The 72,089-nt window shown below is 45.2% G+C and overlaps 1 pseudogene; it reads right to left on the bottom strand.

Annotated features, from left to right (window-relative positions):
- Positions 1–47,100: 47,100 nt before the first annotated feature.
- Positions 47,101–47,545, bottom strand: LOC114228682 (calmodulin-1-like; annotated as a pseudogene).
- Positions 47,546–72,089: the final 24,544 nt, after the last annotated feature.

Here is a 72,089-nt window from a genome sequence, read left to right as displayed (position 1 = left end):
GCTCCTGGACAAGGTTCAGGACATGTCCATCTATTCCACCACCATTTTGTCTCCCCTCAACCCTTTTTCTGGGCTTTTATTATATAGGATGTGAGATATCTGAGATTTTATTGCCTATGTTCTCCTCTAAGATTTTTATGGTTTCATGCCTTACATTTAAGTATCTTATCCATCTTGAGTTTATTCTTGTGTATGGTGTAAGTTAGTGGTCTAGTTTCATCTTTTTGCATGTGTCTGTCCAGTTTTCCCAACACCATTTGTTGAAAAGACTGTATGTTCTTGCCTCCTTTGTCAAATATTAATTGACCGTGATGGTGTGGGTTAATTTCTGGGGTCTCTGTTCTGGTCCATTCGTCTATATGTCTATTCTTGTGCCAGTACCAGGCTGTTTTGGTTACAATGGCTTCGTAGTATAGTTTGATATCCGGTATTGTGATTCCTTCTATTTCATTCTTCTTTCTCAAGATTGCTGTAGCTATTCAGGGTCTTTTATGGTTCCATATGAATTTTTGGAATATTTGTTCTAACTCTATAAAGTATGCCATTGGAATTTTAATAGGGATTGCATTGAATCTATAGATTGCTTTGGATAGTATAGACATTTTAATGATGTTAATTCTAACCATGAACATGGTATGTTTCCATTTGTTTCTATCTTTCTCTATTTCTTTTTTCAGTGTTCTATAGTTTTCCAAATACAGGTCTTTTACTTCCTTGGTTAAGTTTATTCCTAGGTATCTTATTTTTTTGTTGTTGCAATGGTTAGTGGGATTGCTTTTTTAATTTCTCTTTCCAAGAGTTCATTATTGGTGTATAAAAATGCCATAGATTTCTTGATGTTGATTTTGTATCCTGCTACCTTGTCAAATTCATTTATTAAGTCTAGTTGTTTCCTGGTGGAGTATTCAGGAATTTTTATGTACAATATCATGTCATCTGTGAATAATGACAGTTTCACTTTCCCCTTTCCAATTTAGATGCCTTTGATCTCTTCTTGTCTAATTGCTGTGGCTAGCACTTCCATTACTATTTTGAATAAGAATGATGAAAGCAGACATCCTGTCTTGTTCCTGTTGTTAATGGAAATGCTTTTAGTTTTTGCCCATTGAGTATTATGTTAACAGTAGGTTGTCATAAATGGCCTTTATTATGTTGAGGTATGATCCCTCTATTCCCCCTTTACTAAGAGTTTTTATCAAAGAATGGTACTGGATTTTGTATAATGCTTTTTCTGAATCTATTGATATGATTATGTGATGTTTATCTTTTAATTTGTTTATGTGATGCATCACATTTATTGATTTGTGAATATTGTACCAGCCTTGCATCCCTGGAATAAATCCCACTTGATCATGGCGTATGATCTTTTTAATATATTGCTGGATCTGATTCACTACTATTTAATTGATTATTTTAGCATCTGTGTTCATCAGGGATATTGGCCTGTAGTGTTTTTTTTTTTTTGTTTTTTCTTGTAGTGTCTTTATCTGGTTTTGGAATCAGGATAATGCTGGCTTTGTAAAAACATCTTGGAAGTGTTTTTCCCTCTTGAATTTTTTGGAATAGTTTGAGGAGGATAGGTGTTAGTTTTTCTTTGAATGGTTGGTAAAATTCACCTGTAAATTCATCCGGTCCATGACTTTGGTTTGCTGGGAGTTTTTAAATTACTGCTTCAATTTTATCAGTTGTTATTGGCCTACTCAGGTTTTCTGATTCTTCCTGATTGAGTTTAGGAAGATTGTATGTTTCTAAGAATTTGTCCATTTTTCCCAGATTGTCCAGTTGTTGACATATAGTTGTTCATAGTATTTGCTTACAATCCTTTGTATTTCTGGGGTGTCCGTTGTTATATCACTTCTTTAGTTTCTAATTTGGGTTCTCTCTTTTTGTTTCTTGATGAGTCTGGCTAGGGGTTCATCAATCTTTTTTATCTTTTCAAGAACCAGCTCTTGAATTTATTGATCTTTTGTACTGTTTTTGTTTGTTTTTAACAAATGTCATTAACAAATGTTTATATAATTTATTTTTGCTCTGTTCTTTATTATGTTCTTCCTTCTACTTCCTCTGGGTTTTTCTTACTGTTGTCTTTTTCATTCATTTAGTTTTAGGGTTAGATATTTTATTAGTCCTTTTTCTTGAGGCAGAAATAAGAAAAAGGACTAATAAAATATCTAACCCTTTTCTTTCTTCTGCTTCCCTCTCAGCTATGAACTTCCCTCTCAGGACTGCTTTTGCCATGTCCCATAGGTTTTGGGTTGTTGTGTGTTCATTTTCATTTGTTTCCAGGAAGATTTTATTTCTTCCTTGGTCTAATTGGTAACCCATTCATTGTTTAATAACATGCTATTTAGCCTCCATATATTTGAGTGCTTTTGAGATTTTTTTAATTGTAGTTTATTTCTAACTTCATGCTATTTTGATCTGAGAAGATGCTTGGTATTATATCAATATTCTTGAATTTGTATAAACTTGTTTTGTGCCTAACATATGGTTTATCTTTGAGAATGTCCCATGTGTACTTGAGAAGTATGTATATTCTGTTCCTTGGGTGAAATGTTCTGTAAATATCAGTTAGAATGATCTGATTCAGTGTGTCATTTAAGGCCTCTGTTTCCTTGTTGATTTTTTGTCTGAAGATCTATCCAGTGATATCAGTGGGGTATTAAAGTCCCCTACGATGACTGTATTGCTTATCAATCTCTCCTTTAAAGTTCTTCAAGCGTTTTTTGTATATGTGGTTGCTCCTACATTGGGTGCATATATGTTTACAAGGGTTATATTTTCTTGTTGAATCATTTCCTTTTAGTATTATGAAGTGGCTTTCTTTGCCTCTTGTTATGGTCTTTGTTTTGAAATCTTTTTTGTCTGATATGAGTATTGTTACTCCAGTTTTCTTTTTCCCTTTCCATGTAATTTTTTTTCCATCCCTTCACTCTCAGTCTGTGTATATTTTTTGTTCTGAGATGGGTCTCTTGTAAACAGCATATATATGGATCATGTTTTCTTATGCAATCAGTCACCCTATGTCTTTTGACTGGAGCATTTAATCCATTTATTTAAGGTTATTATTGATAGGTATTTATTTATTGCCATTTTTATTTTCTTGTGCCTATGATCCTTTCTCTCTCCTTTCTTCTTCTTCTTCTTAAAGTAGTCCCTTTAATAGGTTGCTTGCCTCCATTTCATTTAGTTCTTTTTCTGGAGATTCCTTCTTTTCTCTCATTTGAAGGTTGTTTCTTTGTCTCCCCATTTTAGCTGTCTCTTTATATTTGTTTCTATGTATTAGAACTGTGGTGCCTCCTCTCTTTGTGGGATGGCCTAATGTAGAAAGTATCTTGAGGGGTCCAGAGGTGCAGTGCTCCTTTGTGCATTATTTGGGCTCTCCTGTTCTCACTGGGACTTGATTGTTGATGCCCTGTTCGTGGGAAAGTTCTCCCCTCTGACTTGCTGCCAGTGAGGTTGGGGCTTGCTGGATTTTGCTCTGATGTTGTTGAATCTGGTCCCTTGATGTATCTAACTATCCATCACTCACTCACACACACACCATGCACATCCACACACACACTCCCCTCTCACTCACTCACACTCTCTCCCTCACTCCCATCCTGTCAGCCACCATGTTGAACCTTCATTATCATTTAAAATAAATTAGTGCATAAACATTTTTTTCAGCTCTAATTTTTATTACTATAAATATTGATAGGTATACACACACGCAACAGCTCTGGGTCTGCAATAATTTGTTAAAATGTTAAGGGGTCCTGAGCCTTGGACATTTGAGGCCTGCTGCCTGAGACATTGCTATTGATTTGAGTTCCTCAACTGGTCCAAAGCCAGTAAATAATAAAAATAGGTAGCAGATGCTGAGCCCTTCCTGTGCACCAGGCCCTATTCTAGGGCTTGAGAAGGTCATCTCATGGAGTCCCAACACCAGCCTTAGGAGAAAAGGACTTGGAGACAGGAGGACCCTGAGTTTTCACGACCTAAAGAGGTTGTGGGGCTAGTAAGAGGCAGAGTCAAGACTGAAATTCAGGCAGTCTGACCTGAGAGGCCTCCAAACCCCACCATCTCTGCCCTTCCCTGTGCCTAGGTTTGCTAGATAAAATACAAGGTACCACTGAAATTTGTATTTCAAATAAGCAACAACAACAAAATGTGGTATAAGTATATACCAAATATCACATGGGATGTACTTATACTGTACTAATAGCTTGTTTATCTAAAATTAAAATTTAACTAGCATCCCCCCTCGCCTCCCATGCCCTATAGCTAGTCAGGCCTCCTTTGAGAGTTGTCCCAAAACTGCTGCAATTTACTTACCCAATCCTCACCCCCTGTCATCCCCCAAAGCAGACTTTCTTCCTTCTGCCTTGCACCTCCCCCTCCCCTTACTGGGGAACAGGCAAAGACTGCATTCTCCGTAGCCTAGGCTCTGAGCTTCTCTGGTCTCCAGCAGGGGATGGGCTGGAGAATTGCCACTCAGCAACAGGATCCTGAATGTCTGCAGGTCCTGGGCTGTCCCCCACCACAGTGACACCATTTTACAGGAAACGGAGGCTTGGCTCCCAGGGCCTGTCATTTAGCACTTTATTAGGCACCAGGCCACTGCATTCTGAAATGTTAGGCCCTCCTCCCTATAGAACACCTGTCTTCTTCTGCCCAGAACAGCGTCCAGCTGGCCGCTGAGTCAGGGAACCATCGTGGACTTCTTCACTTAATATATAATTACTTCCTTGAGTAAGATACTTTTTTCACCAACTTGCCACCCTTCTTGGCTGTTTCACATTTTTTTCTCTGACCTCTGAGATGATGATTGATTAACGTGTTTGAGCACCAACTACAGGCAGAGAAGACATTGAGTATCAAGAACCTCAGCAAATGGCTCAAGAGAGAACTTAAGATTGGGGTTCAGACAGCTCAGTAGAATCATCAAGAGCATAGAGGTTTGGGTTCAGACACTGTGAGCTGTGTGATCCTGGGCAAGTTGCTTAACCTCTCTAAGCCTCCGCTTCCTCATTATTATTGATTGTTAGTGTGTGCCAGCCCCTTTTCTAAGCACTTTCACACTCTTGCAATATAAGGTAGGTACTGTTAACAGCCTTGGTATATGACTTCCCTAGGCCTGCTGTGACACAGTTCCACAGACTGGATGGCTTAAACAACAGAAATGTATCTCCTCACTTCTGGAGGCTAGAAGTCCAAGATCAAGGCATCAGCAGGATTAGTTCTTTTGGAGGCTGTGGGGAGAATTGGTTCTGTGTCTCTCTCCTTGGCTCAAAGATGGCCATCTTCTCTTCTCCATGAGTCTCCATATTGTCATCTCTCAATGCAAATTTCTCCCTTTTATAAGGACACTAGGGGCCCAGTGCACAAATCCGTGCACCTTGAAAGGAACTGTGGGCCATGAGGCTGCAGTGGGCTCAGGGGCAGGTCTCGGCCCATCCTCTGTGCCCCAGCCCAGCCCCTCCCTCCGCGGCCCTGTCTGCTGCCAGTCCCATACTGCTGCCACCGCTCTCCATGCACTGACGGCACCAGCCCCACTCACACCCGCTGACAGAGTGGAATGATTGGGGCTGGCGCCAGCAGTGGGTATGAGCAGGGCCGACACTGTCAGTGGATGCAAGCACTGGGCAGGACTGCAGCGCACGGGAGTAAAGAATTTTCAGTAACCACCAGAGGCTCGCCCCAATGACAGTGACCGGTGCCCTGCTTTGGTCTGGTGCCCCCACTCACCTGCTCCACCATCCTGCCATGGCCGATGCCTGCCATGTTCCACGCACACCCCCTGGTGGTCAGCACACATCATAGCGACCAGTTGTTTGGTTGTTCCGCCATTTGGTCTATTTGCATATTAGCCTTTTATTATATAGGATATTGGATTAGGACCCACGTTAATGATCTCATTTTAACTTGATCACCTCTTTAAAGATTCTATCTTTAAATAAGATTGCAGTCTGAGGTCCTGGGGATTAAGACTCTAAGATATGAATTTAGAGGGACACAATTTAATCTATAATACCTGGTTATAGGTGAGAAAACTGAGGCAAGGAATTTAAGTGACTGGCTTAAGACCACACATGCTTTAAAAGCTAGCAGCAGGATTCCAGTTCTAGTGCGCCATCTCTGTCCACACTTCAGCAGCTTTGCCTGTTCATACTGAACCAGTCATTCCAGCCTGGCAGGGCTGTGGTGGGGAAGAAACAACAGGGGTCAGGGGAAGCATCCAGAACAGTGCCTGGCACAGAATCAGTACTGAACAGATGTCAGCAGCTAATATATGGTCTGCCAGGCCTGAGTCCAAATCTTGCCCTTACCTTTTATGCTGTGTGACCTTGGGAGGGACTTAACCTCTCTGAGCATTTCTCATCTGTGAAAGGTGGACTGGATAATAGTCTTTCCTGAAAGCTCTACAACAAGGGTCTACTGGGCTTCCTGATATCCTCAGAGCATATCTGCCAGTACCGGGAGAAATCTGTGATGCCAACTCCTCCTTCTCCTCCTCAGATGCAGGGGTCCCTCCCTGTCTGAGCCACTCTAGACCTCCAGACCCCACCCCATGTGGCTTCCCTTATAGTATGGTGGAGGGTCTGACTCAGGGCACACATCAGCCTGCATTGGCAGAGGGAAGAAGAGGGAAAAGAGGAAAGAATAGAGTTTTAGAGGAGGAGGAAAGATGGCGGCGGAATAGCCGGACGTGTCCTGAGCCTTGTCCCGGAGCGGGTAGAGGGAGCAGCTGAAACGAGTGGAATTCAGCCCGAATTAGACAAGGAGACACAGCTGGTGAGATAGTTTGCACCTGGGAAGGGCAGAGGTCCCCTGGATAAAGGTAAATCAAGGATCTAGGCAGGAGAATCTTCCAAGCCTCTGTGGCCAGAGGGTCAGGGGCAATCTACAGGGTGCCAGGCCAAGTCCCTGAGGACAGGCATAGCATCGGTCTTTGAAAAACAAACAAACAAACACAAAAAAAAAAACGGGACCACGGGACTGTGGGAGGTAGGGGATTTTGGACCTTGGAGTCTGGAGTTTGGATCTGAGCTGAGGCAGCTCTGAAAGGCTGACCGGACCGCACAGTGCCATCAAGAGAGGAGCTCGTGGGGACGTGGTCCCTCCTTGCACTGGGGCCTGTGCCTTCTCCCACTGAACCTGGTTGGTGGGACCTTTCGGATACAGACACCCGTGGCTGAGGTGCAGGAAAAGGTGTGGGCTTGTGGAGTCTGGGGAGAGTAGGCGGTGGTCCAGGGGAGGTGGTGGCGGGTCTAGTGCTGAGTCACCTAGACCCCGTCTCCATTTTCTCCTGAGAGATATCCCCTCCCTCCAGTCTCCAGGCAACCAATATAGCCACACCCAGATCACATCTAGAGTAATACAAGGAATCTGAATACACCCTGAAGACAAAGGACGGGCCTAAAGAGTAATCTTTAGCCCCAGCAACCGGAAACTGACAAACAGAACAGTACAGGCAAATGGAGTCATAAGCCAGCCAAAGGAAGACACTCCACTTTTTTTCACTTTTATTTTTATTATCCCTTTTTTCTTTCTTTCTTTTCTTTCTTTCTTTTTTCTTTCTTTCTTTCTTTCTTCTTTTCTTCTTTGTTTTTCTGTTTTGGTTTGTTGCAGTTTTTTTTTATTTCTGTTTGCATCATTTTTCATCACTATTTTTTATTTGCTATTTTTAATATTTTATACCATTTTTGAAATCAATATTTTTGTAAATTTATTATTTTTTCCTCTCATTCTCTTTTGTCTCATCCACTTATTCCCTTTCTACTTCCTCAATACTAAATTGAAGTCCTCCCCATATTCATCCAATTCTTAATCTTAGTCTCACAATATAAACTCAGCCTCTACAGATTCTGCCCCAATCCTCTTATTCCTTTGTCTTTCATCCCATATATTTTTCTCTCTCTTCCATAGCATTTGTGCTCTCTTTTCTCTGACCTATCTCTCCTTTCTCAGGTGGTCACTTATATTGGGGTTATTGGTGTCATGAGTACATTTGTGCTTAGTTCCCTCTGTGTTGTGTCTTGTTGAGGTGAATTTTATCTGGTCAGGCCAAGGGGCTTGAGAGCAAGCCACATAACCAGAAACCTGGAGAGGAAACTCCATCCACGAATGGGTCAATAACACCCTAGACCCAACTATAGAGGCAAGAAGAATGCGGCAGTGAGGGAAAGAGCATGAGTGAGTGAGGGAGTAAAAGAGGAGCGTGTGGTCAGGTGGTGTGTGTGTGTGTGTGTGTGTGTGTGAGTGAGGCACACTTAGATCCCACAGGACCTTCAGGGGCAGGCTAATCAGGCTAGCCTAACTAGGCAGCTTCAGCTACCATTGCAAACAGTACTGGAATGTCAGCTTGGTCTTAGGGGCCTAGTATTTTTGAAGGGGAGAGCTGCTGTAACTGGGTTCCCAGCCTCAACTCCACCCAGAGTGCCCTCAGATAACACCTGGGACTCTGCAGCCACCCCTTCCAGGGACACGCTATCTAGGCTATAATCCCACAGTCAAAGAGGCTCCAGCCACCCAGGGCACAGGCTCCTGTGAGTTCGGAAGCAGGTTCCACTCTGACCGGCTCAACGCTTTAGCCCAGGGCACTGCAACCACGTGAACAGGAGACACGTGAGCAGCCCGCTCCTGTCCAAGGAGCAGCAGCCCCGTGAGCAACCCACCCCAGGCGTAAGAGCAGCAGCTTCACATGGCCTGCCCCTGTCCAAGGAGCAGCAGTTGTGTGATCAGCCAGTTCCACAGAAACCTCATAATCAGCCCACCCCTATCCTAGAAACAGCAGCTATATGAGCAGCCTCCCCTACCATCCAGAGGAGGCACCACTGCTGCGAACAGCACCCACAAGAAGAACCACTTCCAACTGAGAAGCAGGTGCTACCGTAAACGCCTAAGGACCAACAGCAGCCAGAGAAGCTACTGCCACCCAAGGAGTAGCCCCTGCACAGCTCAACATCTAGATCAGTCGGTGAGACCAAAAATGGGTAGACAAAGATACCCCCAAAGGAAAGAAAAGGAGGAAATGCCAGAAAAGCAGCTAAGTGAAACAGAGGCATGCAATATGTCAGGAAAAGAATTCAGAATAAGAGTCATAGAGTTCATAAATCGGAAGGAATAAAAAATTAACACCTTATGCAAGAGTCAAGAAGAAATGGATGAAACAATCAACAACTTATGTAAGAATCAAGAAGAAATGAAGAGTGATATAGCTGCAATAAAAAACACCATGGAAAGTTTCAACAGTAGACTAGGAGAAGCAGAGGACCGAATTAGTGAACTAGAAGACAGGGAAGCAAAGCACAGCCAAACTGAATTGCAATGGGAGAAAAAAATTAAAAGACAGGAGGAGAGCCTAAGGGAGCTATGGAACAACATGAAATGAAGCAACATATGAATAATAGTGGTTCCAGAACAACAGGAAGAGGAACCAGGGTTAGAAGACCTATTTGAAAAAATAATGTCAGAAAACTTCCCAGATGTGGCAAAGAAAAAAGTCACAGAAGCTCAAGCGAGTCCCAAACAGGATGAACCTGAAAAGACCCACAACAAGACACATCATAATTATGATGGCAAATATTCAGGACAAAGAGAGAATCTTAAAGGCTACAAGAGAGAGACAGAAAGTTACATACAAGGGAACTCCCATTAGATTATCAAATGATTTCTCAACAGAAACACATCAGGCCAGAAAAGAATGGAAGGAAATTTAAAAAGTGATGCTAACCAAGGGACTGAATCCCAGAATACTCTATCCAGCAAGGTTATCATTCAAAATTGAAGGGAAAATAAGGAGCTTCACAGACAAAAAAAAAAGGCTGAAGGAGTTTATCACCACCAAGCCAGCAATGCAAGAAATGCTAAAGGTACTGGTGTAAAAAGAAGAAATAAAAAGGTAAAAAGGAACATAGTCTCTAAAAATAAAAATGGCTACAAACAAGTACCTTTCAATAATAACTTTAAACGTAAACGAACTAAATGCTCCAACCAAAAGACATTGAATAGATGAATGGGTAAAAAAAAAACACGACCCATATATTTTTTTGGCTACAAGAGACCCACCTCAGAAAAAAGTATTCATACAGATTGAAAGTGAAGGGATGGAAAAACATCTTTCAGGCAAATGGAAATGAAAAAAAAAAAAAGCTGGTGTAGCAGTACTTATTTCTGACAAAATACACCTCAAAGTAAAGGCCATAACAAAAGATAAGGAAGGCCACTTCATAATAATAAAAGGTTTGATACAACAAGAGGATATAACACTGATAAACATATATGCACCCAATGCAGGAGCACCCAAATACATAAAAAAAACTCCTGGAAGATATCAAGGGAGAGATCGACAACAATACAATCATAGTAGGAGACTTAAATACACCACGGACATCATTGGATAAATCCTCTAGACAAAAAAATCAGCAAAGAAAGAGCAATTCTAAATGACTCACAAGAACAGATGGACCTAATTGACATCTTCAGAGCATTTCACCCCAAAGCCACGGAATATACATTCTTCTCAAGTGCACATGGGACATTTACAAAAATAGACCACATATTGGGTCACAAACAAAGTTTCCCCAAATTCAAAAAAATTGAAATCATATCAAGCATTTTCTCAGACAACAATGGCCTAATATCAGAAATAAACTACAATAAAAACATTCCAAAAAATTCAAACACTTGGAAGCTGAATAGCATGCTATTAAACAATGATTGGGTTAACAATGAGATCAAAAAAGAAATTAAAAACATCCAGGAGACTAATGACAATAAAAACACAACAATGCAAATGCTATGGGACACAATGAAAGCAGTCCTGAGAGGGAAGTTTACACCTCTACAGGCCTACCTCAAAAAACAAAAAAAATTGTAATAAATCATCTAACTCAACAACACAAAGAATTATAAAGAGAGCAACAAGAAAAGCACACAGTTAGCAGAAGGAAGAAAATAATAAAGAAAAGAAGAAATGAATGACATAGAGACCAAAAAAACCCCACAAAAAACGAACAATCAAAAAACAATAAAAAAGATCAATAAAACCAAGAGGTGGTTCTTTGAAAGGATAAACAATATGGATGAACCTCTAGCCAGGCTCAACAAAAAGCAAAGAGAGAGGACCCAAATAAACAAAATCAGAAATGAAAGTGGAGAAATAACAACAGACCCCTCAAAACACAAAGGATTATTAAAAAATACTATGAACAACTCTATTCTAACAAACCAGACAACCTAGTGGAATTGGACACATTCCTAGAAAAATACAACTTTCCAAAACTTACTCAGGAAGATACTAAAAATCTCAATAGGCTGATAACTATGGAAGAAATTGAAGCAGTCATCAAAAAGCTTCCAGCAAACAAAAGCACAGGGCCAGATGGCTGCACGGGGGAGTTTTACCAAACTTTCAAGGAAGAACTAGAACCTATCCTCCTCAGACTATTCCAGAAAATTCAAGAGGAAGGAACACTTCCAAGCTCATTCTATGAAGCCAGCATCACCCTAATACCAAAACCAGATAAAGATAACACAATGAAAGAGAATTACAGGCCAATATCCCTCATGAACATAGATGCCAAAATCCTCAACAAAATTCTAGCAAATCGGATCCAGCAGTACATCAGAAAGATCATACACCATGACCAAGTAGGTTTTATCCCAGGGATGCAAGGATGGCACAATATTCGCAAATCAATACACATGATACATCACATAAACAAATTGAGAGATAAAAATCACATAGTCATATCAATTGATGCAGAAAAAGCATTTGACAAAATCCAACACCCTTTCTTGACAAAAACTCTCAGCAAGGTGGGAATAGAAGGATCATACCTCAACATAATAAAAGCCATATAAACAAACCCACAGCCAACATCATACTCAATGGGCAAAAACAAAAACCATTTCCCCTAAGAACAGGAACAAGACAGGGATGCCCACTCTCAGCACTCCTGTTCAACATAGTGCTGGAAATACTAGCCATTGAAATCAGACAAGAAGAAGAAATAAAAGGAATCCAAATTTGAAAAGAACAAGTAAAACTGTTCTTATTTCCAGATGACATGTTATTGTACATAGAAAACCCTAAAACTCCATCAAAAAATTATTAGACTTAATAAATGAATTCGGCAGTGTAGCAGGATACAAAATTGCCAAGAAATCTATGGCATTTCTATACAACAATAATGAACTTACAGAAAGACTAAAAAAGCAGTTTCACTTACCATCACACCAAAAAAAATTAAGATACCTAGGAATAAACTTAACTAAGGAGGTAAAAGACCTATATGTGTAAAACTATACAACACTGAAAAAAGAGATAGAGGAAGACATAAACAGATGGAAGAACATACCATGTTCATGGATTGGTAGAAACAACATCATCAAAATGTCCATACTACCCAAAGCAATATATAAATTCAATGCACTTCCCATTAAAATACCAATGGCATATTTCATAGACCTGGAACGAACATTCCAAAAATTCATCTGAAATAAAAACAGACCCCGGATAGCTATAGTAATCCTGGAAAGAAGAACAAAGTAGGTGGTATCCCAATACCAGATATCAAACTATATTACAAAGCCACTGTTCTCAAAACTGCCTGGTAGGGGCACAAGAACAGACATATAAATCAATGGACTAGAATAGAGAACCCAGAAATCGATCCAAATCGCTGTGCTCAATTAATATTTGACAAAGGAAGCATGAACATACAATGGAGTCAAGACAGTCTCTTCAATAAATGGTGTTGGGAAAATTGGACAGATATATGCAAAAAAAATTAAACTAGACCACTAACTTACACCATACATAATAATAAACTCAAAATGGATCAAGGACTTAAACATAAGATGGGAAACCATAAAAATACTAGAGGAATCTGTAGGCCGAAAAATCTCTGACATATTCCAAAGCAATTTCTACACAGATACTGCCCCTAGGGCAATGGAAACTAAAGAGAAAATAAACAAATGGTACTACATCAAAATAAAAAGCTTTTGTACAGCAAAGGAAACCATCAATAAAACAACAAGAAAGCCCACTTCATGGTATAACATATTTGCCAATGATATCAACAATAAGGGTTTAATCTCCAACATTTACAGGGAACTCATGTAGCTTAACAAAAAGAAGATAAACAACCCAATCAAAAATTGGTCAACTGATCTAAATAGACACTTTTCGAAAGAAGACAGAAGGAAGGCCAAGAGACATATGAAAACCTGCTCAAAGTCACTAATCATCAGAGAGATGCAAATCAAAACAACAATGGGGTACCATCTCACACCTGTCAGAATGGCTATTATCAACAAGTCAACAAATGACAAGTGCTGGTGAGGATGCGGAGAAAAAGGAACCCTTGTGCACTGCTGGTGGGAATGCAGACTGGTGCAGCCACTGTGGAGAACAGTATGGAGTTTCCTCAAAAAACTAAAAATGGAACTTCCATTTGACCCAGTGATCCCACTTCTAGGAATATATACCAAGAAGCTAGAAACATCAATCAGAAAGGACATATGCACCCCTATGTTCATAGCAGCACAATTCACCATAGCTAAGATTTGGAAAAAGCCGAAGTGCACATCAGCAGATGAGTGGATTCAAAAACTGTGGTACATCTACACAATGGAATACTACGCTGCGGTAAAAAAGAAGGAGCTCTTACCATTTGCAACAACATGGATGGAGATGGAGAAGATTATTCTTAGTGAAATAAGCCAGGCAGAGAAAGGTAAATATCACATGATCTCACTCATTTGTGGAATATAATGAACAACATAAACTGATGGGGGGAAAATATATCCAGAGACAGAGAAACATCAATCAGAATGTCAAACCTCAGGGAAGAAATTGTGAGGTAACTAGAAAACCAAGAATGCCTGATAACGTCTTTCTAGCCATGCTAGCAATCATCAGCTGTACGGTAATATTTCCTGGGGCAAATGGGGAAATATTTTGGACTTATGCTCCTGACCCTTCATGGGTAAGACCCCTTACAGGTGCTGATCCCCCGCCTAATGTAGTCACCAATAATACCAAACACCTTGGTCATCCAGGAGGCCCATGGGTGGGGCAAGAAAGTATAATTACACAAGGGTCTCCATCCAGCTTCCCTTTTGTCTGACACAAAATCAAAACACTGCCCCTTGGTGTGTAAAATTAAAGAGAGGTTTCTGGCTTGTGTGGACACCAAAGAAAGGGTATCACTACTATCACTACTGGCCCCTGGGAGAGGTGCAGAAAATGTAACTAAGACCTTGTCTATACAAAAAGGAATGGACAGCCAGTTTGAAAGGGAATTGCCATGGCCTAGAGCAAAGAATATCCTTACATGATATTATTCTACAATGTCATTATAATTTTTCCCAGATTTGTGTTACCCCCATTACCTATAATAGTACCTCGCATCCCTGGAGATCAATAAAAAATCATTTTTTTGGTGCTTGGAGACAAAGGTAACACATCTCTTGACATTTTAGAATATTAACAGCATAATGTACAATTATCCCAAACAAACTTACAAACTAATTCTTTGAATGTCTGGCAGCAATTTAAAAAGGACATGTAAGGATTTAATCCCTTCCATTGTGTAGAGGGCCCCCTGGGAAGGCACCTGAGCTTTCTATATTGGTCTCTCTTGCCATTTTGGCCAAGAGGGACCCTCTTTTCACAATCCAATTGCCCACAGCTGTTGCCTGAGCTTTCTGTTCATGTCGAAGTTGAAGCCTCGTGATGACTGGTACCATGGATCTGTCTCTCACCCAGTGGGGTGAGCTGGGCCCTCCCTGGAGAAGAAACCCGGGTTCCCCAATATATGTGATCAGTGCTGGGGCCCCACCAGCAGGCGAGGGGATCCCAAGGCAGGTACTGGGTGTGGAGGCCACGGGGGCATAGGCTACCAAGGAGACAGAACTGAACCTCACATCACCCTGCTTGGCCCCGGAGGATGGCTGGTTAGCCAGAGATGGGTAAGATTCCTCAGGGAAGGAACAACCTAAGATAGGCACAGTCGCAGAGGGGCCACCAGAGAGAACTTGGGGGTCAATAGAGGTGGGGCACAGACCCTCACCCCCCCAACTTTGCAGGGGCCTGAACCCTCACCCCTTCTGAGGGAAGTCTCCTGCCCCCGTGGCTGTTTAACTTCCCATGCCCAGCTCAAATCGGGACCTGGGTAACAGACAGATACTTGGCCGACCGCAGCTGCCTTCTCTTTGCAACAAGACTTATTTGCGTTGTCTTGTACCAATGGTGTGGGGAAGTGGGTTTTTGATATCTAAATCCAGCCTACCACCAGGAATGCTCAGGGCCTACTCAAGAAGGCAAATAATCCTTTCCACTAATATTTACAGGGTAAAATAAGATGGTTGTTAGAGTATTAAATTTGACAGTAAAATAGTAGTCAAGTTTTCAGGCTAATTTAAATTGGCTAATTGAAATAAGCAAATATTCTAGAAAAATTAATTGTACTGGACAAAAAGCAGTTCCTAAAGTGTTAACTAAATTTTTTATTGGTAGTTCATCTCATGATAAAATTGCCTAATATGTAATGAACCTAAAGCAGTCATATTATAGTGCAAAAAATTAAAATTTAAAAGCTGTCAAGACTACATTATAAAATTTTCAAAAGCCTCCTAATATTTAAATAAAAAGGGGGGGATAGTAGAAGAATATCATATAAGGAAAAATATCCTGTAAATAAATTACATCTAGAAAATTTGTACTTTAGAAAATTAATTGCAATGCTAACAGCAAGATAACCATGAAAAACACACATGATGTCAAAACAAGCCAGAGGAAAATCATTTAGGCAAAAATGAAAAAGGATCCCAAGTCAAATTTATAGAAAAAATTCCTTTATTAACTTTTGGTCGAGAATATGTTTGTATATTTTCAGAAAACAACTCCGAGACCATGTGGATTCTGGCAACAGAGAGGAATTGACAGGACTACTCCAGACATGAAGTCAGAAGAGAAGCAGTCCAGAGATGGAAGAACCTGATGTTGCCTTGCCATACTAGCAGTCAGCAGCTGTGCGTCACTGCAGGTTGCCCATTACCAAACCAGAAAGGGTCGGACCTGCATTACCACCATTTGTCCACCATCCAGAACTGAAATATCATTGCTGACATGTGCACATAAGGAACTGTTTGACATTGAAATTGGGTCTCAAACGAACTATTGGCCCAGAAAGAAACTCACTATAGTCTGATGCATTTGCCTTTCAGCATAACCATTATTGCTTGCCTCATTTTCGGTTCTTATAAGTATATTTCTAGTATCACATGATCTCACTCATCTAGGGGAAATGATGAACAACATAGACTGATGAACAAGAACAGACCCAGAGACAAGGAGGCATGGATCAGACTGTCGGACCTCAGAGGGAGGGTAGGAGAGGGTGGGGATAAAGGGGAGAGATCAACCAAAGGACTTGTGTACATCCATATGAGCCTAACCAGTGGTCAAGGACAACAGGGGGGTGGAGGCATGCATGGGGAGGGGTGTGGGATGGGAATGGGGGGATGAGGACAAATATGTGATACCTTAATCAATAAAAAAATTTTAAAAAAAGAATAGAGTTTTATATAGGTGAGGAGGGCACAGAATCATTGGGATATCTGCTTCTGGCCAAGTTTGAGTCATAAGAACCAGTTTTTTCTCATGCCTGAAACAAACCAACAAAACAGACAGAACAGTTGAAACAGTGGTTGTCAAGACACTAGATTTCAGACCACAAAGGGCAATGATCCCTGCATATAGGAAACCAATGAGGTGAGCCCTATGACTGCCTCACTTGCTGCCTTGAGAGTTTCCAGGCTGAGGCATAGAGAGTGGGAGCTGCACAGGGGGCCCACGGAGGTCCAGGCTGCTATGTTTGCAGGGAAGAGTACCTACAATGAGAGAGGTCCCCAAGAGAAACCTGCAGACCCACGGGGCCTTTGTGAGCACCCAGAAGTACCCAGTGCATGCACTGAGGACACTCTCTGAGGTCGGGGAAGAAGCAGTTGAAAGGATTAGAGTCAATTGGCATAACACAAGACTAGGAATAATACCTGTTCTCACTGTCAGACTAAACAGCCTCCCAGCTCAGGCCAGTTGGCAGAGCCCCCATGAGGGCCCTGCCTCAGTGCTGAGGCCTGATTACCTCTGACTGAGCCTGCTCCAACCACCTACCAGACCAGGAAACAAGACCCCAGAGAACCAAACAGTTTCCAAGTGACTTGACTGCATTTCTGAAAAATATTCATAAGAATACAAAAATATCCAACACCCAAACAAAATTCACAAGCTCTGGCTCTGATTGAAGGTCACCAGGCATGCAAAGAAGCAGGGAAACATACCAACAGTGAAGAAAATCTTCAACCAAACAAAATCAACCCAGAACTGACACAGATGCTAGAATCAGCAGAGAAGGACATTAAATAGTTCCTGTGACTGGACGCCATAGGTTGAAAAAGTTAAGTGAAAATGTAGATACAGTTAAAAAGATGTCATAGAGATGAAAAATATGAGGTTTGAGATGAAGAATATAATGGAAAGAGGTAACATCAGATTAGACATTGCAAAAGGAAATATTAAAAACTTCCATCATCAAAATAACAAGAGAGCCCACTACATGGGAGAACATATTTGGCAATGATACACCTGATAAGGGGTTAATATCTAAAATATATAAGGAAGTCATACAACTTAACAAAAGGAAGGCAAATAATCCTATTTAAAAATAGGCAAAGGACCTAAATAGATACTTCTCCAAAGGGGACATACAGAAAGTCAAGGGACATAAGAAAAAACTAGAGGCCTGGTGCACAAAATTTGTGCATGGTGTGTGTGTCCCTCAGCCCAGCCTGCACCTTCTCTAATCTGGAATATCCCTCTCACAATCCAGGACTACTGGCTCCCAACCGCTCACCTGCTTGCCTGCCTGCCTGATTGCCCCTAACTGCTTCTGCCTGCCAGCCTGATCACCCCCTACCCACTCCCCTGCCAGCCTGATTGACACCTAACTGCTCCCCTGCTGGCATTATTGCCCCTAACTGCTCTCCCCTGCTGGCCTGGTAACCCCTAACTGTCCTTCCCTGCTGGCCCGGTCACCCCTAACTGCCCTCCCCTGCTGGCCCGATTGCCCCTAACTGCCCTCCCCTACCAGCCTGGTCACCCCTAACTGCACTCTCCTGCTGGCCTGGTCTCTCCCAACTGCCCTCCCCTGAAGGCCTAGTCACCCCCACTGCCCTCTCCTGCAGGCCTGGTTGCTCCTAACTACTCTCCTCTGCTGGCCTGGTTCTCCCCAACTGCCCTCCCCTGCAGGCCTGGTTGCCCCCAGCTGCCCTCCCCTGCTGGCCTGATTACCCACAACTGCCCTCCCTCCCCTGCTGGCCATAATGTGGCAGCCATCTTGTGTCCACATGTGTGTTGGAGTGATGGTCATTTTGCATATTACCTCTTTATTATATAGGATGCTCAAAGTCTCTAATCATCCAAGAGATGCAAATCAAAATGACAATGAGATATCACTTCACACCTGTCAGAATGGCTATCATCAACAAGTAAACAAATGACAAGTGCTGGCGAGGATGCAGAGAAAAGGGAACTCTAGTACATTGCTGGTGGGAATGCAGACTGGTGCAGCTATTGTGGAAAATAGTATGGAGTTTCCTCAAAAAATTAAAAATGGAACTTCCATTTGACCCAGTGATCCCACTTTTAGGAATATACCCTAAGAAACCTGAAACACTGGTCAGAAATAATATATGAACCCCTATGTTCATAGCAGCATAATTTACAATAGCTAAGACTTGGAAACAGCCCAAGTGCCCATCAGCAGGTAAGTGGATAAAAAACTATGATACATTTACACAATGGAATACTATCCTACCTAATAAAAGAGTAATATGCAAATTAATCATCACTCTGCTATACCCACAAGCCACATCCATCAGTCACACCCACCAGCCAATCAGAGCGAGTATGCAAATAAACCCAACCAAAATGGCTACAGCCACAGAGAGCAGAAGGGAGGCTTGGGTTTCCCAGGCAACAGAGGAAGCCAAGCTTTCCGCCTGCCCTTGCTGGCCTAAGCCTCCACTCAAGGCTACAAAGTTTCAATTATAGAAGATAAACACATCCAAACATAAATGGCAGCAGCCTCAGAGCTGGGAAGAGCGGGAGGCTAGAGTTGTCCCCGGCAATGGAAGAAGCAAAGCTTTCCGCACACCCTGGCAGGCCCAGGCCTCCGCTTAAGGCTACAAAGTTTCAATTATAGAAGGATAATAAACTCCAACATGTAGGAAGAGGTTATAGGGTTAAGCCTCGAACTGACCTGCTGGCAAAGTCACAAACAAGTCCCAAGATTGGAAGGGCACAGTCCTCTAAGCATAATTAAGCCTGATCCTGTAACTGATCCCTAGATCTTTCCTGGGTAGCTAGTGGGCTGTGGGAGGGGCAGCAAGTGCTGCCAAAACAAGTGAAACTTACAAAAACATTGTCAATTGCCTTGTTTGTCCCTTATTATAAATAAAGCCTCAGCTTTGCAGTCTGGATCGGTTCTGTGGCCTCTGCCAGGCACAGAAAGATCCACCGAGGCTCCCAGCTTCATGAATCTATTTTTGCGTCTTATTTTCTTTATTTCTATTATTTTTCCAATCCCTGGCCGCCTCCATTTAGAACCGGTTCGTTCATCTCTCTTTCCACGCGGGACACGGAAAAGGGAGATCCCCGCCATGTCTGGCCCCCGCCGCATCAGGCCCCCGCATTCTGGCGCCCAACGTGGGCCATGAAAGAGGCAACAAGAGGTAAGAGGCAAGTGATCGCTCCCAAGAATTGTGTGCACCACAGATTTAAGAAATGTAAGGTAATGGGGAGTGTATTGTATTGAACTGAATTGAAATAGCCGGGTGTAAAATGTGGGTAATCCTCAAAAATGCTTTAAACTATGCTCTGTTAAGTGTAGTCAGATTCTTGATTTCTTTCTTAAGTTTTGTTGATGAAACCTGGGAAAAGGTTAGAAAGCAGTTGTGTGACCAATACTCAGCAAAAGTCCAGAGAAAATTACTATTTTAATTGGTGATGGCCTATATTCAGCACAGGAGAGTTTAAGAATGTCTAAGTGGGGTACAGCCATGGCCTTACAGCCTGCAGTGGAAGGGTGCAAGTCTCTAAGAATACCATCTGCACCTCTTCTGCCTCCACGTGTAAACTACTGTAACCAAGTAGAAAAGGATTAAAGGAATTTCTCAGCAACTGCCAATAATTCTTTATCTTAAAAAATCTTTTTCTTTCCTTAAAAAATAAAAAAATAAAAATAAAAATAAAAATTGAAAAAATAAATAAAATAAAAACAGTAGATGCCAGACCATTACTGAAACTTCCTCCGAAGAAACAAGGAGGTGGGAGAAAGGAGACACGTGGTGATCCAATATGGACGCCACTCCCAAAGAGAGCCACTTTGAGAGGCCTCATCTTTGCCATATTTATCTTTTTTTTTTTCCAGCTAATGTCTTGAAGCTTTTACAAATTCATAAATGCATCCAGGATTTCTGTGCACATGTAAAGGGAAAAGGCCAGTTTAAAAATGAGTACGCATAGTTTTGAGCTGAACTTGACTCTTTGCTGTGTACAGAATAAAAATCCGAGACTGTTTTGGCCTTAAAAATGGCGAAGATGAACCGGAGAAAGAAATACAGGTTAGTTTCCCAAGGCATCTAAAGTAGCTCTCTTGCAATTTCCCACCAGAGGCAAGTAAATAGCAGGAAGGAAATAGTCAAGTTTACATATGAATGGCTGAGAGTTTGCTTCTTGACTTCCCCAGCAGGAAAATTGTGACTGTTTTGAAATTTAGAGGCTGGGCCAGGCCTATAGGCTGGAAATTTAAAAGAACTTGGAAGTTTACTAAATCAAATGATAAATTTAAATGATGTAAATGTATTGAATTGTTATAATACTGAAATGTTGATCTGAGTATGCATTGCATGAAGTCTAGAGGATAGAAGTTAATCTATTAATTAAATATGCCTTATATTTTATTTGAAATGTATCCTTAAAAATGTAAAAGTATTATTGATTTGAGAAATGCTAAATATTTAATTTTGCTACCTAAAATTTAAAGCTCTGAAAGTTTAAGATCTCTTTTCCTGCCATAAAGAGGTTTTAAAGCTACACCCTTTTTAAATTTGCATTTAAATGGCTACACCTTTTGCTAGCCGACCTTCCCAGAGAAGGTCAAATGGCTAGGCCAAAAGGTTTTTCCGAAAAAGTGGCTCTTTTAACCTACAAGTTTGCTTCTCAGTTTCCCCGGGCAGAAAAAACATGGTTTAAAGTTAATTATTAGATTTTAAAATTTATTCTTAAGAATGTAAAAGTGTTGTTAATCTAATAACTGCTAATATTTGACTTGCAAGCTCTGAAAGTTTAAGGTTCAAATTGAATTGGGAGAAATCATATAAATGTGGTAATAATACCTAAAATACAAAAACGTGTTTTTGAGAAAATAAAATGTGTTTTCTCTTAAATAATTAGGAATTCAAAATATGTTACTTCTTGGTCTGATTTTAAAAAGAGGATTAATTCTGTGATCCAGATTAAATGTAATTGATATTCTTTAAGATAATTTAAGTATATAATCCTTAAATCATATATATAAATATATAAATGTATATATTTGATCTTTCCAAGTGTATTTCAAGGTTTTGAGAGTAGCTTTTAGACATTTCACGGGCCCTGAAATGTTTCAAAAGTCTGTTCTCTCTTAAAACAAATATATTTTTTTTAATTAAACCAATTGATACCTGGAATCACATGGAAAGCTTTATCAAATAAAAATTAATTAATATATTTTACTTATATACATATATATTAAATGTTATGAAAGTTTTTGCCTGTAAGAAGGGCAAAAACAATATATTTCTTAAATATAGCCAAAATTTTCAACAGCAGTAGAATTTCAAGAAAGACAAAAGCCTCAAGCAGCCTGCATTTTTGAATCGGCTGGAGGTGGGACACTGTTTATGCTTTTAGATCAGACCAATAAAGTATCAAACCTATAAGTTTACTGAATAAGTTTCTTTGCCTTTTTTTAAAATTAAAGATACCTACTTAAGTTATTTTAAAAATTAGCTTTTTAAAATATAATCAAAGTCTCATATAAATTAAGTTACATGAGAAGTCAATGTTTTTATAAGAAATTGAATCCAAATAATATTTAAGAACAGATTAGAAGCCACCATTTACTGCCTGACTTTATGTAGCCTCCTGCATTAAGCTAGAGGCAGGGCAACATTTTTGGCTTGTGAATTCAGACATAATTTTGCTTTATTTTTAAAATGAAGATACCTACTTTAATTACTTAAATAAATTATCTTATTAAGTTATAATCAAGGTTTTTAGCTTAATGAAAAGCCAATAATTTTATAAACAATTCTAATAAAGACCAAAAACAGCTAGTAATTATCTGAAATGTGATTTTTTTACTTTCTTTTAAAAGAACAGATTGAGCAGCCGCCATGATGGCCACATGTCTTACCACTTGCATGGCTTGGGGGCCGCCATCTTGAAACAACAAAGGCCAACCCCCTTCCTTTAAATAAGCCAATGTCTTTGTAAGCAATTTAAATAAGTCTTCTAAGAAAGTTACTGAAGGCTTCCCATGATCCCTCTGTAGATGCAAATTAGCTAATGGGAATACTCTTAAAAAATAAATTTCTTGCTTAATAAAAAGGAGAAATTTGAAAATTTTGAAATCTCTTTCACTGGTATTACAGGACAAACTGAGGATTGTTATTAAAATATTAAATCTAATCCATACTAGTGGTCACCATAACCTTAAGATAAATTGTTTCATGTGGCAAAGATTTTTAAATGAAACTCTCTGTAGCCTGAAAATTATTTTGGAAGGAAATAAAGAGAGGTTTCCTTCAAATATCGTAGGGATTGGAATTGATAACCAATGCATTAGGCCTCCAAAGGTGGAGATAAGAAAATATTAAATGACTTTCAGAAATTATTAGGGGACATTAACTGGTTAAAACCTTGTCTATACAAAAAGAAATTGATAGCCAGTTTGAAATTGAATTGCCATGGCCTAGAGCAAAGAATATCCTTACATGATATTATTCTACAATTTCATTATAATTTTTGATATTTTACAACAGCATATTGTACATTTATCCCAAACAAACTTACAAACTAATTCTTTGAATATTTGGCAGCAATTTAAAAAGGACATGAAAGGATTTAACCCCTTCCACGGTGTGGAAGGCCCCCTGGGGAGGCACTTGAGCATTCTATATTGGTCCCTCTTGCCCTTTTTGCCAAGAGGGACCCTCTTCTCACAATCCAATTGCCTACAGCTGTTGCCTGAGTTTTTATGTTCATGCTGAGGTTGAAGCCTCATGGTGGCTGGTACCATGGATCTATCTCTCGCACAATGGCGTGAGCTGGGCCCTCCCTGGAGAAGAAACCCGGGTTCCCCAAGATATGTGATCAATGCCAGGGCCCCGCCAGCAGGCGAGTTGATCCCAAGGCAGGTGCTGGGAATGGAGGCCATAGGGGCATAGGCTACCAAGGAGACAGAACTGAACCTCACATCACCGTGCTTGGCCCCGGAGGATGGCTGGTTAGTCAAAGACGGGTAAGATTCCTCAGGGGAGGAACAACCTAAGACAGGCACAATCGCAGAGGGGCCATCAGGAGAGAATTTGGGGGTCAACAGAGGTGGAGCATAGATCCTCACTTCCCCAACATTACAGAGGCTTGAACACTTGCCCCTTCTGAGGGAGGTCTCCTGCCCCATGGCTGCTTCACGCTTCCCATGCCAGCTCTGATCAGGACCCAGGCAACATACAGAGACTTGGCCCAGATCAGATCTGGACCCAGATAACAGAAAGAGACTTGGCCCAGCTTGGATTGGGACCCAGGCAACAGAGAGTTGGCCGATGGCAGCTGACCTATGTCTAAATCCAGCCTAAATCCAGGAATGCTCAGGGCTTTCTCAAGGATGCAAAATAACCCTTTCCATTAATATTTACAGGATAAACTAAGATTGTTGTTAGAGTATTAAATTTTGACAGTAAAATAGTCAAGTTTTCAGATTAATTTAAATTGGCTAAATGAAATAAGTGAATATTTAAGAAAATCTAATTGTACAAAAAGCTGTTCCTAAAGTATTAACCAAAATTTCTATTGGTAGTTCATTTCATGGTGAAATTGCTTAACGCCCAATGAATTCAAAGCAGTCATATTTTTGTGCAAAAATTAAAAATAAAAGTCATCAAGACTGCATTAAAAATTTTTTACAATAGCCTTATAATAATTAATCAAAAAAGGATAGAATAATATCCTGTAAGAAATATCCTGTAAGTAAATTACATCAAGCCTTAATTGCTTTAAAATTTTACTTTAAAAATTATTTTTCATTTATAATGCTGATGAGGCACCCATGAAAAATCTTCTGGTGTCAAAATAAGCCAAAGGAAAATCAGTTGGACAAAAATCAAAAGGATCCCAAGTCTAATTTATAGAAAAGAGTTCTTTATTAACCTTTGGTCGAGAATATGTTTATATTTCCAGAAAACTCCAAAGCCCATATGGATTCCTGCAACAACGGATCCCAGAGAGGACCTGATAGGACTGTTTCCAGCCACAGAATAAGTAGTGGCCCCCGAGAACAGAGGAGAAAAAATCCAGAAAAAAAATAGTGAAGATGCCTTGCCATGCTAGCAGTCAGCACCTGTGCATTACTGCAGATTGCCCAGGACCAAGAGCAAGGAAGGTCGGTGTGCACACTTACAGACCATGTGTGCACACCCTTCTGCATAGAAGTCAAAATGTTTGATGTTTTGTGTTCTACCAGGACCCCTGACTTAGGGTCTTGCTTTATTTCTAACACAGGGAATAGTATTAACTGCCACATTAAAAGAAATGTTATACCTCAGGCATTAACCATTTTTACAGATGGATCCAGTTCTGGAAAGGCTGGATCTACTGCAGCAGGAGAGCAAAGGTCCTTCAAACCCCTTATATTTCAGTATAAATACAAGCTCCTATTTATGCCTTAACAGATTTTACTATGGAGCCCATTAACCTATAGTGATAGTGCTTATGTGGTAAGTATGGCCAAAATTATTGATACAGCTACTATAGGGCACACAATTCAGAGGAACTTTTCATCTAATTTTCAGCCTTTAAAATGTTATTAAAGAAAGACAATTTCCATGTTTTATTGGAAGCAATGTCCTCAGTCTGTTATCCACCTTTCTGTGCCAACTTTAGGGGTAAATCCCCAAGGACTTAAACCTAATCAAATCTGACAAAATGGATGTCACTCAATAGTGGAAAGAGCCAATTGTACTCCTAAAATCATTTATTAAAACAAAAAGGGGGAGACAGGTGTTATGTGTCACCTCAAAAAGGCTCAGTCATGCTTTTTATACTTTAAAAATTTTGAATTATAATGCAAAGGATCGTACAGCAGGTGAAAGGCATCAGGCCTCCTGTACAATAGCTTCCACCGAGTCACCTAGGTGGAAGGAAGCATAAACCAGACAAGAGTTTTATCAGATTCAGTAATAATGTGGGGAAGAGGTTGTGTTTTATATCTTTCCAGAAGAAGCAATGCAGCCAATTTGGATGCCAGAGCATTACGTCTGTCACCACAATGGACCCAGAGAAGCTCCTGTGTCCCTTCACTCAAAAGGACTGAGAGCTGCCCTGATGACAGAAAAGCGGAAGAAGAAGAAAACTGAAAGCTAAGCTACACAGGGGACTGAGGTGCCAACATGGAGTCATCTGAAGAAAACGACTGAAGCACAGCAGATTGTGGAAAAGCAAGAAGTTGAAGCTACTTCTTCAATCATGTTTCTGGCCATGCTAGCATTGGTTAGCTACCAGTCTTCTGCTAACTCTTGCACAGCCAAGTCTGAGGACTCTTGAGTAAATCAGCAAAAGAAACTTTCATTTAGTAGGAAAATGTTATTGTAGTTTGATTTCTTTATTGTTGTGTTGCATTGGCATTGTTTTATTAATAGCCATGTCTGGATTTTGCATTGGCATTGCTTTGTTAATGTTTTAATAGTCAGAAATTTGTCTTTGATATTTAAATTTTACTTCCATTATTAGTAGCTTAAATTTTAAAAAAAGGATGAGATGTAGGAAGCAGTTATAGGGTTAAGCCTCGAACTGACCTGCTGGCAAAGTCACAAACAAGTCCCAAGCTTGGAAGGGCACAGTCCTCTAAGCATAATTAAGCTTGATCCTGTAACTGATCCCTAGATCTTTCCTGGGTAGCTAGTGGGCTGTGGGAGGGGAAGCAGGTGCTGCCAAAACAAGTGAAACTTACAACAACATTGTAGATTACCTTGTTTGTCCCTGATTATAAATAAAGCCTCAGCTTTGCAGTCTGGATCGGTTCTGTGGCCTCAGCAAGGCACAGAAAGATCAACCCAGGCTCCCAGCTTCATGAATATATTTCTGCATCTTGTTTTCTTTATTTCTATTATTTTCTCAATCCCTGGCCACCTCCATTTAGAACCGGTTCGTTCATTTCTCTTTCCGTGTGGGATGCGGAAAAGGGAGATCCCCGCCATGTCTGGCCCCCGCTGCATCAGGCCCCTGCACAAACAGAAATGGCTGCCGGCCACAGAGCAAGCAGGAAGCTTGGCTCTGCTCCAGGCTACAAAGTTTCAATTGTAGAAGATAAATAAATTCCAGATACCAGGGCCTCCACTTGGGTCACCAGGGGGGCATGGTCAGCCTGCAAACCACCACAGGCCCCTCACTCAGGCCGCCCTATGCCCCAAGGGAACCCCCACCCTGATCCGAGACACCCTTCAGAGCAAACCAGCTGGCCCCCACCCGTGCACCAGGCCTCTATCCTATCCAATAAAAGAGTAATATGCAGATTGACCATCACTCCAACATACAATATGGCTGCCCCATGTGGTCAAAGACCCTGCTCCTCTGTGGACACAAGATGGCCACCACAAGATGGCCAGCAGGGGAGGGCTGTTGGGAGGCACCAGGCCTGCAAGGGAGGACAGTTGAGAGGGACCAGGCCTGCAAGGGAGGGCAGTTGGAGGTGATCAACCCTGCAGGGGAGGGCAGTTAGTGGTGACCAGGCCAGCAGAGGAGGGAAGTTGGGGGCAAACAGGCTGGCAGGGGAGCAGTTAGGCATCAATCAGGCTGGCATGGGAGTGGTTAAGGGGTGATCAGGTTGGCAGGCAGAAGTGGTTAGGGGCAATCAGGAAGGCAGGCAGGCAAGCAGTTGGGAGCCAGCAGTCCTGGATTGTGAGAGGGATGTCCGACTGCCCGTTTAGGCCCGATCCCTTCACCAGTGGAATCGGGCCTAAACGGGCAGTCGGACATCCCTAGAGGGGTCCCAGATTGGAGAGGGTGCAGGCTGGGCTGAGGGACACCTCCCCCCTGTGTGCACAAATTTTGTGCACCGGGCCTCTAGTGCTAATATAAAAAAGAAAGAACTTTTACCATTTGCAACAGCATGGATGGACCTGGAGAGCATTATGCTAAGCAAAATAAGACAGTCAGAGAAAGATAAGTATCACACGATCTCACTCATTTGTGGAATCTAATGAACCAAATAAACTGATGATCAAAAGTAGACCCAGAGTCATAGAAGCATGAACAGACTGTTGAGCCTCAGAGGGAAGGCAGGGGAGGCTGGGTGGGAAGAATGAACTTGTATGCTTATATGCATAACCTGTGGACACAGACAACGGTTTGGTGAGAGCCTGGGGTCGGTGGGGGGGCGTACGGGAGCAGGCTGGAAGAGGTTAATGAGGGCGTGGGGGGAGGGAAGGAGGACCTAAGTAATACTTACAACAATAAAGATTAATAAAAAAACTTGGAGATCCAACATGAAACACACAGAGAAAAATAATTTTAAAAAATGAAAAGTGCATTTGTGAGCTGAGACAACTTCAAGACAAATACAAATAATTGGAAATGAAAGGACAAGTGGGAGGAGGGCAGAAAAAACACTTGAAGAAATAATGGTTGAAGACTTACAAATGTCATGAAAAATTATAAACCCACAAACCCAGGAACTCAACAAACCTCATGCACAAGAAGCATGAAGAAAATCACACTAAGGTACATTTTATCAAATTTTATCAAAGCCAGTGATAAAGAAAACATCTTAAAAGAAGCCAGAGGGAAGGGAAGTATGTTACTTTTTCAGAGACACAAACGTGGAAAGGATTCATCACCAGCAAACACACACAACAGGAAATGCTAAAGGGCACCCTGCTGGAAGAAGAGGGGTGACGACCCCAAACCTGGGTTTACACAAACCCAGGAAATGCTGGAATGGTCATCCATGGGGAATGTAAAGGACAACTTTTCATATTATTCAAATGTATTTAACAAATAATTTACTGTTTAAACAAAACCCTGATCCATCTGCTGTGGGTTATATTCAATGAAGAGAATGTGGCACAGTGCGCTTTAGTCACCTGCCCAACAATGACAAAGGCACTTGGCTCCAGGTCTGAGAGCTCTGCTTAAAGTTTAAGTTTGGTTGTATTTTTGTTGGAAATAGAAATATTATAGTTACAGATATGTGAATATATATAGTAAATATATAGCTATATGAATCTATGCCTATGTAATGAATATATTTACATAGAATTTGTCTTTAAGGTTATTCAGTTTGATTTACCAGGTGGTGAACTTATACACTTTGTGTTCTTTTTGCTTATCTGTATTTTGTAATTTTACTTTATTTTAATTTGGTGCAAAAACTTCCAGTTACTTTGAGGAGAATAAAGCCCCTGGTCACACTGGGGTGTGGGAGCTGTTTCCTTTCTCATCCATTTACTGAAGTTGGTCTCCATGGCAGCATGACTCCCACTGGGGAATATGCTGGCCTGGGTGGCCAGAGACAGGGCTCTGAGGCACCAACAGGACCCTCCAGTGCAAGCTCTCCAGTTGCTTCTTGGATGTTGCCATCTAAGTAACGGTATAGAAAATAGCATCCAAACTAAAAAGATAAAGCAACTCTATTATCCGGCTCCCCACTGTGCCAGGCAGAGCACATGGTTCCTATCTTTGGCTGCACATGGCATTACCCACCAAACTTTGGAAGGTGATGCCCTACCCCCTGCCCCACAAGTACGATTAAATGAGGTTGGGGGACAGACTGGGGGTAGGATCTGCCTCCTGTTCTCCCCAGCAGCTGAGGCTGGGGGTGACTGCCACAGCACCAAGTGATATCAGTTAACTGCCCCTTCCCCCAGAACCGTGGTCAGCAAACTGCGGCTCGCGAGCCACATGTGGCTCTTTGGCCCCTTGAGTGTGACTCTTCCACAAAATACCACGGCCTGGGCGAGTCTATTTTGAAGAAGTGGCATTAGAAGAAGTTTAAATTAAAAATATTTGGCTCTCAAAAGAAATTTCAATCGTTGTACTGTTGATATTTGGCTCTGTTGACTAATGAGTTTGCTGACCACAGCCCCAGAACTTTGCAAGGTAATAATATCTATCCCCAGGTTGCAAAAGACAAAATAAGGAACAGACTTCTGATTTGTCCCAGACCATGCAGCCAGGCAAGGGCAGACCCAGGTGTGAAGACCAGCACATGTCCCACCAGACATTTCACTCCCCAAGTGGCCAAGTCTAGACTCATCATTTTCTTCTGTATTCCACATTCTTTTTTTATTTATTTAAATTCTTTATTGTTTAAAGTATTACACATGTCTCCTCTTTCCCCCTACCGTTGACCTCTCCCCGGCTGCTTCCACTCCCCAACACATGCCCTCACCCCTTTACTGTCTGTGTCCATTGGTTATGCTTGTATGCATGCCTACAAATCTTTCGGTTGATCTCTGCATTCCACATTCTTAATCTCAGAAAATAGTCCTTCTCAAGCTCCCCAGTCACTTAAGGTGGAACCCCCAAAGTCACCCTTGGTTCCCCTTCTCCCAGCTCCCAAATCCAGTCCCTGGTGGTGCAGCTTCTCCTTTTTTAACCTCTCTTCTCTAGCCACTATCAGTGCCCACTCAGGTCTGATCTCTCCCCAGGGCGATGGCCCTGGACTCCTTCCTAGCTAGCTCTCCAAGCCTCAGGCATCTCTCGGAGCATCCCTAACTACTGTGCTACTCTCTTTCACACTGGATGCCTCCTCCACCAGACTGGGAGCAATTCAAGGACAGGGACCATATCTGATACGGCACCAAGGCCTCAGTTCCCCCCGTAAGGCAGGGCTCTCTGTGGGCCCTAAGTGGATTTATGAATGAATGAATGAATGAATGAATGAATGAATAAGTGATTAATTTATTAAAGACTAGGACTTTCCTTTCTTCCCCACTGGGCTCTAGTCTTCAGAGTTAGGGATTATTTCTTTTTGCTCTGAGTGCTGAGCTTTCAGCAACTGCCTGACCTGAGTAAGTCCTAATAAATGTTTGTTGATTGAATAAGGAAAAGGACCTTTGCTGCTCCTTTCATCTGGAATGCTCTTCTCTCCAGACACTCCTGAAGGAGACCAAAGTTTTCCCACCCTAAAGCTGCCTTTTTGGATATTGACTGTAATCTTGTTATTAAGAAACAGGACTCAGAAAGAACCTTTGAACCCCCACCTTTCCTGCCTAAGATGGAAAGACCTGCTCCAGGAAGGAAATCTTAGGATGTTCTCCGGAGCCTAATTTAAATTGAGTGTGGTGGATGGCGGGGGAGGGGGGGTGGCAAGCAGAAGCCTGCTTACTGGATCACCCTCTGTGTCCCATTGTTCCTGAGTTACCTAGCAAAAATTCACCTGTGGTGTGATCTGCTTTCCCGTTACCTGTAAATTGCTTATTCTCACGTTTGAAATCTAAGTTCCCATCCCCCCACCTCTTCTCTTTTGTTCAAAATGTCATATATAACTAATTTTGCCTCACTGTTTTTGGAATTTTCATGTTTATGTGAATTCCTCATGCATTAAACTTTGATTTTTTCCTGTTAATCTGTCTCTGTTAATTTGATTATTAGCCCAGCAAAAAGAACTTAGAAGGTGGAAGGAAAGAAATTTATTTTAGTTCCCACATCCCCATGGCTTATTTCTTCACCTTCAAGTCTTTGCACAAATGTTACCTTTGCAATGAGGCCAAAAAATCCTACTTAAAACTGAAAATGCCACTTTTCTTCCAACACTCCAATCTCCCTTCCTTTGTGTGGTTGTTTCTACCTCCTCACTTATGATATCATTCCCTTAATTATTATGTTGACTATTTATTGCCTGTGTTCCCACCATCACCATAAAAATTTTTTTTCAGCCTGGTCAGTGTTGCTCAGTGGTTGAGCATTGACCTATGAACCAGGAGGTCAAGGTTTGATTCTCGGTCAGGGCACATGCCCAGATTAGGGCTGGATCTCCAGTGGGGGGCATACAGGAGGCAGACAATCAATGATTCTCCTTATCATTGATGTTTCTTTTCTTTTTAAAAAATTTTTATTAAAAAAAGATTTTAAATATAATAATATTACATGCAATAAACAATAATATTTTTTTAATTTTTTATTAAGGTATTATATGTGTACATATCTTACCATTGTCCCCCCCACCCCACTCCCATACTTGCCCTCACCCCCAGAGTTTTGCATCCATTGGTTATGCTTATATGCATGCATACAAATCCTTCAGTTGATCTCTTATCTCCCCCACCTCTCCCTAACCTTCCCCCTGTAATTTGAGAGTCTGTTTGATGCTTTACTGTCTCTGTATATATCTTTTTGTTCATCAGTTTATAATGTTCTTTATTATCCATAAATGAGTGAGATCATGTGGTATTTTTCTTTCATTGACTGGCTTATTTCACTTAGCATAATGTTCTCCAATTCCATCCAGATTGATGCAAATGATGAGAATTCCTTCTTTTTTATGGCAGCATAATATTCCATTGTGTAGATGTACCATAGTTTTCTGATCCAGTCATCTGCTGATGGGCACCTAGGCTGTTTCCAAATCTTAGCTATTGTAAATTGTGCTGCAATGAACATAGGGGTGCATATATCCTGTCTGATTGGTGTTTCTAGTTTCTTCGGATATATTCCCAGGAGTGGGATTACTGGGTCAAATGGGAGTTCCATTTTCAGTTTTTTGAGGAAACTCCATACTGTTCTCCACAGTGGCTGCACCAGTCTGCATTCCCACCAGCAGTGCACGAGGGTTCCTTTTTCTCCGCATCCTCGCCAACACTTGTCGTTTGTTGATTTGTTGATAATAGCCATTCTGACAGGTGTGAGATGGTACCTCATTGTTGTTTTGATTTGCATCTCTCGGATAATAAGTGACTTTGAACATGTTTTCATGTGTCTCTTGGCCTTCCTTCTGTCTTCTTTTGAAAATATTCTGTTTAGGTCCGTTGCCCATTTTTTATTGGATCATTTATCTTCCTTTTATTAAGTTGCATAAGCTGCCTGTAGATGGAGATTAAACCTTTATCAGTGATAGCATTTGCAAATATGTTCTCCCATAGAGTGGACTTTCTTGTTATTTTGTTGATGGTTTCTTTTGCTGTAAAAAAGTTTTTTATTTTGATGTAGTCCCATTTGTTAATATTCTCTTTAGCTTCAATTGCCCTAGGGGCAGTATCAGTGAAGAAGTTCTTTCGGCATATGTCTGAGATTTTGCTGCCTGTGGATTCCTCTAGTATTTTTATGGTTTCCCGTCTTATGTTTAAGTCCGGTGTCCATTTTGAGTTTATTTTTGTGTATGGTGTAATTTGGTGATCTAGTTTCATTTTTTTGCATGTATCTCTCCAATTTTCCCAACACCATTTATTGAAGAGACTGTCTTGACTCCATTGTATGTTCATGCTTCCTTTGTCAAATATTAATTGAGCATAGTGATTTGGGTCGATATCTTGATTCTCTATTCTATTCCATTGATCTATATATCTGTTCTTGTGCCAGTACCAGGCTGTTTTGAGAACACTGGCTTTGTAATACAGCTTGAAATCTGGTATTGAGATCCCTCCTACTTTGTTCTTCTTTCTCAGGATTGCTGTGGCTATTCAGGGTCTTTTGTTATTCCAGATGAATTTTTGGAGAGTTCTTTCTAGGTCTGTGAAATATGCTGTTGGTATTTTAATAGGGAGTGCATTGAATCTGTTGATTGCTTTGGGTAGTATGGACATTTTAATGATGTTGTTTCTACCAATCCATGAACATGGTATGTTCTTCCATCTGTTTATGTCTTCCTCTATATCTCTTTTTTCAGTGTCCTGTAGTTTTCCGTGTATAGGTTTTTTACCTCCTTAGTTAAGTTTATTCCTAGGTATCTTAATTTTTTTGGTGTGATGGTAAATGGGATTGCTTTTTTAGTCTCTCTTTCTGTAAGTTTACTAATGGTGTAAAGAAATGCCATAGATTTCTTGGCATTAATTTTGTATCCTGCTACATTGCCAAATTCATTTATTAAGTCTATTAGTTTTTTGATGGGGTTTTCAGGTTTTTTATGTATAATATCATGTCTGCAAATAAGGACAGCTTTACTTCTTTTCCAATTTGGATGCCTTTTATTTCTTCTTCTTGTCTAATTGCAATAGCTAATACTTCCCACACTATGTTGAGTAGGAGTGGTGAGAGTGGGCATCCCTGTCTTGTTCCTGTTCTTAGGAGAAATGGTTTTAGTTTTTGCCCATTGAGTATGATGTTTGCTGTGGGTTTATCATATATAGCTTTTATTATTTTGAGGTATGATCCTTCTATTCCCACCTTGTTGAGAGTTTTTATCAAGAAAGGGTGTTGGATTTTGTCAAATGCTTTTTCTGCATCAATTGATATGACTATGTGATTTTTATCTCTCAATTTGTTTATGTGATGTATCACGTTTATTGATTTGCAGATATTGTACCATCCTTGCATTCCTGGGATAAATCTTACTTGGTCATGGTGTATGATCTTTCTGATGTACTGCTGGATCCGATTTGCTAGAATTTTGTTGAGGATTTTGGCATCTATGTTCATGAGGGATATTGGCCTATAATTCTCTTTCATTGTGTTGTCTTTATCTGGTTTTGGTATTAGGGTGATGCTGGTTTCATAGAATGAGCTTGGAAGTGTTCCTTCCTCTTGAGTTTTTTGGAATAGTCTGAGGAGGATAGGTTTTAGTTCTTCCTTGAATGTTTGGTAAAACTCTCCTATGAAGCCATCTGGCCCCGGGCTTTTGTTTGCTGGAAGCTTTTTGATGACTGCTTCAATTTCTTCCATAGTTACTGGCCTGTTGAGCTGTTTTGATTCTTCCTGATTGAGTTTTGGAAGGTTATATTTTTCTAGGAATATGTCCAATTCCTCCAGGTTGTCCAGATTGTTGGAATAGAGTTGTTCATAGTATTTTGTAACAATCCTTTGTATTTCGGCAGAGTCTGTTGTTATTTCACCTCTTTCATTTCTGATTTTGTTTATTTGGGTCCTCTCTCTTTACTTCTTGGTGAGCCTGGCTAGAGGTTCATCAATCTTGTCTATCCGTTCAAAAAACCAGCTCTTGGTTTTGTTGATCTTTTGTATTGTTTCTTTGGTCTCTATGTTGTTTATCTCCACTCTGATCTTTATTATTTCTTTCCTTCTGCTTACACTGGGCTTTTCTTGTTGCTCTCTCTCTAATTCTTTGAGTTGTAAGGTTAGGTAATTTATTACCATTGTTTCTTGTTTTTTTTGCAGTAGGCTAGTAGAGCTATGAACTTCCCTCTCAGGATGGCTTTCGCTGTTTCCCATAGATTTTGGATTGTTGTTTTCATTGTCATTTGTTGCCATGATGTTTTTTATTTCTTCCTTGATGTCTTTGGTAACCCAGTCATTGTTTAATAGCATGCTGTTTAGTCTCCATGTGTTTGATTTCTTTGGATTGTTTTTATTGTAGTTGATTTCTAGTTTTATGCCACTGTGATCTGAGAAGATGCTTGATATGATTTCTAGCTTCTTGAATTTGGAGAGACTTTGCCTATGTCCTAACATATGGTCTATCTTTGAAAATGACCCATGTGCACTTGAAAAGAATGTATATTCTGTGGCTTTGGGGTGAAATGTTCTGAAGATGTCAATTAATTCCATCTGGTCTAGTGAGTCATTTAGGATTTATGTTTCTTTGCTGACTTTTTTTTAGAGGATTTGTCCAATGGTGATAGTGGGGTATTAAAGTCTCCTACTGGAAGAAACCAAGATGGCGCCATAGGTTAAACACCTATCCCGCAGCCGGGCACAACAATTTCAAAAATACAACTAGAGGTCAGAACGGTCATCGTCCAGAACCACAGGAAAGCTGGCGGACTGAAATGCCCACAGCTGGGGAGAAGGAGAAGGCCACAGGGACAGTCGGGGGAGCCGCAAAAGCCTGAGGTATGGAGAAACGGACGGAGACACGAGCACGCGCGCCTGCGGGGAGGATGGAGCCGGAGAGGAAGGGGCGGCTGACGGCCTGGCCGGCGTTCACTGGCAGGAAGGAGATAAAGGCTCCGGATTGCGCTGAGCGCCGGCTCCGACTGCACTGAACCCCGTTCCGGGCGAAACCCTGGGAAGCCAGGCGCAGGCTGGGGGAATGAATCTGGGCTGTGGGGCGCAGGCACAGAGGAGCGGCGGAAGGCAGAGCTCCAGAGGCGCGCGCAGGAAGGGGCGCAAAGGACGGACTGTTGCCTGCGCCACTGAACTGCCCTAGCGGGAAGGAGACAAGGGCTCCGGACCGTGCTGAACCCCAGTTCTGACTGCACTGAACCCCAGTTCCGGGCGAAACCCTGGGAAGCCAGGCACATGCTGGGGGAATGAATTTGGCCTGTGGGGCAGAGGCACAGAGGAGCGGCGGCTCCAGAGGCGCACACGGGAGGGCACACAGGAGGCGCACACAGGAGGGACTGTTGCCTGTGCCACTGAATGGCCCTGCTGGGAAGGAGACAAAGGCGCCAGACTGCGCTGAGACCCAGTTCCAACTACATTGAAACCCAGTTCCAGGCAGCGGGCGAAACTCCAGGGCGCGTTTCTCTCAGAGGTGTTTGCAAGGAATACAGAGGGACACAGACACAGGAGCCTCATGTCTCCTGCACAGCAACTCTTCCTATATAGACAAAGAGGGTCCTCATGGACAATTGGCCTGGAGGACAATTCCTCCTAGTGACACCAACAACAATCAAGACTTAACTGTAGATACTCACTCAGTTTCGCAACTGCGCCGCCCCCGCAGGCCGCCCGGCCCGGGGCACTGGGGACGCCGCGGCGGCAGCGGCTTCCGGAGCCCGGCGGCCGCCCAGCGCCCATCCCCGCCGCGAGGCCCCCGCGCGCCTGGTTCCGCGGGCCGCGCGCCCCGCACACCGGCCGGAGGCCCGGGCGCCCTCTCCGTGCACCTCCCGGCGCCACTAGACCTCAGTAGAGTTGACTGAATTCAAGGGATTAAGAAGAACAAATTGGGGAATTCGAAAAAGATGACGGCGGAGGTGAAGGCTGATGTGTTGCCTCACATGGCAGTTTCGGAAATACAACTGGAACATGGACTAGTGAGGGTGGCGACTGCTGCTCGCGTCTCCCCAGACCGGGCGGCTGCTCCTCTCAGTCAGCACCGCAGCCGGGGCCATGGGCTCGTGGGCGCCGCAGCAGCTGCTGTGGCGGCGGCCGCGGACTCGGCGCAGCGGCTCTCTGTGAAGGAAGAGACCATCTTTCTGCAGGAGGGGCGCATCCGCGCCACCGACCTGGCCGAACTGCGCAGTGAGATCCTCGAGGCCCCGGAGGCCGCCAACACCGATTTGGAGGATTCTTAGGAGTTCTCATCTTACATTCAAGCCCTTTAAGCCATTTTGACAGAGGAGAATCAAGAAGGCGGCTAAGTTAAACAAAGGAACTGCGAACTCCACCGCGCACAGCAATTTCAGGGGCACGAATGGAGGACAGAGCCTCTGCCATCCAGAACTACAGGAGAGATGGCTGAATGGTAGATTTATAGCTAAGAGGGAAGAGGAAACCAGCGAAATCGGAGGGGATGAGGTGTGGAGGCGCGTGGGTCTGGTTGGTGGCGGGGGAAAGGGGCTTTTGTTCCAAACCTAGGGGAGATTAGCTCTCCATCACACTGAAATCCAGCTTCTGGGGACCCGTGGGAGACCCAGATGCCTGCGGGGAGAGGCGGGACTCTTGCGGAGGTGCCAAGCGCCCCTGGGTCTGGGGAAGGCCGCGCTCCCCTGGGTCCGAGTGAGGCCAGGGGTCAATAGATCCAGTTGAGGCCTCGCGCATCTAGGCCCGGGTGAGCCCAAGTGGCCCTGGGTCTGGGAGAGGCCAAACATCCCTGGGTCCAGGTGAGACCATGTGTCCCTGGATCGGGTGAGGCCTCATGAACCTAGGCCCGGGTGAGCCCAAGTGGCCCTGGGTCTGGGAGAGGCCAAGCGTCCCTGGGTCCGGGTGAGACCATGTGTCCCTGGATCCGGGTGAGGCCTCGTGAACCTAGGCCCGGGTGAGCCCAAGTGGCCCTGGGTCTGGGAGAGGCCAAGCGTCCCTGTGTCCGGGTGAGACCATGTGTCCCTGGATACGGGTGAGGCCTCGTGCACCTAGGCCCGGGTGAGCCCAAGTGGCCCTGGGTCTGGGAGAGGCCAATCGTCCCTGGGTCCGGGTGAGACCATGTGTCCCTGGATCCAGATGAGGCCTCGTGCACCTAGGCCCGGGTGAGCCCAAGTGGCCCTGGGTCTGGGAGAGGCCAAGCGTCCCTGGGTCCGGGTGAGACCATGTGTCCCTGGATCCGGGTGAGGCCTCGAGCACCTAGGCCCGGGTGAGGCCACGTGCCCCTGGGTCTGGAAAAGACCAAGCGACCCTGGGTCCAGGTGAGACCATGTGTCCCTGGATCCGGGTGAGGCCTCGTGCACCTAGGCCCGGGAGAGCCCAAGTGGCCCTGGGTCGGGGAGAGGCCAAGCGTCCCTGGGTCCGGGTGAGACCATGCGTCCCTGGATCCGGATGAGGCCTCGTGCACCTGGGCCCGGGTGAGCCCAAGTGGCCCTGGGTCTGGGAGAGGCCAAGCGTCCCTGGGTCCGGGTGAGACCATGCGTCCCTGGATCCGGATGAGGCCTCGTGCACCTAGGCCCGGGTGAGCCCAAGTGGCCCTGGGTCTGGGAGAGGCCAAGTGTCCCTGGGTCCGGGTGAGACCATGCGTCCCTGGATCCGGGTGAGGCCTCGTGCACCTAGGCCCGGGTGAGCCCAAGTGGCCCTGGGTCTAGGAGAGGCCAAGCGTCCCTGTGTCCGGGTGAGACCATGTGTCCCTGGATCCGGGTGAGGCCTCGTGCACCTAGGCCCGGGTGAGCCCAAGTGGCCCTGGGTCTGGGAGAGGCCAAGCGTCCCTGGGTCCGGGTGAGACCATGTGTCCCTGGATCCAGATGAGGCCTCGTGCACCTAGGCCCGGGTGAGCCCAAGTGGCCCTGGGTCTGGGAGAGGCCAAGCGTCCCTGGGTCCGGGTGCGACCATGTGTCCCTGGATCCGGATGAGGCCTCGTGCACCTAGGTCCGGGTGAGCCCAAGTGGCCCTGGGTCTGGGAGAGGCCAAGCGTCCCTGGGTCCGGGTGCGACCATGTGTCCCTGGATCCAGATGAGGCCTCGTGCACCTAGGTCCGGGTGAGCCCAAGTGGCCCTGGGTCTGGGAGAGGCCAAGCGTCCCTGTGTCCGGGTGAGACCATGTGTCCCTGGATCCGGGTGAGGCCTCGTGCACCTAGGCCCGGGTGAGCCCAAGTGGCCCTGGGTCTGGGAGAGGCCAAGCGTCCCTGGGTCCGGGTGCGACCATGTGTCCCTGGATCCAGATGAGGCCTCGTGCACCTAGGTCCGGGTGAGCCCAAGTGGCCCTGGGTCTGGGAGAGGCCAAGCGTCCCTGGGTCCGGGTGCGACCATGTGTCCCTGGATCCAGATGAGGCCTCGTGCACCTAGGTCCGGGTGAGCCCAAGTGGCCCTGGGTCTGGGAGAGGCCAAGCGTCCCTGGGTCCGGGTGAGACCATGTGTTTCTGGATCCAGATGAGGCCTCGTGCACCTAGGCCCGGGTGAGCCCAAGTGGCCCTGGGTCTGGGAGAGGCCAAGCATCCCTGGGTCCGGGTGCGACCATGTGTCCCTGGATCCGGATGAGGCCTCGTGCACCTAGGCCCGGGTGAGCCCAAGTGGCCCTGGGTCTGGGAGAGGCCAAGCGTCCCTGTGTCCGGGTGAGACCATGTGTCCCTGGATCCGGGTGAGGCCTCGTGCACCTAGGCCCGGGTGAGCCCAAGTGGCCCTGGGTCTGGGAGAGGCCAAGCGTCCCTGGGTCCGGGTGCGACCATGTGTCCCTGGATCCAGATGAGGCCTCGTGCACCTAGGTCCGGGTGAGCCCAAGTGGCCCTGGGTCTGGGAGAGGCCAAGCGTCCCTGGGTCCGGGTGCGACCATGTGTCCCTGGATCCAGATGAGGCCTCGTGCACCTAGGCCCGGGTGAGCCCAAGTGGCCCTGGGTCTGGGAGAGGCCAAGTGTCCCTGGGTCCGGGTGAAGCCAGAGCCTGGGTCCGGGTGAGGCCGTGTGCCCCTGGATCCATCCGGGTGAGGCTGGGTCCCAGGCCCGGGTGAGACCACGCGCCCCTTGGGTATGGGTGAGGCCACGTGCCCCTTAGTCCGGGTGACGCCGTGCCCCTGGGTTCGGCCGAGACCAAACCAGAGGGAGTCAGACCTCCGTTACCGCCATTTGTCCACCATCCAGAGCTGGGGGGTCAGTGCTGACATGTACACATAAGGAACTACTGGACATTGAAATTGAGTCTCAAAAGAACTGTTGGTCCAGGGGGAAGCTCGCTACAGACTGATTCATTTGCCTGTCAGCATAACTATTATTGCTCGTCTCACATTCAGTGCTTATTAGTATATATCTAGTGACATATGATCTCGCTCATCTAGGGGAAATGATGAACAACATAGACTGAGGAACAAGAACAGAACCAGAAGCAAGGAGGCATCGATCGGACTATCGGGCCTCAGAGGGAGGATAGGGGAGGGTAGGGGGAGGGTGGGGGGGAGGGGGAGAGTTCAACCAAAGGACCTGTATGCATGCATATAAGCCTATCCAACGGTTAAGTTCAACAGGGGATTGGGGCATGCGTGGGGAGAGGGGTGGGATGGGAATGGGGGGATGAGGACAAATATGTGACACCTTAATCAATAAAGAAATTAAAAAAACAAAAAAAAAATAGTACTTATGCTGAAGTGTTTAGGGGTAAAGTTTACTGATATTTGCAACTTATTAATAAATGAATCAAAAAATAAAAAAATAAAAAATAAAAAATAAAGTCTCCTACTATGATTGTATTGCTGTCAATCTCTCCTTTGATATCTTCCAGGAGTTTTTTTTATGTATTTGGGTGCTCCTGTATTGGATGCATATATGTTTACCAGAGTTATATTTTCTTGTTGGATTGCTCCCTTTAGTATTATGAAGTGGCCTTCGTTATCTCTTGTTTTGTCCTTCACTTTGAGATCTAATTTGTCAGATATAAGTATTTCTACCCCAGCTTTTTTTTTTTTTTTTCATTTCCTTTTACCTGGAAAACCTTTTTCCATCCCTTCACTCTCAGGCTGTATGCCTCTTTTTTTCTGAGGTGGGTTTCCTGTAGACAGCAGATATATGGGTTTTGTTTTCATATCCAATCCGTTACCCTATGTCTTTTGATTAGGGCATTCAACCCATTTACATTTAAAGTTATTATTGATAGGTACTTATTATCTCGCCATTTTTATTCTATACCCCTGTGTTCCTTCTTTGCTTCCTATTTCTTTTTTTTCTTTTTCTTTTTTTTTTAACAGCAGACCCTTTAGCATTTCTTGCATTGTTGGTTTGGTGGTGACAAATTCCCTTAGTCCTTTTTTTGTCTGTGAAGCTCCTGATTTCAGCTTCAATTTTGATTGATAGCCTTGCTGGGTACAGTATTCTTGGATTCAGACCCTTCCTTTGCATGACTTTGCATATTTCATTCCATTCCCTTCTGGCCTGATGAGTTTCTGTTGAGAAACCAGTTGTTAGTCTGATGGGGGTTCCTTTGTATATAACTTTATGTCTTTCTCTGGCCGCTTATAAGATTCTTACTTTGTCGTTGGTGTTTGCCAATTTAATTATAATGTGCCTTGGCATCAGTCTTTTAGGGTTCATTTTGCTTGGGACTCTGTGAGCTTCTTGGATTTGTGTGGGTTTTTTCTTCCCTATATCAGGGAAGTTTTCTGTCATTATTTCTTCAAACAGGTTTTCTATTCCTTGCTCAGTTTCCTTTCCTTCTGGAACCCCTATTATTTGGATGTTGTTTTGTTTTGTGTTGTCCCAAAGTTCCCTTGGGCTCTCCTGCTGCTTTCTAATTTTTTTTCTAGAAGCTGCTTTCCTTGGGTATTTTTTTCCATCTTGTCTTCTAACTCACTGATGCGGTCCTCTGCTTCTTCTAGTCTACTCTTAATGCTTTCTATTGAGTTCTTTACAGAAGTGATGTCATTTTTAATTTCTTCTTGGTTCTTCTTCATTCTTTCTTGGTTCTTACTCATATTGTTGAATTTGTCTTCCATTCTTTTCATCCACCTTATGACCATTTCTCTGAATTGTTTCTCTGATAGGTTGCTTGCCTCTAATTCGTTTACTTCCTTTTCTGGTGATACCTGCTTTTCTTTCCTATGGGGGCTGTTTCTTTGTCTCCCCATGGTCTCTCTTCTCCAGATGTCTGATTATGTAGTTCTCTCTCTCCTGCGTTGATTTAAAGGCACAAAATACAACACAACCAGGTACAACACACAAGGCACTGAACAGAATTGTATTTACGATATTAATAACCTCCAATAAAGGTGACCACCAGAGAAAGACAAATTAGGGGATAGGAGAGGAAGAGAAAGAGTAAAAAGAAAGAACAAAAAAAGGAGTGTGAAAATGAACTTGGGAAAAGAGAAAAAGAAAAAAAAAAAGTAAGAGAGACAAGCATGATACTAAGAGAGAAAAGGGGAACAAACTATATATATGGGGAGTAAACTCCAATAGAACAACCACTAATCCCAGCAAATGTCAGCAACACGAACCTGGAGATTAATACAAACTACAACACCAACTAATATCAAGTGAGGCAAGGGAAAACAGAAGTAAAAAACAAACAAAACAAAGCAAACAAAAGAACCAACCAACCAAACAAACAAACAAACAAAAAAAGAATTATCAAAACAATCTCACAAAAAGCATAAAAATTCTATCTAATCAACATTCAAGCATACAAGCACAAAAGGACAGAGAGAAAAACAATTTTTTTGTTGTTGTTAAGATAGTGTAGAGAGAGGTGTGTTTGGACTTGGAGCAGGGGGTTGGAAATTAGATATATAAGTAGGGTGAAATTTTAGCAGAGGGTAAACAGAAACAGTAGGGAAAATCTAAAGCTGGAAAGGGTTAAGATAAACAGGAGACCAAAAGGGGAAAGGTTAGGAAGAGAGTGATGGCATAAAGGTAAAGTTGAGATAGGGTAAAACAATGCTAAAGGAAAGATGCAAATAGAATGTAGGACACTAATCCCAAAATAAAACAAAGAGAAAATCAAATGACACTTAAAAAAAAAAAGGTAAAGTAATAGTAAGAATAATGCTGATTGAAATAAAAATGTAATAATTAAAAAGGTGAAAATCGACTGTGGAAAAAGAAAAAAATTTAGTTTTTTAAGTAAAAGATGCAAAAAATTAAAATAAAAAATTAAAATTAAAAATTTTTTTAAAAATAAAATTAAAAAATAAGAATAAAATGTGCAGTAGTGGCGGTCATTCACTTCCTCTATTGTTCTGTTTGGTATGCCTTTTTCCCTGTCAGGGCAGTATTACAGTTCCCTGTGTTCCACTGCTCCTCAGTGTTGTAAGCCAGTCCTGATTTTTAAGCAGGCAGTGTCTTAATTTCTCGTAATTATTTTTGATTACACCAGAGACAATTTGTGTTTCAGCCCCTGGGTGGCAGTGTTTCTGGATTGACTTCCGGGCCTCTCTAGCTTTTTTTGTTTTTTCCTATGGCACTCACAACCGGTTTGTGGAAGTGTGCGCCTCAGAGCTGCCTCTCCGATGGTCACTCCCAGCTCCGCTCCCTAGGTTCCGGAGAAACAACTTCCCCCTTCAGTCTCTCAGGATATTCCCCAGCTGGGTTTTCCTATGTATTGGGCTTAGTAATCAGAATCGGAACAAGCCCAAGTGTGCAGACAGTGGGTCTGTGCGCCAGACTAAGGATCCTGCACTCATTTGAAAATTCTTAGTCCGGCCCTTCTCGTCAGATCAAAATGGGTTGCTTTTTAGAGATCCCTTCTGTTAGCAGCTCAGAGGACCCTCTTCCACATTCATGGATCACAGCAGCCCCAACAGCCACGGACTTTTCTAGGCACAGACTTCCCTGGTCCTGCAGTTCCCGCCGCTCACGCGTTTCTCTCTCCTGCCGCCGGGACAAGAAACCTCACCTTATCCCCGCGAAATCTGACCTTTCCTTGGTGCAGTGAAGAGTGTTCTGGTGCTCACAGCTGTTCAGTGTTTGCCGTTGTTGTCAATAAACAATAATATTTTAAGAAAAAATGATTTTAAGTATAATAATATTACCAAAACTGTACTAACATAGTATGATATCACAAAAGTTGCAAATGGTAAGAGTTCCTTCTTTTATACAGCAGCATAGTGTTCCATTGTGTAGAATGGAACCACAAAAGGACAGAGAGAAAAGTGGCCTTTTGCACTCGGATGTCGAGTGTGACAGTTATTGAATGTATCAATAATTTGAAATATAAAAAAATCCAAATAAATATGTTTGTATGAAAAGAAACTCCAGTTTTTTATTCTACTGCCGCACTTTGTAAAATCTGGGGTATTTAAAAAATTAAATCCCGAGTAGAATAAAGGAATCGAGAAAAAAGCAAGCGAGTGCAAAGGGTTAATCCACTCATCTGCTGATGGGCACTTAGGTTATTTCCAAATCTTAGCTATGGTAAATTGTGCTGCTATGAACATAGGGGTGCATATATCCTTTCTGATTGGTGTTTCTGATTTCTTGGGATATATTCCTAGAAGTGGGATCATTGGGTCAAATGGGAGTTCCATTTTTAATTTTTTGAGGAAACTACATATTGTTCTCCACAGTGGCTGCACCAGTCTGCATTCCCACCAGCGGTGCAAGAGGGTTCCTCTTTCTCTGCATCCTCGCCAGCACTAGTTGTTTGTTGATTTGCTGATGATAGCCATACTGACAGGTGTGAGATGGTACCACACTATCATTTTGATTTGCATCTCTTGGATGACTAGTGACTTTGAGCATGTTTTCATATATCTCTTGGCCTTCTGTATGTCCTCTTTTGAAAAGTGTCTATTCAGGTCCTTTGTCCATTTTTTAAATTGGATTGTTTATCTTCATTTTGTTAAGTTGTATGAGTTCCCTATAAATTTTGGATATTAAACCTCAGAGATAACATTGGCAAACATGTTTTCACATGCAGTGGGCTTTCTTGTTTTGTTGATGGTTTGTTTTGTTGTACAGAAGCTTTTTATTTTGATGTAGTTCCACTTGTTTATTTTTTTCTTTAGTTTCCATTGCCCTATGAGCTGTATTGGTAAAGATATTGCTACGACACATGTCTGATATTTCGCTGCCTATGGATTCTTCTAAGATTTTTATGGCTTCCCATCTTACATTTAAGTCCTTTATCCATTTTGAATTTATTTTTGTATGTGGTATAAGTTGGTGATCTAGTTTTGTTTGTTTTTTTTTTGCATGTATCTGTCCAATTTTCCCAACACCATTTATTGAAAAGGCTATCTTGACTCCATTGTATGCTCTTGCCTCCTTTGTCTAATATTAACTGAGCATAATAGCTTGGGTAGATTTCTGGGTTCTCTGTTCTGTTCCATTGGTCTATATGTCTGTTCTTATGCCAGTACCAGGCAGTTTTGAGAATAGTGGCTTTGTAATATAATTTGATATCTGGTATTGTGATCCCTCCAACTTTGTTCTTCTTTCTCGGGATTGCTGTAGCTATTTGGGAATTTTTTTTATTCCAGATGAATTTTTGGAGAGTTTGTTCTAGGTCTGTAAAATATGCCATTGGTATTTTTATTGGGATTGCATTGAATCTATAGATTTCTTTGGTAGTGTGGACATTTTAATGATGTGGATTCTATCCAATACATGAACATGGTATATTTTTCCATTTGTTTATGTCTTTCTCTATCTCTTTTTTCAGTGTCCTGAAGTTTTCCCGAGTACAAGTCTTTTACCTCCTTAGTTAAGTTTATTCCTAGGTATCTTAATTTATTTGGTGCAATGGTAAATGGGATTGTTTGTTTAGTTTCTCTTTCTATGAGTTCATTATTGGTGTATAAAAAAGCCATAGATTTCTGGGTATTAATTTTGTATCCTGCTACATTGCCGAATTCATTTATTAAATATAGTAGTTTTTTTATGGATCTTTGAGGTTTTCTATGTACAATATCATGTCATCTGTGAATAATGACAGTTTTACTTCTTCTTTTCCAATTTGAATGCCTCTTATTTCTTCTTCTTGTCTGATCATTATGGCTATTACTTCCAATACTACATTGAACAGGAGTGGTGAAAGTGGGCATCCCTGTCTTTTTCCTGTTCTTAGGGGAAATGGTTTTACTTTTTGCCCATTGAGTATGATGCTGGCTGTAGGTTTGTCACATATGGCCTTTATCATGTTGAGATATGCTCCCTCTATTCCAACTTTGCTGAGAATTTTTATCACAAATGGGTGTTAGATTTTATTGAATGCTTTTTCTGCCTCTATTGATATGATCATGTGATTTTTGTATTTTAGTTTGTTTATGTGATGTATCATGTTTATTGATTTGCGAATATTGTACCAGCCTTGCATCCCTGGAATAAATCCCACTTGGTCATGGTGTATGATCTTTTTAATATATTGTTGGATGTGATTTGCTAATATTTTGTTGAAGATTTTAGCATCTATGTTCATCAGGGATATTGGCCTGTAATTCTCTTTCTTTGTAGTATCTTTACCTGTTTTAGAATTAGGATAATGCTGGCCTTATCAAAAGTGTTTGAAAGTGTTCCTTCCTTTTGGATTTTCTGAAATAGTTTGAGGAGTATAGGTGTTAGTTCTTTGAATGTTTGGAAAAAATACCCCCTGAAGCCATCTAGACCTGGGCTTTTGTTTGGTGGGAGTTTTTTTTATTACTGCTTCTATTTCATCAATTGTTTTTGGACTACTCAGGTTTTTTTTTTTTTTTTTTTTTTTTTTTTTTTTTTTTTTTTTTTTACTCTTCCTGATTCAGTTTTGGGAGATTGTATTTTTCTAAGAATTTGTCTATTTCATCCACATTGTCCAGCTTGTTGGCATACAATTGTTCATAGTATTTTCTTAGAATCCTTTATATTTCTGTGAGTCCATGTTTACTTCTCCATTTTTGTTTCTGATTTTATTTATTTGGGTCCTCTCTCTTTATTTCTTGATGAGTCTGGCTAATGGTTTATCCATTTTGTTTATCATTGTAAAGAACCAGCTCTTGGTTTCATTGATTTTGGGGGCGGGGGGGGGGGGCGTTAAACTTTTTTTTATTGGAAAACAAATATACAACTTGAATGGATTTGAGGCAAATTGTGCTTACACAGATTTTCTTTAAGTGGCTAACCAAGTTTAAAAAGCAAGTAACAATAAAAGAAAATGTTTCTGGTACAGGACCAGTGGTACAAAAAATAGTGTATGAATACCTGGACAGTACACCCGTTTTTCAATAGTGCAACTTTTAAATACATATTGTTGACTGTCCATAGTCCATGCAGAGTTACAACTCCATACTTCAACAACAACATGAGGACAGTTCCTAAAGAAAACTACTTAAAAAAAAGGTATAACCAGATGTTCTCTCATTTGACCAACATCTAAGTTTAGATGTGCAAAAGGGCTTACATATATCCAGAGTAAGCCACATGCAACATGTTATTTGATCAATTTTCTAAAATAAGATTTCAGGACAATAACAGTAAGATAAGGGAAGAAAACATAGAGGAAGGAAGTCCTACTTACTATACATGTATATATTTTTTTAACAGTAGGGGGGGACCTTTTACAGATAAGTTACAAAGAAAAGGCAAATAAACAATTTTGTACAAGAAATTTAACACATTCTGTACAATAAATATCTTCACTTTGCTGTCATCATTTGTATAAACTCTTCATAGTTTACTTGACCATCACCATCAATATCTGCTTCCCTGATCATTTCAACCTCTTCATCTGTTAACTTCTCTCCAAGGTTTGTCATCACATGGCGAAGCTCTGCTGCACTAATATAGCCATTGCCATCCTTATCAAACACACAGAATGCTTCTCAAATTTCTTCTTCACTGTCTATGCCTTTCATTTTTCTTGCCATCATTGTCAGAAATTGTGGGAAGTCGATTGTGCCATTACCATCAGCATCCACTTCATTTATCATGTTCTGTAACTCTGCCTCTGGGATTCTGCTGAAGAGACCTCATTACAGTTTCCAATTCCTTTGCTGTTATAGTTCCATCAACATCCTTGTCAAATAGTGAAAAAGCTTCTTGAATTCTGCAATCTGTTCTTCAGTTAGTTGGTCAGCCATGCTCTAAGTGCTACCGGTTTCCAAGAAGCAACTACACAACCACTCAGCTAGCTCGCTCCACTCGGACTAATTCCTTCATTGATTTTTTGTATTGTTTTTTTTAGTTTCTATGTTATTTATCTCTGCTCTAATCATTATTATTTCCTTCCTTCTACTTACTCTGGGCTTTTCTTGTTGTTCTCTTTTTAGTTGTTTAAGTTGTAGGGTAAAATAGTTTATTGCTGATTTTTCTTGTCTTTTTGAGGTAGGCCTGTAGTGCTATGAACTTCCCTCTCAGGATTGCTTTTGCTATGTCCCACAGATTTTAGGTTGTTGTGTGTTCATTTTCATTTGTTTCCAGGAAGTTTTTGATTTCTTTCTTGATCTCCTTGGTAACCCATTCATTGCTTAATAATACGCTATTTAGCCTCCATGTGTTTGAATGTTTGTATTTTTACTGTAGTTGATTTCTAATTTCTTTCCATTGTTATCTGAGAAGATGCTTGACTTGATTTCAATCTTCTTGAACTTGTTGAAACTTGTTTTGTGTCCTAACATGTGGTCTTTCTTTGTGAATAATCCATGTGCACTTGAGAAGAATGTATATTCTTCTGAATTGGGGTAAAATGTTCTATAAATGTCAATTAAATTCATCTGATCCAGTGTGTCCTTTTGAGACAATGTTTCCTTGTTAAGTTTTTGTCTGGAAGATCTATTCAGTGAAGTCAGTGGGGTGTTAAACTCTCCTACTATGACTGTATTGTTGTTGATGTCTCCATTAAAGTCCTCTAGAAGATTTTTAAATATATTTAGGTGCCCCTATATTGGGTGCATATGTTTACCAGGGTTATATCTTCTTGTTAGATCAATCCAGTTAGTATTATGCAGTGACCTTTCTTGTCTCTTGTGATGGCCTTCATATTGAAGTCTATTTTGTATGATGTGAGTATTGCCACTCTAGCTTTGTTTTCTTTTCCATTTGCATGGACAATTTTTTCCCCATCCCTTCACTCTCATCCTGTGTGTGTCTTTTGTTCTAAGGTGGGTCTCTTGAGACAGCATTTGTGAGGTCATGTTTTTGTATACATTCAGCTACCCTATATGTTTTGATTGTGTTATTTAATCCATTTATATCTAAGGTTATTATTGATAGGTATTTGTTTATTGCCATTTTAATTCTGTATGCCTAGGTTTCTCTTTCTGTTTCTTCTTCTCATTACAGCAGTCCCTTTAGCATTTCTTGCAATGCTGGCTTGGTGGTGATGTACTCCTTTATCCTTTTTTTTTTTTTTTTTTTTTTTTTGTCCGGGAACTTTTTATTTGACTGTCTATTTTTATAATAGCTTTGCTGGATATAGTAATCTTGGTCTCAGATCCTTGTTTTCCAGTACCTTGAGTACTTCATGCCATTCCCTTCTGGCCTGTAGAGTTTCTGATGAGAAATCAGGTGTCAGCCTTATGGGAACTCCTTTGTAGGTAACAGTTTTCTTTTCTCTTGCTGCCTTTAAGATTCTCTCTTTGTCTTTAATTTTTGGCATTTTAATTATGATGTGTTTGGGCATGGATCTGTTTGGGTTCTTCTTGTTTGGTGTTCTCTGTGCCTCCTGAACTTGTGTGACTTTTTCCTTTACCAGGTTAGGGAAGTTTTCTGCCATTATTTCTTCAAACACCTTCTCTATGCCTTTCTCGTTTTCTGCCTCTTCTGGCACACCTGCTATTCTAATATGTTATGCTTCACATTGTCCCACAGCTCCCTTAAGCTGTCCTCCTGTTTTTTAATTTTTTTTTTTCTTTTTTGGTTCTCTGATTGAGTGATATTTTCAACTCTGTCTTCTAATTCACTAATTTGATCCTCAGCTTCTCCTAATCTACTGTGTATTCCTTCCAATGTGTTCTTTATTTGTTTTATGTTATTCTTTATCTCAGTCTGTTCTTTTTTTCCTAGTTACTATATCTTTTTTTCATACTGTTGAGCATTTTTACCATGATTACTCTGAACTCTGTTTCAGATAAATTTCTTATCTCTGCTTCATTTATCTCTTCTTCTGGAGAATTCTCTAGTTCTTTCATTTGGGGGTTGTTTCTTTGTCTCCTCACTTTGGTTGTCTGTTTGGGTTTGTGACATTGTTTTAGGTAGATCCTCCTCACCTCTCAATCTCTAGTGCAGGACAGTGTTAAAGGCTGTTTCTGACTAATTGGATCAGGCAAAGACTCAAACCCTCCAGACACTGCCTCTGTCTACAGACTAATAGGATTCTGACTTGAATTGCCCCTAGGAAACAGTCCTGGGGTGGAGCAAGAGTATTTTTCAACAGGGTGGGGCAGTTGTTTCTGCCTGGAGGCTAATTGTTATTTTTAATCTCTTAAGTGGCCTCAGGGCAAGCGTTTTCCAATAGGGTGTGTCAACTGTCTTCCCCCCCAGGCAAGGCATATGTCTGTGTGGGAAAGATGTCCCCAGTCCTGAGTTCTGCCCTCACAGCTCCAATCCACTTCACTCTCCCTCTGCCAGAGCACAAGGTCGGTGGCTCCACAGGGAATATTTGTGTGTTGGCCCTTCAAGAGAGTGCCCAAACTTTCAGCTGCCACTCATTGGCAAATAGCACCCTGCTGCTTTTCACAGCTAGATGTTATGTGGGTACCCTCCTCGGATTTCGTGCACTCTGCTGAGGAGCTCAGCTTGAGGATTAGATCCCAGAGGTCTCAGTGGCACCCTCCACCCCCACAGCTGAGACTTCTCTCTGGGACTTCAGTGGCTATCTGTGGACACCTGGCCAGCCCTTTCATGCCTCTATCCCTCCTACCAGTCTCCGTGCAGTCTCCACCTTTGGTCCTTGGGTATTAAGGTTCTCTCCTGTGATTTTTTCATTGATTATTCAGGAAGTCTTTCCATATTTCATTTGTAATTCCAGCTTGTTCCTTGGAGCATGTCCGTGCATCCATCTACTTTGCTACCATTTTTAATCTCTTCTCATTGATGTTTCTATCTCTCTTTCCCTCTCCCTTCCTCTCTAAGATCAATAATATATATATCTCTATAATAATAAAAGGGTAATATGCAAATTGGTCAGGACGCCCTCACAGTAACAACCGAACAACAGGCTGTGTGGGGTGACCAAGCTGACAGGGGGGTTAGTGAGGGACGACCAAACGACTGAATAGCAGGCTGCATGGGGTGACCAGGCCAGCAGGTGGGGCAGTGAGGGGTGACCAGACCATCGGGGGGGGGGGAGGGGAAAGTTGGGGATGACCAGGCCAGTGGAGGAGGCAATTGGGGGCTGTCAGGCTGGCAGGCAGAGTTGGTTAGGGGTGATCAGGCCAGCAGGGAGGACAGTTAGGAGCGACCAGGTAGGCAGGCAGGTGAGCAATTAGGAGCCAGCCGTCCAGGATTGTGAGAGGGATGTCCAACTGCCGGTTTAGGCCTGATCTCCTGGATCGGGCCTAAACCAGCAGTCGGACATCCCCCAAGGGGTCCCGGATTGGAGAGAGTGCAGGCTAGGCTGAAGGGACCCCCTCCCCATGCACTAATTTCATGCACCGGGCCTCTAGTATATATATATTAAAAAGACTCATATTTTTTTTAAAAAATTATACACAGAGACTTTTGACTCCCTGTTTTGTGTAATTTCCCCAATGCCTAATACAGTCTGCCACATAGTAGTTGTTCAATAAACAATTGTTGAATAAGGAAATTACTCTTATTCTGCCTGTGACTGCTTTGTGGTCTGAGGCTGACTCCTTGATCTCTCTGAGCTCCAACTTTAAAATAACACTAGCAACAGTAATAATGAAGGTTGGGTGGTATGGCAGTCATTGGGACTGCTTCCAAATATTCGTGTCTCTCCATCCTCCAGGCACATAGTAGGACCATGTTCATTGTCCCTTTGAGGTTGACCATGTGACTTTCTTTGACCAATTTGAGTGGAAGAGAAAGTGATGTGTCTCACTTTCAGGCAGATACTTTAAGAGCCAGTAACAACTCCTCACTCCCTTCTCCCTTCTTCCACAATGATTGGCAGTGTTCCTGATGGTGGCTGCTCCATCAGCCTGACTCAATATCACAGAGCAAAGCCACAGCAGATTCATTTTTGGATATTTTGTAAGAGTGAGAAATAAACTTTGTTGTATTAAGCCAATAGGATTTGGGGCTTTTGTTATTGCAGCATAACTTGCCTCTACTGACAAGTCAGATTCTTCAGTTCCTGGGTTGCCCTGAAGGCTCATTTCCCTGTGCACTGGGGGGTGGAAGATGAGGGAGGTGGACCTGCAATAATAGCAATGACAGTGGTTTATCACTTAATGGTCCTAAATTGTCCCATCGTGTGATCATAGCAAGCCAGAGTAGGCACTGCAATTGTCCCCTCCAGTGTACAAAGACATGAGATATTTGCCCAGGGAGCTATGAGGTGGCAGGACCAGGACTTGAACTTAAGCAGCCCAGCTCTACTGCCTGGGCTCTTCTCAGTGAGGCAGACCACAGGTGTCTCTTGTTCTTGTCTCTGTTGTTCCTCAGGTTCCAGATGCCAAACTGAGAGAGGCCTTGCACCTCAAGACCTTCCCTTTCTGCTATACTTTGTCCCAGGCTGAAGGCAAGGGATGCCAGGCCCAAGTGTCTTTGCTAAGACAATTATGAGGGAGAAGGTCTGTTGGTCATAGAAGGGCTGGGATCTAACAGGCACCAGGACACAGATTGGCTGCTGTGAGCCGTCAACATGCCTCAGGTGTCAGTGTGGGAACTAATCCACACTCCTTTGGGGTCCACTCTCTCTTCCTTAAAGAGCTCTTGCTCCTGACCAAGTAATGTGTTTGGGTCAGAGAGTGACCATCTGGGGAGAGGCAGAGGCCCCAAGAGGGCAGGCACTTAGTGAAGGCCACACAGCAGGATGAGACTTCAGTTTGTCTGGATTTAACATTTGAAAAACCAGTTTTCATGATTAGACACAGTCCCTTTGAGAAGTCTTCTCTATTTAAATTTGGGGTGGGTGACGAGAAATTTTTCCCATGTACCTAAGGAGCGGGGAGAAGGGGTAGACACATTTGTTGTGCCAGGAGCTTGATATAAGACATGGGTCTTATTGTGCCCCAAAAGGTGGGAACTCTGAGGATGCTGAGCAAAGAGGCCATTTGTCTGAAGTTACAGGGTTGCTGAGGGGCCAAACCAGAACTGCCACTGGGCTCCTGGTGACAGCAAGGCTCACCCTGCAGGACCACAGACCTCCAGCCCATGGCCACCATATCTGAAGAAGCTGCCTTCTGGGGATGGGGAATGGAGTAGGGAGCTGAATCCACCAGCACAGGTGACTTAGGGGAAGGCAGAGTCACACAGACCTGAGCTCCTGGCTCTATTACTGGGGCCAGGCCTTGTGCCTACTGAATCTTAGCTTCCTCAGCAGTACAATGGTCATGGGAAGGGCTCCTTTCTGCAATGGAATAATGAGGTCAAGTACACTGCACAGGGCCTGTAGTACATGTCCACCAGGCACTCCCCAAGTGTCAGGCACCCAGGTGCCTGCAAAGCTTGTTGCCCCAAATAGCGCTGTAGGGCATCTCCTGTGATCTTGCATTGCATGCCATCGAGGGATCTGTGAAATGTCTTGGGATAGGTCTTTGGGAGCAGAATTGCTGAGTTACAAGTAGGTGTCACCCTGGGAGATGGATGGTTCTCTTGATTGGCACATCAGTTGCTGTTCCCATGCAGAACACCAGGGGTTCTCTATGCTCATGCCCATGCCAGCACTTGTGCGTATGCAGCTTTCCAATTCTTGCCAATTTAATTGACACATAAAGTGATGTGTTGCACTTTTCTGGTTGCTGATGGGTTTGCTCTTCTCTTCGTGTGTTTCTTGGTCTTTTCTGTCTCTTCTTCTATAAATGGTTTGTTCACACGTTTTGGTCCAGTTTCCCTCTGGGGCCACTACCTGAGAAACCTTTTCTGAGCTTCCCCATGGCCACCCTCCCTGCTCCCTGGGCACATCTCCTTAGGAAGCCTGCACTGGCCTCGCCTCTGCAGGGTTCTGGACTCCTGCAGTTTCTTGTGCTTCGCCTCTCCCTGCCAGAGACAGACCAGACTGTGCTGCAGTCTCACCCGTTTGCTTTTCTGCCTCATTTATTCATCAATTGTTATTCCCATAACAATTGGAATAGTATTCAAACTCCTCACCATGGCTCGACTATCATAAATGACCTGGCTCCTGCTGGTGTCTATCTCTCCTGAAAGGCTGGCTTGCTTCAAGCCAGGGCTTCCAGGCTGGGTTGGATCTGCCATGCTCATCTCCACCCTGGGGGATTTCACATGATTCCCTCCCTCCAGGAAGGTGCCTGTGCAGAAGTCACCTCCTTACAGAGCCCGCCCTAGACTTCTCTGCCTAAAATGTCAGTTTGTAGCTATATGCTGCCCCCTAATCCCGAACCCAGACTCATCTTTCTTTCTGGCATGTGCTAATACTGTCATTAAGTTGTACAAACCTTTGTTTAGTGGTGTTTTAGAGGTGGGGAAGCTGAGGAATGCCAAATACACAGAAACCACAAAGTAGCCCCTGTCGGGGTTGGGCGGGGGGGGGGGGGGGGGGGCGCTGGGCTCAGAGCAGATCCCATGCTCCTTTCCCAGCACCACTCTGATTGAATCCCTTGGGCAGTTTTTACCTGAATAGTTAGGAGAGTCCACCTGATTTATTTCCTGAGCCCCACTGCCTGCTTCTAAGTCATGGCGGCTTAATTAACAAAAGAAAAGATGTTGAGAGTGGAGGTGAAGAGGCCCAGAGTCTGTCTCAGAGCAGAGTCACTTCCTGCAGGTCCCAGTCCTCCTACCTCTGCGAGATGCTTCCTAGGACTTCTCCTCTGTGAGTCAGGAGCAGGTGTGTCCATGCATCACATCCAACCTGTATAGGGAAGAAGTGGGCCCCACCCACCTCTTCTCCAGCTACAGCCACCTTTACAGAGGAGCCACAAGGTGGCAGGAGCCCAGGACGAGCCTACCCCGTGGGGACTCTCTGCCATATGCCCCTTCTAGACTACTGAAATGCAAGAAGCTGTCCTCGATTGCATTAAGCCACATGATGCCTGCATTTCACTATTAGAACAGTTGAAATTACCAACTAGAGCAGTAGGATTGGGGCCATGTTCATCTCATTAGCGAGAGGCAAGTGCTGGACTTGGCCTGAGTGAAGGAACCTATAAACAGGATTATGTGGGCCAGCTTTCCTTCCTATGGACTCTCTCCAGTGGATTGTATCAGGGTAAGAAAAGACATCTCTTTCTTTATATTTTATATACATACTAGAGACCTGGTGCACAAAATTCGTGCATGGGGGGGCATGTCCCTCAGCCCAGCCTGCACTGTCTCCAATCTGGGAACCCTCAGGGGATGTCTGACTTCCGGTTTAGGCCCGACCCCGCAGGTTTAGGCTGAAAACTGGCAATCGAACATCCATCTCACAATCAGGGACTGCTGGCTCTTAACCGCTCAACTGCCTGCCTGCCTGATTGCCCCTAACTGCTTCTGCCTGCCAGCCTGATCACCCCCTAACCACTCCTCTGCTGGCCTGATTGACACCTAACTGCTCCCCTGCCAGCCCGATCACCCCCAACTGCCCTCCCCTGACGGCCTGATCGCCCCCAACTGCCCTCTCTTACCAGCCCGATTGCCCCCAACTTCCCTCTCCTGCCAGCCTGTTTGCCTCCAACTGCCCTCCCCTGCAGGCCTGGCTGACCCCAACTGCCCCCTTGCCCCCCCGCTGGCCTGGTTGTCCCACGCAGCCTGCTATTCAGTCGCTTGCTCATTCATTACTAACCCCCCTGCTGGCCTGGTTGCCCCACTCAGCCTGCTGTTCAGTCATTTGGTCATCCCTCACTAACTCTCCTGCTGACTTTGTCACCCCACGCAGCCTTCTGTTTGGTCATTACTGTTACTGTGATGGCATCACGGACAATTTGTATATCCCTCTATTATTAGTATAGACTAGTGGCCCAATGCACTGATTCATACACATTAAAAGGAAATTAATTAGAAAGTGGCCAGCAGGGTGGGACTGGGCAAGACAGGCCAGACACGCCCTGCAGCCAACCTCCCATGGTCCCTCCCCGGTGTCTGCAGAGTGAGCGGGGTTCTTCTGGCAGGTGGAGTCCCTCCGTCTGGCCTGTGGAGATCAGGCCAAAACCTGCTCTCCGACATCCCCCAAGGGGTCCCAGAGTACGAGAGAGCACTCTGCAAAGTTGCTGTTGTACAGGGTGTCAAACACCAATGCAAGTGTGCAGTAAACCAGATTTGGGGCTTACAGTGCCCCAGCAACAACATAACCCATGGCTAAAGGTGGAATCACATGGCCCAACAAGGAATTGGGTTCCCTCCTCTCTGGTTTCAGGGTGCATCACCCAAGAACCACCGCTGCCAAGTCACAGCAGCTTGGCAGCTCCTGCATTGAGCGTCTGCCCCCTGGTGGTCAGTGCGCATCATAACATCCAGTTGGACGGGCAGAGGGACACTTAGCATATTAGCCTTTTATATATATAGATATATTTTTGCATATTTTAATAACAAAAGTAATACATGCTCCTTATTTTAAAAATACACAGAAGATTTCAGGTTAAAGATGGAAACATACACATCTCCCCACCCATCCTCTCCAGGGACCGGGATTTTGTTTGTATGGACACAAACACATATGTGCGCCCTACCACATTCCTGTTTTGTAAGTTGTTTTGCAATGCACATACAAAGACCTGCTCATTCTCTGAATAGTATTCCATGGCATGGAGGTGCCCACATTATATCATCAGCCTCCTGCTGGCAGACATTGAAAAGAATTCCATTTGTTTTCCACCACCACACTCAACATCATTACAAAGATCCTTGAACATCTTCTTTCTGCACTGGATGAGTCTTCTGTAAGGCAGTGTCCTAGGAGTGGGGTTTAAGGGTCAAACAGTCTTGGCTTCTACACCGTGATAGATTCCCCCAGGGTGACTCTGGATAAACCCTAGGGAGAGCTTTGCTTTGCTAGAGGAATTCAAAGGACTTTAAACAACCCGCCCCCAACCACCACCCCAGGGTGCCGCAGAGGGGGCTCCTCCATCAAGGTTTGGGTTGCCTTGGACAACCTTTCATTTTTTCCCACGGGCAGATTTTATTTTTGTACAAACCTTTTGGGGAGCAAATCCTGGCTGAGATGTGCATGAGTTTCCTTCACAACCACAATCTGAAGTTCCCTCTGCTGGGGGGCCTGCTGGTGGAAGTAGAGAACTAGAGCAGCCGCCAACCAAAGGCACAGCCAGCTGAAGGATGGGGAATCTCATGCTATCCTGGGAGTCCACGGAAGAAATGCACAGCCTTGTAGATTCCGTGCAGCTCTTCGTTTCAGGTGTTTGGGGCAAGGTGCTGATTTATGCAAGCAAGCAGGAGGGGGGAAATGGGAGGGAAGCTGCTAGGAGGCTGGGTAGGCTGGGCTGGGGAAGTGCATCTATAGGAGGAACTGACCCGTGGCACAGAACATTAGGGTCTCCTGACAATGACATGTAATGAGCCTGAGAATGAGGATTTCTGGTTTTATTGCAAGAGCCTATAATACTATTAGACTTTCTATCATCAGTTTCCTGCATTCTGCACTCTATTTTAAAATGTTCTATCCTACTATTTTGAGTCTTTGATTCTGTTAAAACTCCACATGGGCTACACAGGGCAATCAACTTTGGAGCAAGGCTCCTGGAGATCAAATCCAATTCTCACGAGTGTTGAGAACTTGGGCACAAGTTCCGTCCCTTAGTTTCCTGTCGGTAAATGGGTATAGAATACTGTTGGTTCATAGTGTTCCTGGGAGGATTCAAGCATCCATGGGCGGCCAAGAAGGGAGCCAGGTACCCAGTGGGTGCCCAGAAAAGGTAGATATGTTTGTTCTATAAGTAGTCTTAACAGCCAGGGTTCCAAGATTCGATTCTGGGAGCAGAGGCCAGGATTGAGTTGTTCTAAGCTGCTTCCTTGGGTTCTCCACAGCAGACAGCTGCTGGGAAGCCCAGTGAGCATCCAGAGAGAAGGAAGCTCCCTGGGGCTGTGGGAAAGAAAACAAGGGCCACTTCCTTCAGCCATAAGCTGTGGACACCAACATTTCCCAGGGTTAGTCCTTGGGAGTCCACCTCAGGCACTGCACTTGGCCCGAATTTAGAAAGCTTGAGTAGTGAGGGGGCAGAAAAAACAGCCTCAGCTCCATCCTGCTGGCCCCTCTGCAGGGCACTGCCATGCAGCCTTCCTGGCCTAATCCCAGCTCTGGCCAGGATGGAGTACCAGGGCTCAGGATACAATAACATCAATAATAATAATTAGTATTGCCTAAATGCTTACCAGGGGCCTGGCACTGTTCTTAGTATGCTATATGCAGACTATTTTATTTAGCCTTCATAACAATAATAATAACAGCAGGTAAAGAAACAGGCAAGTTTGAGTAATCGTACAGCCCAGGCTTTAGGCACCACACTCTCAATAAATCACATACTGCCTTTCAAGAGGAAATGATAATGTTTTCTAAATACTCTGCTTGCATGATCTCTCTCAAGTTCTTTAATGACCCTATTAGGTGGGTATCACTATAGGCCCCATTTTTCAGCTAAAAGAAACTGAGGTACAGAGAAATTAAGTCACTTGCCCAAGATTGTCCAGTCAGAAAAGGTAATAGTTGGGATTCAAAACCACTAATGTTAACTGCTGTGCAAATGTATTAATACCCTCCCACTGCCATAACAAATGATCACAAACTCAGTGGCATAAATCAACACAGATTTATTCCCTTATACGTCTGAAGGTCAGAAATCACTTTCCCAAAGTTCAAGTCAAGGTGTTGGCAGGGATGCTTTCTTCTGGAACCTTTGAGAGGAGAATCCGTTCCTTACCTTCTTCACCTTCTAGTGGCCACTTTATTTCTTGGCTCCTGGGCTCTTCTTCCATCTTCAGAGCATATCACTCCATTCTCTGCTTCCAGCACCACATCATCTTCCCCCTACCTGCCTCTTCTTAAGACCTTTATGATTACACAAGAAGCCCGGAGCACACAAATTGTGCATGGGGGAGGGGGAGTTGTCCCTCAGCCCAGGCTGTACCCTCTCCATTCTGGGACCCCTTAAGGGATGTCTGACTGCCCGTTAAGCATCCCTCTCAAAATCCAGGACTGCTGGCTCCCAACTGCCCTCCCCTGCAGGCCTCATGCCCCCCAACAGCCCTCCCCTGCAGGCCTGGTGCCCCCCAATTGCTCTCCCTTGCAAGCCTGGTCACCCCCAACTGCCCTCCCCTGCTGGCCTTCCCCCCCCCCCAACTGCCCTCCCCTGCAGGCCTAGTCCCCCGCAAACTGCCCTCCCCTGCTGGCCTGGTCTCCCCCAACTGCCATCCTCTGCTGGCCCGGTCACCCCTAACTGCCCTCCCCTGCAGGCCTGAATCCCCCCCAACTGTCCTCCCCTGCAGGCCTAGTCCCCCGCAAACTGCCCTCCCCTGCTGGCCTGGTCTCCCCCAACTGCCATCCTCTGCTGGCCCGGTCACCCCTAACTGCCCTCCCCTGCAGGCCTGTTCCCCCCAACTGCCCTCCTCTGCTGGCCTGGTCTCCCCCCAACAGCCCTCCCTGCAGGCCTGGATCCCCCCCAACTGTCCTCCCCTGCAGCCTGCAGGCCTTGTCGCCGCCCCCGCAATTGCCCTCCCCTGCAGGCCTGCCCCCCCCAAACTGCCGTCCCCTGCAGTCCGGGTCCCCCCCAACTGCTCTCCCATGCAGGCCTTGTTCCCCCAACTGCCCTCCCCTGCAGGCCTGGGTCCCCTCCAACTGTCCTCCCCTGCAGGCCTTGTACCCCCGCAACTGCCCTCCCCTGCTGACCTGGTCTTCCCCAACTGCCCTCCTCTCCTGGCCCGGTCACCCCTAACTGCCCTCCCTGCTGGCCTGATCGCCCACAACTACTCTCCCCTACAGTCCTGACCCCCTCCCACCATTGCCCTCCCCTGTAGACCTGGGTCCTCCACAACAGTCCTCCCCTTCAGGCCTTGTCCCCCCCCAACTGCCCTCCCCTGCTGGCCTGGTCCCTCCCAACTGCCCTCCCCTGCAGGCCTGGGTCCCCCGCAACTGCCCTCCCCTGCAGGCCTGGGTCCCCCGCAACTGTCCGCCCCTGCAGGCCTGTTCCCCTTCAACTGCCCTCCCTTGCTGGCCTGGTCCCCCTCAACTGCCCTCCCCTGCAGGCGTGGGTCCCCCCCCAACTGCCCTCCCCTGCAGGCCTTGACCCCCCCAACTGTCCTCCCCTTCAGGCCTGCCCCCCTCAACTGCTGTCCCCTGCAGTCCTGGTCCCTCCTAACTGCCCTCCCCTGCAGGCCTGGTCCTCCCCAACTGCCCTCCCCTGCAGGCCTGGGTCCCCTCCAACTACCCTCCCTTGCTGGCCTGGACTCCCCCAACTGCCCTCTTCTGCAGGCCTGGTCACCCCCAACTGCCCTCCTCTGCTGGCCTGGTCACCCCTAACTTCCCACAACTGCCCTCCCCTGCAGGCCATCTTGTGGCGGCCATCTTGTGTCCACATGGGGGCAGCCATCTTTGACCACATGGGGGTGGCCATCTTGTGTCTTGGTGTGATGGTCAATTTGCATATTACTCTTTTATTAGATAGGATCAGGCCTCCTGCATAATCCAGGATAATCTCCCCACCTCAAGATCCTTAATTTACTAACACATCCAAATTCCTTTTTACCAGATAAGATAACAGGTCAGGTTCCAGGGATCAGAGCATGAACATATTGGGTGGTGGTGGTGGGCATTATCCTGTTTATCACAGGGAGGTTAGGCTGTGTCTTGCTGAAGCAGAGGTAATAAGCTCCTAAATGTACGGAAGCACATTTTAGGCCCACTCAGAACTCTGGTGGTGGGAGTCGCAGAAGTCTGACTTACAACTTGAAGGCCTCAGAATTCACTGTCAACCATCCTGCACATTTCTGGATGGAGAAGCAGAAGTGTCTCTTACTGCAGGGGGAGTGGCCTCCTCCACCAGCCCCATCACTTGGCCTGCATGTTTTTCCAGGGCTCAGCACACCCAGGCTTATGTTACTATGATGTGCAGCCCAGCCTTCACTACACTGCCTGCTGAAAGCTTGCCGAGGGCCAAGCTCAGATGCTTTCCCTCTAGCTCCAGCACTCAGCGTGTACCTAATAAATGTGCGTGGAAAGAGCAGGCAACAGAAGTGGAGTCTGGCACATTGTAGGTGCTTCACAAGTATATGTTGAATTAATTAACCCAGAGCTCTAAAGCTGTCCAAGAGAACTTTCTGTGATGATAGAATGTTTGGTAGCTGCACTGCCCAAGGTGGTAGCCACTGAGCACTAAAAAATGGCCAGTGGGACTGAGGAATTACATTTTTAATTTTCTTTTTAAATGTGGCTAGTGGCTACTGTGTTGGAAACAGCAACTCTGAGGTCTGCCGAGGACCCAGGCTTTCCCGCAGCCTCAGACCTTGCTTTGGGGCCAGGTCTTCACTGGGCCAAGTTCTCCCTCAAGCTCCCGGGTCCTGGCTTGAATTGCAGCTCTGCAGTCTGTCCCCATCCCTTTCTGATAAGTGCAGGCTGACTTGGGAGAGTTTCCATCCTAGACCCCCATAGTAAAGCAGATATGGCAAGAAAGATAGTCACACAAATTTTTAAAAAATTTTCCAGTGCATATAAAAGTTATACTTACACTACATTGTAGTCTACTAAGTATGAATAGCATTATGTTTTTTAAAAGCACATACCTTAGTTAAAAGATACTTTATTGCTAAAAAATGCTAACCACCATCTAAGCCTGTTGGGAAAATGGCACCGATAGACTTGCTGGATGCAGGGTTGTCACAGATCTTCAATTTGTAAGATAATTTGTAATATCTGTAAAGCGTAATAGAGCTAAGCTCAATAAAACAAGATGTGCCTGTATTGCTGTGAAGGTCTCAACCCCAATTTTTAGAGCTAAGCCTGAACCTTCTCACTGTCCTAAGGCAAAAACCCTCCCACCTGCTTGTCCCACTCTTGTTCCAACTGTGACAGGTTTGTCACCACTCTTGCCAGCATTAGCTGAGGGCCTACTGAGTGCTGAATGTCAATGTTCAGCCCTGGCAAAGATGCAGGAGGCAGGCATCACTGTCTCCATCTTTTAGACAAGGAAGAGAAGGTTCAGTAAGAATCAGTGAATAAACTTTCTAGAGCAAAGGAGCCCAGCCTTTTGGGACAGGAAAGAGATGGAATCAGGCGATAGTAGCACCCCTCACCCCACTCACCACTCTCAGTCTGCTTTCTGGCCTTGGAGCTGGTGACCCCCTGAGGGCCTGGGGAGCTGCCCGCAGGCAGATGGCTACATTGGCAGAAGCAAAGCAGACCTGCATCGTGCCAGGCCCACTTCTTCCAGGGCTGAGGAACAAAGGGCTTTCACGAGGTGTAATCCAGGCTGACGGGAGAAGAATGGTTAGGTGTATGGAGAGTCCTGTTCACATGGAGGGAAGGAGTGAGCCCAGCAGGCCTGGCTGGCATGGAGGCTCGGGTTCCGGCCCACACTCCCAGGGCAGCAGACGGTTGCTGGCGGCAGGTGAAGGCCCGTTTGTGCTAGATGTCAGCAAGGAGGGCAGGCCTTTTAAAGGGTGAGATCGTGTGGCCCGATAGCACACCCAGGGCCTCTCCCTGGGGGGCCTAGGCCCCCTGTGAGGACTGTTGGCCATTGTTAACTGTACCTCATGTGAGGGAAAATGGGACATGGGCAGTCAGCTGATACCTGTGCGATCCCACTGCTGGGACCAGCTCCACTGGCTGTGGCTCCGATTACACGGCACGGCGGGACAGGAGAGGGGGGGCACGCCAGCCCAGGGAAGGGCCCATGGAGCTGCTGGCCCAGCTGGAGGCCCTCAGCATGTCCGCAGCAGAAGGGATGGGGTAAACCAACCTAAGGTAAACAGGAGAGAAGCACGAGGCCACAGGACTGGTAGTGCTGGGTGCTGGGAGGGCTTACCCCCGTGTGCCTCCCCAAGCCCTCTAGGGCCACAAAGCCCCCACATAGGAGAAAGGAGAGGACATGACCACATTCTCCAGGACCAGTGTTGGAAACAGCAACTCTGAGGTCTGCCGAGGACCCAGGCTTTCCCGCAGCCTCAGACCATCCAACTGTCAGCATGGAAGTGGAGGTCGGGGAAAACATGAGGAGGTTAAATTATGTGGGGAGTGAGGGTGACTCCAGTTTGTAGCGTTTACAAATTTCTGTGGTGTCAGTGCTGGCTGGTGCCTGCTGCAGCATCCCTGCTGACATTTGAACGTGACTCCCTATTACGTTGTTCATGTGCCTAGTCCTCATTTGATAGGTCTTATAATAACAACCATCCCCACTTTACAGTTGAGGCACAGAGAGGCTGAGGAATGTGCCCAAGGTCACACAGCTGTAATAAGGCAGAGCTGGGATTTGAACCCCGACTGTTTGGCTCCAGAGTCCAAGTTATTAACCACTACCCTATCTTGTCCCCCTCCCCCTCATGGCATGATTAAATAACAGTCATGTGCTGAGCACTAGTGGTGAGCCAGCCCTCTGTTCACCTGCCCTAAAGGTTATTATGATCATTACTAGAGGCTTGGTGCACAAATTTGTGCACCAGTGGGGTTCCTTGGCCTTGCTTGTGGGATCAGGCCGAAACCAGCTCTCTGACATCCCCCAAGGTGTCCCATATTGCGAGAGGGCACAGGCCAGGCCAAGGGACCCTACTGGTGCACAATCAGGGCTGAGCAGGGATGCAGGAGGTTGGCCAGCCGGGGGGCGGGGGGGCGTTGAGGGGAGGGTAGGAACTGCAGTAGGACTCCAGGGTGTGTCCAGCCCATCGCACTTAGTCCTGTTCGGCCGGACCCCAGCAGCAAGTAACCTATCGGTCGGAGCATCTGCCCTCTGGTGGTCATTTCACGTCATAGCGACTGGTTGACTGGTCGACGGTCTGCCCCCTGGTGGTCAGTGCATGTCATAGTGAGCAGTTGAGTGGCCTTAGCATGTCATTAACATGTTACTCTTTGGTTGAACGGCCAACCGGCCGAATGGACACTTAACATATTAGTTTTTTATTATATAGGATTCTCCTTTTATAGAAACCAAACTCAGCTCCAGGAAGTGACATCATGTCAGGGTCCTGGTGGGAAATGCCAGCAGAGTCGAGTGCAACTAATAACAGGGCCAGTTACAGAGGCGTGAGCGGGTCGAGGGAATCAGCCCGGCATGGCAAAGCACCCATGGGCTAGCTGCAGTGGGAGCTGTTCTCTTCCCAGGCCTGTGGCACAGAGAGCCATTCCTGGAGCTGCTGAGGGCTGAGGGCAGCTGAGCTGAGTGAGTGGCTGCCGACTGGCCACAGACATTGGTGGACAGCACAGCCACCTGGCGCCCTGCAGGAGGGGCCGGGGTGTTCTGTGAACTCTCTGACCCCCTTTCAGGTCCAGAGGGCTGGGCGGTGGTGGGTGCAGGCCCCCAAGGATCAGACCCCAGGGCACAGAGCAGGGCCAGGAGTGGATCTGGAGGATCCGATGGAGACTAGCCAATCCACTGTCTCCACAACGCTGGTGACTGCGGGAGCCCGGCTCCCACATAGCACTTGCAGTCCCCATCAACCCACTGGCTCACCATGCTGCCCGTGGACCAGGCCCAGCCTGCAGGCCTGGCACTGGCCACAGAGATGACACAAAGTCCCAAGGATATTGTGCCTCCATCTAGCAAGCACTTAATTCATTCATCTACTAAATGCTTCTTCATGCCAAATGGACTGTAGGCCCCACGCCTGGTGCTTTGCTGGGCACAGAGTAAACCAGACAAGATGTGGAGGCTACAGAAAGTGTTCACTTCTCCATCCACCACAAGTTCTCTCAGCCAGACATCTGATTGGCATCCACTGGTGCAAAGTGGGCAGAGAGTCTGGACATGCATATGGCATTTTAAAGCAGTTTTACAAATGGAAGACGTCCTTAAGATATGTGTATATATGTATATGTGTATGTATATGGATATGTGTATGCATATATGTATGTGTGTATGTTTATATGTATGTGTGTATACACACACACTTCCATACACATACAGACATACATATGTACACCAGACTGTGGATATTCTGTATTACTCCATTTAGTCCACCACTGAACCAAATGTACAGAGGTCACCTGAGTGCCCGGCCCTGGGGTAAGAGAGAGACGGAAAAAGAATGGCACAGCCATGGTCTCTGAGAAGCCCTTGAGCCAGGTCAAGGGCCCCTTCACTGAGCAATGACCAGCAATGGGCTGTGGGTCAGACCAGGACCCAGTGAGGAAGCCAAGACTGGGAACCAATACCGTGAGGGGCCTGCTGTGAAGTTGACATAGAGTGGGGGCTGGCAGGCTGAGGAGAGTGGAGTGAGGAAGGCGAAAGCTAGGCTATACCAGGAGCCATTCATGCAGGTGTAGGTAAGACACAGACGTCCCCTCAGTGGGGACAATTGAAGAGCATCAGATGGAGGCACTACTTACAGGGGTGTGGGCAGGGCTCAGGGAGCCCCAGGGGACAGAGCAGCATTGGGACTAGCCTTACTGGAACCACCCCTACCCTGGACCTCGAAAGGCAGGGCAGGGAGTGGCTCACAGAAAAGATCTCCAGCTGTGCCAGAGGGCCTCACACAGGAGACATGACTGTAGGTGGAGGAACACAGCCAGCTCACTGCAATGTGGAGGGAGGGAGATGGGCGAGTCTAGTCAGAAGCAGGCGAGCAAGAGTTCCTTGAGGATGGGGTCCAGCCTCTGGTAGCCGAGCAGGGTAGGTGATGAGAGTGTGTGTGTGTATGTGGGAGGGGGGTAGTGAGGGAGGTAAATGAACAGCAGCGCCCAGCAGCAGCAGCAGCAGCAGCAGAGCAGGCCGTAGACCAGAATTAGAAACAAGCTCTTTGGAGCCATTTAGACTGGGTCTGGTGGCAGCTCCACCCTGGGGTCAGCTGTTGCCCTGCTGTTTTCCCCTTGTGGCTTCAGAATCTTTGAACCGAGTTTGCTCATAGACCGGAGTGTCGTACAAGCTGCAATGAGAGTGCACATGTGTGGGGCAGGTCACCTCCATGTAAACTGTGGACAGAATAGTAGGTGGAACCTGGGTGTTATACCCAAGTGGCTGAGGTGATGACAGCAGAGGATCAGGGCAATGTGGTGGGAAGGGAGGAGGGCTTAGTGAGGGTCCTTGGGGCTCACCATGACCTGACTGCATGGATGCCTGGGCGGCAACAAGCCATTGCTGGCTACTCAAATGCCTGCCAAGAGAAGCTGCACGACCCACACCCACCCATCTTAGAAATTTCCTGGTCTCTGCCTTAAAACACAGTGTCCACCGGCTTCATTTTCTAGAGCCTGCAACTGAGATGGGGGCCCAGCACCACCCCGCAGCATGCCCTCCTGGGAGTGGCTCCTCGCTCCCCTCTACAAGCATCCTTCCCCTCTCAGCAAGTAGGAATGCTAACAGGAAGTACCTCTGGACAAGTCTGCGCTCTGCTCACAGCAGTTGTAATTGTTGCCACTCAGCTTTCACAAAGTTAATTTAATGCCATTTCCAGTAGAAATATGTTGTGAGTCATGTAGGTCATTTAACATATTCTAAGCAGTTAAAAGAAACTGGGGCAATCGATTTAATAATATATGTTATTTAACCCAATATGTTACAAATATTATTTCAACATGGGGCACCAGCCACATTTCAAGGGCTCAGTAGCCACCTGTGGCTACTGCATTGGTCAGCATAGGATAACAAATGAGTGCAAACATGATGCCTTCATGTGCTTCCAGCTGGGGGATCAAGAGACTTCCTGCAGGAGGAAGTATTGGCATTGGGTCTCCAAGGGTGAGCTGGATTTGGACATGTGGGAACAGGTAGGGTCACCTGGGCTCATATCCTTTCTGTTCTACATACAGATGGGAAAACTGAGGCTCACAGAATTGTGAGCAAGAAGCCTTGGCATGAGTTACAAGGAGAAGGCACAGTGTTTAGAATGTGAGTATGATCAGGTATGATCACTAACGAAAAGCACAGGCTGGGGGAGAGGGGAGAGAAGGGACTGAGGGAGAGAGAGGGGAACAGTGTTAAGGAGACAGAAGTAAGGGGAAAGGGGAGGATGAGGAAGTAGATAAAGGAGCTAATACCTGAAGGGAAATTTTCTATGGCTTTAACAGATCTGGCTGCATCCTACTGTTGCTTAAGATGCTCAGCTTGCTGTCACCCTGGCAACGGGGGGGAAATCACAGAGCAATTTGTAATCAGTGGTCATCCCTAGGAACACTGTTCCCTGTTGGATGAACAGGATGGGGCCTGTTGATCCTACAGTCTAGCCCCACCCAATGCTAGAGACCATTTGCATCACCTTCCATGTGAGGCTGTCCATTCACAGCTCACATAGCTCCCTGAATGGGGAGCTCCCTCCTTACTGGTGAGCCTGCCTGGGAGGAACCTCTCTCTCACACCAACCTGGAGCCTGTCTCTCTGTGCTTTGGTCCCCTGGGCCCCCAGTATTGTCTCCTTCCCCTGCCTGTGGCAGCCTGCAGAGACTCCAGATGGAATACAGCCCATTCCCAACCTACTCACCAAATAGTGTCTGCAGACACTTCCCAATTCTGGTTGGTTCCTCTCAACCAGCCCCAGGCACAGGATCCAGAAAGACTGAGCAGCATAAAGTACAAATGTCACCTCCCTCATTCTAGAACAGACCCTTCTTAATGGGACCTAAGTACAAGTTGGCTTGGCCATGAGCCCATCCTCCCTGCTCTCTTCCATGTCTGTCTGCAGGTGACTTTACTCATTTCTGAGATGTCCTCCCAGTGAGATCAGGCATATCACTCCTTCTTACACTGTCCATCTGAGGGGCTCAAGGGCAACTTGAGAAGGCCAACATGAAACTCCTGCTTATCCCTCAGGTCTTCCTGCTCAGACCTTACACATCTGCATTCTTCTTCACTTGTCCTTTTTCTTCAGCTCCCACATCTGATTCTTGAGCCTGCTGCTTTTCCTTCCTAAATAGTTCTTGAATTTATCTACTTCTCTTCCCCTCCTCCATTGTCACCTTGGGCCCATCCAGGTGGCTGCAAGAGCCTCCTAATGAGTCCCCAGCTTCTCTTACCCTCCTACAAATACTCTCCATTGAGCAAGCAAAGATGTCATTACCTTGCTTAAAAACAGCTCAATGTCTCCCACCCCACTGGGAATTAAGTGTGACTGCCCACTTTTGCCTCAACGAGTCTCCAGCATCAACCCCTGCCCTTTCCCCTCACCCCTGCACCCCAGTCACACAGGCCCTTACTGTTCCTGGGTCCCCCAAAGCTTTCTTCCACCCTAGGACCCTGGCTTTTGTTGCTTCTTCTGCCTAGGACACCCTTCTTTCAAATTTGCTGTCCAATCTCAGCTTAAGTCTCCTCTTGGAGGGGCCCTCTTTGAACCCGAAGTCCAAGTTGGTCCCATGACCCCTGCTGCACCACCAACCTCAGTGATTTTCTACCACTGCATAGTTTTCATTTCCTCTATCACTGATGCAGGGTTTCACTGGCATTTGTTCCTTTTGATGAAGTCCCCACTGGGCTGGGAGCTCTTGGGGGCAGGGACTGGACTACTTTGTGTGGTCTACCCCAATACCTGGTGCTCAGTACACAGCAAATCCTACCTAATAATAGACAAATATGCAAATTGACCGTACCTTCGCTATGCCCACGATTGGCCAGGAGGCACGGGGGGTGGGACTCGGGGTGGCCGGGGTGGCTGATTGGGCCAATGGGACACTGAGCTCGCGTTGCCAGCGGCCACGTGAGCTCAGCGTCTGCACCATGGCTGTGCTGCGGCACAGAAGGGGCCTCTGGGGCAGCGAGCTCACGTCCCGCCACGGACCATCAAAAGCGGGGGAGCTGGGTGCCTGTCCGCTGGTCCACCCAGCTCCACCGTGATTGAAAGCAAAAGCGTGTAGGGGATCCTACACGTGCATGATTTAATCATGCACTGGGCCTCTAGTGCTCAATAAATGCTCAGAGAATTCGTGTGTGGCCCCCACATCCTTATTATGCTTCAGGGCCAGTAGAGGCACTCCCATTCTGCCTGGGCTGTTCACCCACCCTGTGACCCCTGGTGGGCCACTTGCCTCTCTGGGGATCAGTTTCCTCTCTGAAGCTCCCTCCATAGCCTGGTGATGAAGAGGAACAAAGTAATCCCAGAGCCCTAGCTCATGGCTGCTTAGGTGCATGCACCCTGGCAGGGTCTCTCTGGACCCCCGGATCATTCTGCAGTGCTCCCTACCCAGGAGCCTCTCCTCCCTTCAGGTATAGAGGCCCACAAAGCTGTTGTCAGCAGCATCTTCCCACTCAGGGCCAGAGGAGCTCCAGGTGAAGAAGACACAGGTCATTCCTCCTTGGGCTAGCCCAGGGCTTGTCAGGACCCCCAGTGTGAATCTGGGCTCCAGGATTTCCCAGTGTCAAGGCTCAGACAAGCATGCCTTGAAAGGCCAGGGCTCTACTGGTCATTCTCACATTGTTCCCAACATCTCTGTGACCAGGTACAAAAATCACTCTCCCCCCACATTATGGATGAGGAAACAGACTCAGTGAAAAGTGACTGGGCCAAAGTCACACAACATGTAAAGGTGGACAGCAATGGGACCAGCATCCTAAAGCTGGCTGACCCAATCCGAGGTCAGGGAGCGAGCAGACTTGGGAGCCTCAAGGCTGGACCATGCAGCACTGGAGCAGGTTGCTGAGCCCCGGAGTCCAGAGAGGGAAACACTTGGTCTAGTGTCACGAAGCAGGGCAGCAGGAGCAATAGCCTCCCCAAGATGTGGGTCTGGGGGCCCCTGCCCTAGAGTTCACTGGGCTCTAGAATTCACTTATTGTGTTACTTTGAGCAAGCACTTTCCCTCCTCCAGACTTCAGTCTTCAATTATGGAAAATGGAGTTACCAAGCCCACCTGGGAGAGCTGGAGACGGGAAAGAGGACAGGAGGCATGGGGGAGGAGCTGGATGGGGAGGGGAGGATGGGAGGCTGCTGCACCTTAGCTGCCCCCATCACCTCCCCTATTATCTCCAAAGTCACCTCTCATGGCTCCATAACTCACTCTGTGGTCCATTACCACCTGTCCCAACTCCGGCCCTGGATGTTGTCAGTTGCAAATAGAAAAAAATACTGGGGAGGTGGGGATGGGCATCAGCAGGGCAGAGTCAGGAGCCTGTGGTTCTGAGGACAGGAGCTTCCTTGGATCAATGAGGTCTGGCGAGGGGAATGTGGGTGAGAGAAGAAGCTGTGTCCACACCTGCTCTTATTGCTCTTCCATCCCTGACATAGAAACTGCCCTTTAAAGTTTGCAAATGTTGACTTCCCTGTCCTTGAAACAGAGAGCCAGGACTTACCTGTGAGGAGATCAGGTGATTTACCCAGAGTTGCCCATCACTGAAAGCCAGCCAGCACTGGGTTTAGGCAGCCCCAATTCTTGCTGGCAGTTCTTCCCGGGCTTTCACCCTAGGGAGTGGAATTTTCACTTTGTAAGTGAAGGGCCTCATAGATCTTTGAAGAAATTGAAGCAAGCACAACTCTATTAGCTAAACTTCCTCAAGAGTTGGGTGAAAAGGCAGCTTGGCCACTCATTACCCATGGGTCTCTGGGTTAGTGACCCTTTGTTTCCACATCTGCAAAATGGATTCACCATGAGGAGGTTTAACACAAGAAAACAACCTTGAGGAGATATTTGATCTCACCTCCACCTGCCATTACCCACTGCCCCAGCCAGCACTCCAGATGAGCAGTGTACAGAAACTATGAGGGCTCTGGAGTCCTCAGCACATGAAGAGAAGGGGCTGTCCCAGCCATGGCCTAGAGGAGAGGCTGCAGGTAAGGGGCACTGCAGAATGATCCAGGGGCCCAGACAGGCCCTGCCAGAGTGTAGTACCCGAGCAGCCATGAGCCAGGGCTCTAGGATCACTTTGCTCCTCTTCATCACCAGGCTATGGAGAGAGCTTCAGAGAGGAAACTGATCCCCAGAGAGGCAAGTGGCCCACCAGGGGTCGCAGGGTGGGTGAACAGCCCAGGCAGAACGGGAGTGCCTCCACCGGTCCCGCAGGACAGCCACCAGCCTAGCGTGCCCCTGAGCACTTGCGAGGTGGTGAGTCTGGATCAACGTGCAAAGTGTCCAATACCCACTAGATTTTAAAGGCTTCGTATGAGTAAGCAATTAAAATACCTCATTGATAATATTTTAAATATGGATTATAAGTTTAAACAAAATTTTGGGTAGAGTTACATAAATTATACTATTAAAATTTATTTCACCTGTTTCTTTTTACATTTTTTTTAACATGGCTACCCGAAAGTTTGAGATTATACACGCAGTTTGCCCTGTTTCTACTGGCTAGCACTGCTTTCACGCTTGCATTGTGCCATCCAGGCTCCGCCCCTTGAACCACAGTGTGTCCCTCAGTGCCTGGGTCCTTCACTGTGGTGCCTCCTCTGCAGCTGGAGGCAGCGGAAGCTCCATCCCAAGGTCACTGTGACAATTACCAGGGAGAATGCTTGCCAAGTGCCTATGGCAAACACTCAGAAATATTTGAGGTTGTGCAGTGATTATTACTGTTGTCACTGCTGTTATTACCCACTGAAGTCCAGAGAGGGAATACCTGGCCTAGTGTCACGAAGCAGGGCAGCAGGGCAGTAGCCTCCCCAAGATGTGGGTCTGGGGGCCCCTGCACCCACACCATGGAGGTACAGGCGTCAATGGCAGGAGGTGGAGGTGGAAAAAGGGAAGCAGCTGGGGGACCCTTTGAATTCCTCAGGTCTAAGTGCCTAACACAATGGAATTACTGACCAGGCCAAGGCCAGGTGGCCCCAGGCAGGCTGGCCTCTATCTGTTTAACATACCAGGCGGAGGCCCACTCCCCTTCCGAGAAAGGGTTCCAGGAGCAACCATAATGTCCCAATTGTTGGGCAATGCCATGATGGAGGGCCCTGTCACATTTTTGTTCCCGTTACTGGGGTCCCCATTCACAGCCACTGTCACCACACTCAGAACAAGCCAGGCCTGGCAGCCTCCTTTGCATTAAAATTGGATGAGAAATAATCCTTGTCTGAAGTTCAGCAAAGCAGAAAACAAGATTAGGCCAAGGGAGGGTCTGAAGCCCCCTGATGGAGGCTGACCCTGCAAAGGCCCGTGTCAGCCACCGCCCGCCCCGCCTGGACAGGGCCTCACACCCGTGAAGCGCCTCTTCCTGGGCCTCAGTTCCCCTGGATCGAAAACACAGATGGGGAAGAAGATTCCTGAGTAAATGAATGCCTTTGAGGATGGTTCTATGGTTCAGAAACTCCATGTTTACAGTAAAACATCCACATAAAACTGGACAAAGCAGAGTTGCTCCATCGGTTGGGTGTTGTTGAGGGTTAGGGTGGGGGCTGAGATGTGCCTGTCTATCCATTTTCTCAGCCTCAAGGGTGTTTCCCATCAAAACCAAGGAGCTTCCTTCAGTGGAAAGCCACAGAAAGAAGTGTATTTCTAAAACAGGTTAGGATTAGTGCTCAGCAGGAAAAAGACACGTGAAATGCCAAAAGACTGAAAGCAACCAAAGGC

This window comes from Eptesicus fuscus, chromosome 9, assembly GCF_027574615.1.
Source record: "Eptesicus fuscus isolate TK198812 chromosome 9, DD_ASM_mEF_20220401, whole genome shotgun sequence".
NCBI lineage: Eukaryota > Metazoa > Chordata > Mammalia > Chiroptera > Vespertilionidae > Eptesicus > Eptesicus fuscus.
Note: the sequence above shows the minus strand (reverse complement) of the source record. Positions and strands in the feature narration are given on the sequence as shown.